General features: G+C 33.5%; 1 protein-coding gene across 1 annotated transcript; it reads left to right on the top strand.

Annotated features, from left to right (window-relative positions):
* Positions 1-22506: 22506 nt before the first annotated feature.
* On the top strand, positions 22507-45462 carry LOC145278020 (putative sodium/potassium-transporting ATPase subunit beta-3). The gene is made up of 2 exons (XM_080130223.1): positions 22507-23238; positions 43951-45462. The coding sequence occupies exons 1-2, from the start codon at positions 22819-22821 to the stop codon at positions 44449-44451; spliced, it is 921 nt and encodes a 306-aa protein (XP_079986349.1). The 5' UTR covers positions 22507-22818; the 3' UTR covers positions 44452-45462.
* Positions 45463-72089: the final 26627 nt, after the last annotated feature.

Genomic DNA, 72089 nt, shown 5'->3' with positions numbered 1-72089 from the left:
ATCAAAAACAATATTTTTAATAAATTCATGAAATATTGCACAGTAAAAAAATAATTAACCTAAAGAAAAAATCATGTTTCTTATTTAAGATTATTTCACCACATAACAAAAATAACATGCAAAATCATTTTTTTATATCCATATTTTCAGTTTGTTAAAATACGTGGGGTTGTATTACTGTAAACATAGATTCGAAAAAGTTGTCAAAAAACAAATAAATGTTATCAAAGGCAAGATAAATTACTTTTCTACCAAACTGGACATATTTTTCGTGTTTTTATTCAATGTAACATGTTTATTCAGTTCGAAAACCATACCGATGTATTGGAAAATTGGGTTTGTATTACTGTACACATAGATTCGAAAAAGTTGTCAAAAAACAAATATATAATAAATAAATGTTATCAAAGGCAAGATAAATTACTTTTCTACCAAACTGGATATAATTTTCGTGTTTTTATTCAATTTAACATGTTTATTCAGCTCAAAAAGCATACAGTCTTTACTGATGTATTGGAAAATTTAAAATGGCGGCCGACTCTCTCTTTAACACGGTAAGTTCGGGAAAAGGTGTTATAAATAATAAACTAGACAAAATACTATTAAAAAACCACCGAATATATATCAAGTTATGTCACGGTAACTTATATTGAGCAAATTTCTAAGAGTATTTTGTCTAGTTTATTATTTATTACACCTTTTTCAGAACTTACCGTGTTAAAGAGAGAGTCGGCCGCCATTTTAAATTTTCCAATACATCGGTAAACACTGTATGTTTTTCGAGCTGAATAAATATGTTACATTGAATAAAAACACAAAAAATATATCCAGTTAGGTAGAAAAGTAACTTATCTTGCCTTTGATAACATTTATTTGTTATATATTAGTTTTTTGACAACTTTTTCGAATCTATGTGTACAGTAATACAAACCCGGAAATTTCAAGATGGCGTCTGACTCCCTCTTTAACACGGTAAGTTTGGGAAAAGGTGTTATAAATAAAAAACTGGTTAAAATACTGTAAAAAACTCGCTCAATATATGTTACCGTGACATAGCTTGACATATTTTTTCTAGTTTTTTTTATTTATAACACCTTGTTTTTCGAGCTGAATAAACATGTTACATTGAATAAAAACACGAAAAATATATCTAGTTTGGTAGAAAAGTAACTTATCTTGCCTTTGGTAACATTTATTTGTCATATATTTGTTTTTTGACAACTTTTTCGAATCTGTGTACAGTAATACAAACCCGAAATGAACGCGCGTTTTTTTTTTTTTTTTACTTTTAAGTTTCATATATATATATATATATATATATATATATATAAATAAGTATTTTTAAATTTTATCTTTCTAGCTTTAAAAAAAAGTTTTAAAATGTTATCAGCCGGCATAATTTATTTTTAAATATTGAAAATTTCAGGAAAATTAATTTTTGCTAAATTTTTAAAACATGTGTCAACAGCTTAAAAAAATCGTCTCTTCAAAAGAGTCGATGTTGTCTCGCATTTTCATTAGTTTTGTATGCTGTAAAAAATATTAGCAATTTATTTGAAGCTTCTTTTGAATGGTAAAAAACTTAGGATGATAATATTGAATTAAATTATAGTTACATCGTGTTAAATACAGGGGGGAGCACGTTAAAACTTACTTTGTTGAATGGAGATATCCACGAGTCACTACCGGTGTTTACCAGTGTAAAGAAGCAACTAATGGACTACCCGTGATGACGTCAGTAGATTAAATTATTTTTGCCCACCGGCCATCTTGTCTTTTAAGACGGTCTTGATACAGTTCCCACACACTGACATCAAACCGTGCACTTATTGTCTCTATAGACACACAAAAGTCCTTGAAATTCTTTATTTGGCCAATCAACTCCGGTGTTCTGATTTCCTCTCATAATCCCTCACAGATTTCCTGCTTTCCTTGAATCTATTATGCCACTCAAAAACTGATGCTCGATTCATACAAGATGGTCCAAAAGCAACTGAAGCATTCTATACGTTTCTGAGACATTTTTTCCAAGTTTGAAACAATTTTATTGCATATCGTTCTTCTAAAGTGTCCTGATGTTCAGATTACATTTTTAAAATTCGTCAGTTGTGACAATCAGGCTTTAGTATGGTGTATTCCAATTCCTGCTTTAGCTGCTGAACCTGAAATCATAAAAATTGGTCTGTCGTCTCATAAGATGTATAGCAAAGCATACTGAATTTTCAAGATACTACAACAATTTTAAATGCCTGTACAAGAAAAGTCTGGAAAATTATTTACGGCACCTTGTATGTATTTCTATGATGAGGTATATATTAGTCTTAACCTAATATTTTTTAAATATTTTTTGGATCTGATTTTTCATTCCTTTCTAACAAGACAATTTCAAAACAAAAAAGATTTCCGTTTGTTTTATTTTAAGACAATGCCATGTTATCACTATCGACAATGTTTTAAATTCTATTAAAGAAGTTTTTTTTTTTAATAAATTATAGTTAACATTCATTTTACCATAGAGAGTTTAGCGATGATTTATTTTTAATTAAAGTTTTAATGAATAAATAATTGAATATTAATTAAAAAATATATCAAAGTCTCAATTACATAATTACTGTAATATCAGCAAATTACAGTAATTTTAATTACGATCTAGCAGAAAGACCTGACGAATGTTACACACTTCCAATACTTCACATGCCTCCCCACAGTGGCTTAGTCCACAATACATTTTAGTTTACATTGCACTGTAGAGAACCTACGATTAGTTTAAGAAAATTATTTTTATATAATGGCTTGAATTAAAGTTTAAAATGCAAAAATCAAGTATCATGGTTCAATTGTGGTCTAAATAGAAACAGAATACATAGGGAACGAGCACACACATATACACAAAATGCCTTTTATATATAAGTAGGCAGAGATTTTTTCATTCAATTTTCTGGCTAGAAAATTTTTAAAAATAAATTTCATCAACAATATTTTAAATTCTATTAAATATTTCTTTTTAATAATTTAAAGTTAATATCTATTTTACAGTAGAGAGATTAATAGTAAGTTTCAATATTTTATAACGTTATTTGGTTTTCTAAAAGTTCAAATTAACCTTACAAAATAATGTTTTCAAAAATTTGATCAAACTCTTTTAATTTTTTTCTCTTCCCTGCAACCTCTATTTCACAGAAGAGATGTTGCGAGTTTGTCTCTGCTTTATCGTTATTTTCCTGGCAAGTGCTCGACTGAGCTTCAATCTATGGTCCCCCTCCCTCGCCAAACTTTCACAAGAAACACTTGTCTAGCTGAAAACACTATCAATAATCCCCCCCACTCTTTATCTGTGCCTAAACCTAAACGTAGATTCCATGAACAGAGCTTCTTTCTTAGAACTGCACGCCTTTGGAATTGTCTTCCGTTTTCTAGCTTTCCAGCTGACTACAATATGGTTGTCTTCAAGTCCAGTGTAAACAAGTTCTTGCAGAGCCGTTCCACTTAAGTTAACAAATTTACTGAATTTTCTATTCAACAAATTTACTGAAATTTCCATTACTAACGATTACTATATTGTCCAATTGACTACTCTTAACCCTTATCCTCGAGTGGTCTCTGGGCCTTGATAAGTGGTGATGCCTATGTAAAAAAAAAAATTGTGCCACAATACAAACATAAACATCACTTCAGATTGACAACAACTGTAAATAACACCGAACATATCCTTTCTTATGGACAAGACATGAAGCCACTTTAAGTAAGGAGCTAATAAGTATGAAAGATGAGTATTTCAAAGACAGGAGATGCCTGTTTACCTTGGTCTTAAAAAGATCAAAGTTAATAAAAAGAAGTCAAGACGATTATTTTGCAGGTTTGTTCTTTCACCAGAATTCTTCAACACTGGTATCGCAACCAGAGAAGCAAAATTCGGCAACACATTTATTGTAGAATTTGAAGAAGACAGGGGCTAGCTCAGCAGAGCATTCCTTTAAAACTATAGCAGGGATATTATCACGCCTACAAGTTTTGTAGGTGTCAAAATTTTTTATGATATTCCAAACTTGGAAAGTATGATGACTTGATTATCAAGTATGGCTTCATTTTGCAGTGGAAAGTTTGGGAGGCAGTGATTAAGTGGAGTTCAAGGCAAACTGCTAGGCAAGCAGTGCAGCTTTATCAGATGCCATGTAAGCTACACCATGGTGGTTGAATAGCAGAAGAATTGTTGATTAAACATTATTAGAAATTTTCCAGAAATCGTAGATCATAAATTTCTGTGACTCGATGCTTTTTCTGATGATCTCGGTAAAACTATTCTTAGCAACGGCTATTTCATTCTTATAATGTTATAAATTTTCGTCTATCTGCAATAGTTTAATTGATGGAATGCTTTCTGCTTATGCATAATAGCAGGTTGTGAAGAATGGAGCTTGCTATAGAAATTCCACATAAGGACATGTGCTTCAACACCTTTCTTTGATGTATTCACACACACACATGCGCACACACACACACACACACACACGCATATGCAAACACACACACACGCATATGCACACACATGCATACGCAAACACACACACACATATACACACACGCATATCCATGCACACACACGCATATCCATGCACACACACACGCATATGCAGACATACACACACACATATGCACACACACACACGCATATGCACGCAAACACACACACACACGCATATGCACACACACACGCATACGCACGCACACACACACACACATATGCACACACGCACGCATATGCACACACACACACACACACACACACACACACACTAAAAGGATACCTGTCCCAGAAGGATTAAATTAACTCCCTGAACAGAACTTCTTTTGCATCACTTTAATTTGCTTTTATGGAGATTAAAATAAAGGAATAATTGTGTTTTAATAATCATCAGTTGATAAGTTTTGGAGTGAATTCTGTACATAAAAATCTACAAACATGCTTAAGTATATAACTCACCCTGTGTGTGTGTGTGTGTGTGTGTGTGTGTGTGTGTGTGTGTGTGTGTGTGTGTAATTATTCCAAGTTAATATTTTCCAGAGGTGAAGTAACCAATGAATTTTTAACGAGGTTCATACAAGAGTGCTCAATACCGAAATAGGGCAAGATATAGTTTTTATTTGTTTTACATAAGCATTAGATTACAAACTCTACTTTAGTCCACGCAATATCTTCTGAGAAGTTCTCTATTTACTTGCAACTGGCTGACTGAAAGATGCTCATGAATGTGTAGCAACATAGAAATGTTTATGTAAAACAAATAAATATATATATATTAGGTTGGCAACTAAGTTCTTGCCGTTTTTTAATATACTGTTTTGAAAATGTATTTGTTATATTTTATTTATATAGACGGAGGGCGGGAGGCACTTTTGCATAAAAGTTATTGGTGTAAGGGAAATAACTCTGTTAGACTTAAAGATTCCTCGTCTCCCCCCCCCCCCCACACACACACTGGAGAGTAACGTAACTTAGAAGAACTGTACTTTTTATTAAAAAAAAAAAAATACTAGAATTTTTGCAGAGGAATTGTAATTTTTATTAAGTAAAACTGCGATGACTTTATTTTTTAATGTAACTAAGTTTACAAAATATTAATAAACAATTATTTTGTTATTAATGTTTTAAACTTTTGGGTAAAACTTATGTTTAGTGGCATGAACATACTACGATGGATGAAAAATGTGTATATAGGCGACAAATATTTTAACATCTTAAAGGAACATTTACTTTGTGATTTTTTATAAAAGGATTGATATAAAATAAATAAGGTGTTAAATATAATTGAATAAGCATATTTAAACAAATATATATATATATATATATATATATATATATATATATATATATATATATATATATATATATATATATATATACTAGCATGGGTGCCCGGCGTTACCCGGGTGTTTTGAGGTGTATGCTGAGCAGCAAAAAAAAAAAAAAAGGTCAATTTTTTTAAACTTTGACCCCTATTATGACCCCTTAAAATTTATTGTTTAGGGCTCAAATCAAGTTATTAAATTAGATCCATGTCCAAGGAATCTATATCTAAAATTTCAAGTGTTTAGACCCAAAATTGTAGGAGGAGTTTGGTAGAGTTCTCAAAGGTCAAATCGTTGAACTTTGACCCCTTAATCACAAAATTTCTGCCCGAAAACCGATCACATCGATTTTCCCAAATCTCAGTAACCTGTATATAAAATTTCGAGTCGGTAGGCTTAAAATTGACAATTATTGCATAGGGAAATGTACACACACAGACAGACGCTTTCACTTTTATAGATATATAGATATTGGCAGCAAGTCATTATTCAAACACGTCTGACTGAACACGACAGAGTTATTCTTTTTTCTGATTTTTCTGGATATCTTTTCAATTTGCCGAGCGGTCTTTATTTAAGTTAGCATGTTATACATAATGGCGCCCCAAAGTTGATGTTCAGTTATATTCTTCTGAAGCGCTTTCTACTGGTGCATCTGATCATTGTCAGGAGTGATTGTCGTTAATATTTATTTATGAACTAGCGGGGGGTACCTGGTGTTTCCCTGGTTTTTAGAGGCGTGTATGGTTGGGGCGGATAATATGAAAACAAAGGGAAGTCATAACCCTGTTTAAATATTATAAAAACAAACAATAGTGAAACAATTCAAAAAAATTGTGTAAAACAAATTGTGTAAAAAAAAAAACAATTAAGAAAATGAACGTGATGCAATATGAACGGTCCGGCGGTGTCCATGTGTTTGAAAAATCCGAAAACAGTTTGAAGGGGGGGGGGAGGCTGAAACTCGAATCATTGAGGCGGAAGCGCCAAAAAAAAAAAAAAGTGATGAATTAACTAAAAAGTGAATTAGGTCAAATATCAATTCCGCAATGAAGTTTGTTTTGGTTTAGTTTCAGTAGTCACATCACACTCGAATTCTAAATTAATGTTTTTGTTTTCTCGAATTCTAAATTAATATATTTTAATTTTAATGTAAGTGTAATGCAAGTGAATTCACGATATCGTTGCGTTGTAATCTTTGTGTAAAAATAAATGTTGAGTTGAAAGTACTAATAAATAAAGGTCATAGTTAGATTTCACGGTTAGTCGTTAAAACCGGAAGTAAAATCCGGGTAGTCTTGCAGATTGCGTCTTACACTAACGAAAAAAAGCAAAAAGAAAACAATAGTAATCACGTTTTTGCAATTTTTTTGTTAAATTTTTTTTTTTTTTTCTAATTTATGGAAAAAACAGAAAGCATAAATCAGAGTAAAAAGATTTTTTTAAAAAATGGCATACGTAACCTAGTACGATTCCAAACCGGTGTGTTTCCTTGTACTATTCCTCGTGAACACATCTGCTGCGGTGTAAATGGGGAGAGGGAAAAAGAGGAATCTAATAGAGAGAAAATTTGTCGCAACTTCCATTGAATCTAAGCGATTTTGGCAGTGGACTCTCACCGGAAACAATATAGGAATGTACCATTGTCGAGGAACTGTAGAGGTAATAGACCTATAGCCAACCTCAGATAATGTGCTACAGTCTGTATGCATTACATTTGCATGTATTGTTAATATAAAGTGTGGCACGAGGCCAAAGACGGGGCTGAGGGTTAATATGGACTTAATGAACATATTAACTTAACTAGACTCTTTCACCATAATACTAGATTCACTTTAACCCGAAATGATAATATATATACATGATGTGGGGAATTGGGAATAAAAATTGTTACAGACAAAATATGACATATTTACGATGAATAATTTGTTGTTAGTAAAAGAACCCCCCCCCACTACTAATTGTAGCAGATATGTAGTTTTGTCACTCAAAAAAGATGTAGTCCCCACGAAAACTGACTTTATTTAAACACCAAGAAAGTTGGCCTACATCGTTGACACATGGAATGGGGATTATCGAACCAAGAAGAGGGGGACAAAAAAAAAACGGTGGAACAGGGACAAAACTAAAAAGGGGAAGGGTCTTATGACAACATGCACACTCTAGCTAAATTAAACTTAGGAAAAATTCCTAACACTAACATATTCTCTCCTAAATGGTCCGATATATTGTCGCTGTTCATTCAGAACATCCAAAATTCTTTGCCTAAGTTATATAAATAAAGAACTTGAGATTAGCTTGATTCACTCTGCACAAGCGTGAAACTTTCATCCATCTTTCGTTGAAATTTGCCCAAGAGAGTTTCACCTTCTCCAGCTGAATCTGCATTTTCAAGCGTCGTTTGAAAATGAGAATTAGTTGGGGAGCAGTGATGGTCTCATCTCCGTAAACCTCCTTCTATCGTGTCGACCAAATCATGCCTCTCATAACTGCTAGCAAGCAAAGAAAAACATAGCGTTCTTCATGGTCAATGCCCAATTGCAACACAGGTAACCCTTATCCAATACAAAAAAACCTTCTGTCTAGCACATGAAACATGAAGCCTTCAACTAACTCACACAACGGTTGAACGATAGTGCAGTGGAAGAAAGCGTGATTGAGATCTTCCTCCCAGTCTCCGCATCTTTACTGGAGAGGTTCTAGGGGAAGAGGTTTTATTTTTTGGTGTCGGGTTAAGGGGGATCAATTTATACTCCCGTTTTGGTAGGGTAGCAGTTACTGGTGGGGGGGCAGCTTTTCATAGGGAGTTTCTTTGTTTAACTGGAGAGGAGGGCGTAGTTGATGTTAAAGGTACAGGTTCATGTTTTTCTTTAATTTTTTGTTGTCCGTCGAGCTTCTTTTTAAATTTAATCAAGTCTTTATATTTTTGTCTCCCCGGTTCTTTACTTGATCTAATTTTGATTTTCTCCTCTTCGGTGAGCATTTTCGCGTAAGATTTCGGGGAGCCAGCTTTTTTTCCCACTTACTATTTTCCAATCATCCTTTTAGGGGGCGGGGGGCTCACAAGTGCTGTTACATGCTGTTCATACTCGTCTGGAGTCATAGCCTTTTTGGGAGCTTTTGAGAGGGAGATATTTGAGGTATCTTCACTACTATTCACCACGACAACAACTGGAAGTTTTTAACTCCCAGCTTTACTGTAATAAGCATTTTGTTGAATGCGTCCTTATTTAGTAGTATTTTGAAGCCCCATACTCCATTATAATTGTCAATGTCGATTGTTGTGATATTAATGTATTTTAACAAAAAAATAGCGATGTACCCACCAGGTACAATACCGGGTACCTCAAATACTGATACTGTTGTTTTTCGGAGTCCCATGTATTCCATTCTAAGTACAAAGTCTTCTGTAATGATTTCTTTTCTTTACAGTTATTTAAATTTATCTTCACTTTTAAAAAACGCGTTCCATATGTAATAACCGCAGCATTTTGTAGTTCGTTCAGATGTAAATGTCGTATTGTGATTGACTTGAACACTTGTTCTTTTAAAGATCTAATTAATTTTTTTTTTTTGTCTTTTCTGTCGACGACAAAGAAGAATAGTTCTTTTCGCAAAATCTTGCAGTCTTGGCGGCGAGATAATAATTTCTGTATCCGTTACAAATTCAGTACATTCCAGAGCTTTTTGAAAAAGTTCTTTAACGTTTATCTTTACTGATGGTGGTTTACTCCAATCGGACTTTTCAGAAATGTTCGTCTCCATTTTTTTCTCCCTCTCCAAACTGGCTGCTTGGGACCGCCATTAGGTGGGGGGGGGTTAAAATAATCCAACTTACAATAAAAAAAAGTCAGTAAAAAAGTATAAACTTAACAGGAAATAAGGTCGATAGCCATTAGTCGCGTGCTCTCATGTAATGAATGAATGCGTGAATGTAGGATTGACATGAAATTCTTAAAGATAAACTAAAATGACCGAAAAATGGGCTGAAATGACTAAAATAAATAAAAAGTAAATGACTTAGAATGACTTTAATGAACTTAAGGATGAATTGAATGACCTTAAGAATGACTTGAATCCTTCAAAAACAACTTGAATGATCTGGAGAATGACTTGAATGGCTTTAAGACTGACTGGTTGTAAAGTGGGTGATCATTTTACATTAAATTAATACAGAAAAGTGATCCCCTACTTTATATCACAAAGTTACAAACATAAGTACAGCATGTAGTAAGAACAGATAATACACTTTTATATATTAAATTTTTTATTCACAGGAAAAAAAATACAATAGGGAAAATGAACAAAAAACTTAGGCACAAGGCCAACTCAAAAAGGAGGGGGGGTGAGGTTGGTTGATCCATCTCGTCTCTATTGTAAATTTTAAAAGATTTTTATCTCGGCCAGTATCTTTTATCATGGTTACCCTTTTAAATTTGTGTGTGGTGGGAGGGGGGTGTTCCTAGTTAAACCCAATTTTAAAACATTTTTTACTTATATCAAAAAATACAAAAAAGATAACGATATTAATTAAATATCTTGGCCAAAAGGCCAAGAAAAGTTTAAAAAGCTAAGAACAGCATCTATTAACAACAGACCTTTGATCTTAACCAAAAAGGCCAAGCACAAAAGTGTTACGGACAGACTGACCGACTTATAGAATCGATTGCACGCGACTAAAAAGCAATAACAAATAATAACAGTATTTTAGCAAGCAGTAACAAATTAAAAAAATTTAACAATATACTTTAACAATTAAACTTACGCGCAATATAGACCAAAATGATTGTTATTGTTATCATTTTCTTTTTCTTTAAGGCTTGGTGTATTTATAGTTTGTTTTATTATTGGTTATAAAGGTGAGTGCAGGATGATTAAGGGCGAATTATTTCGATTTTTTTTTAATTTCGATTTTCTTACTTTATACTTTATTTATTTAGTTTCTTGTTAGTTATTAAATACTGTTAATATATTTGGCCCAGTGTTAAATGAGATCCGGTTAAAAAGTAGCTGTAGCATTTTGATTAGTATGGCTTCTATTAATTTTAGTTAATTTTAATTAATTTTAATTAGTGCAATTGTTAAGGCATCGAATTTTAGTATTCTTAGTTAAGATATTTCTAATATCAGATGACTGTAGGTTTTTATCATGGGATGTTAGGTGTTGTTTTATGGCACTATTGTCAGCTAAATGGAAGGTTAGTCATCGGTAGAGTGTTGTTGTGGTGTGGCCTATGTATGCGTTGTATGTGTTATATCTGCCCCTTTGAAGAATGCCTCTGAACCCACTCTAAAAACCCATACAATAAATACATAAGCCAAAAAAAAAAAAAATACTCCAAGCCTCAAAGAAAACGATAATGACCACAATCACTCCTGACAACGATCAGATGCACCGATAGAAAGCGCTTGAGAAGAATATGGCTGAACAACAACCTTTGGGCGCCATTATATACAACATGCCAGCTGAAATAAAAAAGACTGCTCGACGAATTGAAAAGATATCCAGAAAATCAGAAAAAGAATAACTGTCATGTTCAATCAGATATGCTTGAATATATTTATATACATATATTTATATATATATATATATATATATATATATATATATATATATATTTATATACATATATATATACTGTAGTAATCGCTACATACAGCCGGAACAAATCTTCGGTAGAGACATTTCATAGCAATCACCATTTACAACATGCATGCATATGAATTATGCGCAAGCCTACAATGCCATAATTTGCTCATCTGCACACATGCAATAAGGGAACTATGTTATGTTTTGTGCACAGTGATTCAACAAATAGTTTAGAATGTTCTAGAACACAGGTATATAAGATTTTAATCGTGAAAATCAAATCAGTCCAGAATGCAGTTTTACGTGCAAACATCATCGCTGCCGACTCCATCTTGTGGCATGTTAAATCACAGACACGTCATGCACCTAAATTCTCAACATGGAAAGTTACCATATCGAACGAGAATTAATTTTTTTCAACAAGTTATTTCGAACTGCTGTTTTCATAGATAATGAACACACACACACACATGCAAGATGCTTACATGTTTTAATGACCATTTTCTTTTCCTCCCAGGAAATAACCACGTGTGTCCCTTTGTTCATGAAAATCTGTAATCATAAACTTTTTGCCTTTTCTACAGGACCATTATTAGCATGTGTAATGAACATTTGTGGTAAAATCCCTTAACGTTAGAATAATTTGAATTATTGTTTCTTAAACAAGTTAATAAATGTTATTTCATCTCAGTACATCGATCTCAAATCTTTTGTCAAATGTTGTTATTTTTCCAAAGTTATTTCCGTCTTTTTAATTTATACGGAATGTGGATGTGACTCGGTGGAACCCTTCTGTAAATCGGAGATCTTGTTAAATTTACATTTAACGGTCCCAGTGATACTCTACCACTTTCGACTTATAGATATCTCTTCACCTGCAATATTGATCTCTAATAATGACGGATTCTGATTAAAAATTGGCGACCTCCAGATCTGTCCTTCACGGCATCATATCCTATAACACAAACACACAGAAGAAGAAAAATATTGATAATACCAAAGTATATACTAGTGCGTATAGATTTAATTATCAATTTAATAAGGAGGATACGTCAATCGGAGTAGGATCTATAAAAGCTCTTTATACCTAGGCATTTTGAAGGCTAATGCTTCTCATCATCGTTGATGCATCTTCCTTATTGAATTGATAATTAAATCTATATACATCATTATATACTTTTGTATTGTCAGAATTTTTCCTATTGTGTTAAGCTTTTTATTATCTCGATAGTCTCCATTTAAAGAATTTTCAATACTTCTATGATTCCCTCATACATATGTATATACATATATAAATAATGGTTGTATAATTTGATTTCCTGGATGTAGATCCACTGAAATTCTGTGTTTATTAACGAGTGCTTAATGGGAGATAGAGCAGGTATATAGTATGTTTATTATACAAGCTATACAAACATTGTTAGCTACATATGTGCATACATGTTTTAGTGGAATCTCAATTTAGAGACCCGCCTCATCAGATGGAAAAAAAGGAGCAAGACTGAAACCAAAATTAAGATTCATTCATTTTGTATATAAAAAAGATGTGTGACTGGATCCTGGATAAGGGGGCGGTTTACCACTAATTAATAACCATACTAACCTAGAAACGTAGAAGAATAGACTAACACAAACAGTTTAGTTAAGATGCGTGATGGGACCACCCTCTAGCTGTCCTATAACACCATTTCACGCTATACAGATTCATACTAAAATAAACTGATGAAAACACAATATACTATTAACTGGAAAAAGGTGAGCGCACTTTGCATACTTATAAATAAAATACCCCAAAACAATTAACTAAAATAATCTATGTAGCTAACGTATTTACAAATAGAATCTTGATATATACCTGCGAGAATTATTATAATAGAACAGCATTATATAATGGAGCCAAGCACATAATTGATTTCAGGGGATAACAATAACAAAATACTTAAATCAAATGTTTTATATGAATTAAGTGGTCTACCAATATGGACGCATCTATACTATTACATATTTGCATGTATGCAGCCAGGGAATTTTATCTCTATAAGAAAATATATAAATTTATAAGATATACAGAGTGGCCCACTTAAAAGTAGCTCAGAAAATGTAGTAGAGAGGAGGAACATTCTTTTATTGTTTAAATTACCTGTGATGCTGAAAGTACTCCTCGTTGACAACTACACATTTCTGCACACATTTAACAATGTTTGCAGATACTGCTTGTAGATCTTCTCTGGTGATTCTCCTGATAGCTTTGGTAATGTTCTTCTTTAGTTGGTCTAGATTGTGAGGATTATTTGCATAACATTTTGTTTTAAATTCCCCCAAACATAAAAATTACATGATGACAAGTCCAGGGAACATGATGGCCATAACCCTTTGCTTAGTGTTCTTTCTTCCATAAACATGTCATGAACTTGTGTCTGTGATCTGTGAGACGTGTGGCACGTAGCGCCATCTTGTTGGAAAAAGAATTGCATTTTGTCTTGTGGTGTCAGTTGGTCCTTAAGAGAAAGATTAGAGAGGCTACTTTTAAGTGGACCGCCACTGAGGAAGAGATTAATAAAATTAAAGAAAATTAAATAAAAGCAACTGGTTCATAAATCTATAGATTCCTAGAATAAATTATGAACCGCTTTAAACCCAAATTCGGCACAAATGAAAGAATAACAACCATTAAAATAAAGTTTATATATACAGTAGCGTCCAAAAGTTAAGGGCTAGTAAAACCTCAGCAAGTTTAACCATATATTTGAAACAAATACACACGAACAACAAAAAATTACTTCACAATTATATAGATAACATGTATATCTTCAATGGGTCATAATTTCGTTAGCCTACACTAAGTATTTTTTGAATAACTACCATTTTAAATAAAATTGTTCAAAATTTGTGTGTCCAAAAGTTAAGGGCTAACACGATTGCGGCTTTTGTCCTTGCTGTGAATGGCTGAAATTACCAACTAACTAGTATTTGGTAAACAAACCCTTGCTATTTATGACTTATTGACACCTCTTGGCACAGGAATCCACCAACTTCTTGCAAAACGCTGGCGTTATCGCACTCCATTCAGCATGTAAGCACTGCCAGAGTTCTTCTTGATTTTTTGGGAACTGAAATTGAGCACGTTCACCAACTATTTTCCAGATATTCTCAATAGGATTAAGATCTGGACTCTGAGGGGGCCAACGCATCGTTTCAACTTCTTCCTTGTCTAAAAATGTTTTTACTTTCTTAGCAGTGTGACATTGAACGTTATCCTGCATGAAAATTGCAGGTTGATAGAGCGACGACCGAAGACTAGAAACTGCATGCTGCCGTAGAATCTGCTTATAAACTTCAGCATTTATTCCACCTTGCAGACGAATCAGTAGTCCACAGCCTGCAGCTGACATAACGCCCCAAACCATTACACTTCCTCCTCCAAATTTCACAGTTTTTTTCACGCACTTAACCTCCAATCTCTCACCAGTTCTTCGCCGGACATACGTGTTGCCATCAGATCCGATAACGTTAAACTTCGATTCATCACTAAAGTGCACACGGGACCAATTTTCGGTTGTCCACACAACGTGTTCTTGGGCAAAAGCGAGGCGGAGTTTCTGATTCTTTTTGGAGATAAGAGGCTTCCTTGCTGGCACTCGAGATTGCAATCCAGAAGCGTGCAACCGGCGTGTAACAGTTTGCCGAGACGCTTGAACAATAGACCTTTGCGTTAGTTCTCGAGATATTTTAGCAGCAGTGTTAAATCTGTCTTTAAGTGACATTTTGACAATAAGACGATCCTGTTGAGCAGTTGTGATTCGAGGTCTACCAGATTTTGGGGCAGCTGCCACTGATCCTGACTGCTTGAAATGTGCCACAATACGCTTTACTACACCAGGAGACCTTCTTACGGTGTCAACAATCTCAGAAGTTTTCTTGCCATTACTATGAAGATGAATAATTAGCTGTTTTTCTTCGACAGAAACGGGACGACGTTGTTTTGCTGCCATGTTGTACTAGTGCGATACAAACACTCATTTATTTTACTCAATTACAATAATTTTAATGTTCTTTAGTAAAAAATTGAAGTAGGATTATTCATAGTACCTGTCTGACACCTATACAGTACCTTACTGTTATAATAACTAAAGATTATACTGCCTAGCCCTTAACTTTTGGACCACGAGAATTTGGACAAACTTTTGTGTTATTGGTCATAACTTTAAAAATATTCAACGGATGCTTATTAAATTTAGGCGAGACATGAGTGATGAGTATATCTAAAAGTATATATGCATATTAAGTATTTTAAATGAACGGTTTTTCTTAAAAAGTACTTAAACTTGTCTTGAAACTACTAGCCCTTAACTTTTGGACGCTACTGTAGATATGAAAAACCTATACATGCATAAAATGTTTACATCCGTGTTTTAAGTTTTAATTCACATTAATTAAAGAATGCAACTTCTATAATACCATCTATATTTAAATCATATAAAAATAATTGTATGTATGTATGCTCCACGTTGTTGATTTGCTTATGTGGAAGCATGTTATAAAAGAATAAATTAAGTTTATCAATCAAATAAGGAAACAAATAATGCGGCAAAGTAAATGCAAGAAATAGACAGAAAGTCTACAATACAGAAACGACCCTAATGAGAATAAAAAAGACCACACTGGAACCACTTCAGATCTAAGTATAGACACTTATGTCCTAAAACTAAAGTATAACCATAACCCCTCTTCCCCGTTGAGATACCTTAACCAGACTGGAATGCATTTCCCTCTTTCCACTCCCTCTTTCACTCCCTATTACTCTCTAACCCTCTAACCCCACCTACCCATCCTCACGAACTAAACACCCGCCACACACTTTTTCCAAGGTTTAAGTCACACCCAGATATTTTTTTTATATACAAAATGAATGAATCTTAATTTTGGATTCAGTGTTGTGCCTTTCTTCGGTCTGATGAGGTGGGCTTCTAAATTGAGATTTCACTGAAACATGTATGCACATATGTAACCAATAATGTTTGTATAATAAAAATACCATATATACACATGAAAAGAATAGACACCTATAGAAATTGTTTACTTCAATAAACATATAATTTATAGAACAAAATCAAAAATAAATGGTCACAAATTTAATGATTAATTCTTGGTTCACATTCCCTTTTGCTGTTTTTAATGCTAGGACCCTTCTAAGCATGTCATTGATCAGTTGATGAATATCATCTTAAGGAATTTCTTGCCATGTCTGACACAAAAATGCTAAAAGTTCAGGCTTAGAAGATGGTTTCCTTTTCTTCTTGCAAAAGTTCTGGTCTAACAATTGGGTTCATATCTAGGGCTGACTTGATCATAGAAGTTTATCAATCTCATTTTGGTTAAACCAATGTTGCGTCGCCCTAGGAGTATGTCAAGGAGCTCCGTCTTCCATAAATAGGGCATTAACTTTTTCATTTTTCACTTGCGAATATTGGTAGGAGTCCTTCATGTAACATTGAAACATATTTAGCAAAATTGATGTTTCCTTCGCACTCGACCAGGTCTGAGTGACCATCACTCTAAATTGCATTCCATGCCATAACCAAGAAACCTCCATGTTTCAGCATTAGTTGCAGTCTTTTCAAGTCAAACTCTTACTGAGGAAGTCTCTATACCCATACCTTTCCACTGTCGGAAAATAATACAAATCGTGACTCATTAGAGAAAATGGCATTAATCCAAAAGGTCATAGGTCACTCCACCATCTCATAAGCCCAATCTTTTCTGCGCTTGAAATTGGCAGGATAAAGAAAAGGCTTCCTTCTCGCAGCTTTACCACAGTAGCCCAGCTTGTGAAGATACCTGACAGTTGTTCTGGGACTGACACAGCTTGTGTTGCAATGTTAGAGGCTTTGCACCAAAGATCCTCTTCAACATTTCTTTTCACAAGATACAAGGTTCTTTTGTGGCATAGATGCGACCCGTGCCAGACAATTATAGCCGACAACGTATCGACCCATTTTCGTTGATGTTTCCAGCATGTATCTATTGTTTAGATAATGTTGGATATCGTCTATTCCCCGGGGAGCTGGTTGCATGCCCAAGACGTTCCTCAACCAAGTAACCCTCCCGGGGAGCAATAGTGCCACACTTTCAGTGCACCCAGGTTTTATGCACTCTTTGTTCTCTCTTGTGAATTGTGCAATCACTTTATTAACAGAAGAAAGGGGCATTTCAAGATTTTCTGCTATTTTATATTGACTAAGACCACCTTCATGTTGACCCATGATTCGTCCTTGCAGAAATTCTGATGCTCCTTTGGTTTGTGGTATGCTTCAATAATGTTGTTAGATGCAATTTTTATGACATACTTTAAGTTATTGCAGCACTTTTCTTATCTGTAAAAATACCTAAGCATACATTAATCCTAGGAAAAATATTTATCTTAGTGTGTATTCTTTTCTGTCATGTCTGTATTAATTTTTTTAAACACACTTCTTCCTATTTATTTAAAAAGAAAATACAACTTTGTTATATATGAGTTGTGGAACTGCATTCGCTAGCAAAAGATCTAGTTAATTTGCATATTCTTTTAAACATTCATTTTAATTAATTCCCTATTAGTTTTTTCGGTTTTCTTACGGGATGATCATCTTTAGTTAACTATTACATGTAATTATATTCATGCAGATATTCTGCATCATTTATACTTGCATAATATTTGTGTAAAAAGTTTACAAGTTAGAAAAGCATTTCATCCAAGGCATGAAAATTGTTAAACAAAATGTTTTTACTATAGGCTTTAAAAATAAAGGTACAAGATTCAATTTGAAATTTATTTATCTTCAAAGTGTATGTTTATAAATTTTACAAAGTAAGGTATTAAATTTTTATACCTTACTTTGTAAAATGTATAAAAGTACACTTTGAAGATAAATAAATTTCAAATTGAATCTTGTACCTTTATTTTTAAAACCTATAGTAAAAACATTTTGTTTAACAATTTTCATGCCTTGGATGAAATGCTTTTCTAACTTGTATCGTATCTTTTTAAGATTATATTTTATTTAATTTATTAATTTGGATTTAAAAAAAAAAGATGAATGTAGTTTTGTATGTATTTATAAAAACTCTCCTACTCTCTATTTCAGATTGTATTTCTCCTCACACCACAACTCATTTTTGCAACCTCCTCTTTGTATTATTACAGGTCTGAATATTCTCTCTGTTTCAGTTTGTAATTCTCCTCAGACCACAACTCTTTTTTGCAACTCCCTCTTTGTCATACATGTCTGAATAATGAGAAAATCTGAATTTTTTTAACAAAAACTTTAAAATAACTTTTTTAGATTAAATTTTTTAAAACTTTTTTCAGAATAGAAAATCTTTACAATTTAATAAGGAACATATTTCATGTAGGTTTCATTAAAAATATTCAGTAGATAACGAGAAAAATAGAGACGAAAATTTCAAAAGGAGTGTATAACTGGTTACACTCAATAGTAGTCCTCGCTAGCGAAAGACTTTGTTATTGTTATTCTATCATCATTATTATTATTATTTAAAACATTTTGTGTTCTGCGCTTTCGCGTGAGGACTAATAATAAACACAAAACTCATTCCATATATATTTATGTTTATGTATATACTAGCAGTTTTGCCTGGCTTTGCTCGGGCTCTATGTACTGTTCATAACTTTATGTGCATATGTATATATTAAAAAGTGTGAATATATACGGCAATACCTTTTTATATAATAGGCTTCCTTAACTACCATAGAAAAAAGTTGATAGAGACTCCAGACGTCAATTTTTTTTTAACTTTGACCCCAATTTTGACCCTTTAACATTTATTGTATTGGGCTCAAATCTAATTAAAATGTTTGACCCATGTCCAAGTAACTTACATCTAAAATTTAAAGTGTGTAGACCCAAAATTGGCAGAGGAGTTTGGTAGAGTCTGCAAAGGTCAACTCTGTAAACTCTGACCTCTTGCCAGTCAAATTTTCGCTCAAAATCTGATTAAAAAGCTTTCTGCATGTCTGAATACCCTTTATGTAAAATTTCAAATTTTTAGACCCCAAATTGGCTTAATAGTTTGCTAGAGACTGCAAAGTTAAAATCTTTTGAACTTTGACCCCTTGGAATCCAAATTTTCAGCTAAAAAGCGATTAAAAAGCTTCCCTATGTCTAAATACGCTTTATGTAAAATTTCAAAATTTTAGACTAAAAATTTGCTTAGTAATTTAGTAGAGACCGCAGAGGTCAATTTTTTTTTAAACTTTGACCTCAATTATGACCCCTTAACATTTATTGTTTTGGGTTCAAATCAAATTATAAAGTTAGATCCATGTCTAAGGAATCTACATCTAAAATTTCAAGTGTTTACACCCAAAATTGGTGAAGAAGTTTGGTAGAGTTCTCAAAGGTCAAATCATTGAACTTTGACCTCTTGACAGCCAAATTTCAGGCTGAAAACCAATTAAAAAGATTTTCCCAAATCTCAATACTCCTTATGTCAAATCTCGAATCTGTAGATCCAAAAATGGAAGAGAGTTATTTGGTAGGAAAGTGTACACACACACACACACACACACACACACATTTTCACTTTTATAGATATATAGATAGATTTTTGTTTAAAAAAATTTGCCTACTCAACTCCTCCTAGAGTTTTTGGTCTGTAGACATGAAACTTCATATATAAAGTATTCAAACCAATGTGAAACTTTATATTTGGGTTTTAACCTGGGAAAATTGGTACAAAAATGTGCAAATTAAAAAAAAATGAAATTTGCCAGGTAAAGGTCGAACACTAACATTACAAATATGCATGCATAACGTAATAGCTATTAGGTCATGTTTTAATTTTTAGCCTTGCAGCAAACATGTCTTCATAGGTCAGTAATTAACGGCAGAGACAAAAATAAATTGGAAGCTAAACGTTTTGGTTTTGATTCTCAGTGGAGTCATTTTTTTTAAGTTTAAATCATTACTATATATTGGGTCCAATCTATATATCTATAAAAGTGAAAATGTGTGTGTGTGTGTGTGTGTGTGTGTGTGTACATTTCCCTAACAAATAACTCTGTCAATTTTAGGTCTAGAGACTCAAGATTTGACACATAGGGTATTGAGATTTGGGAAAATCTTTTTAATTGGCTTTCGACCAGAAATTTGGCTGTTAAGGGGTCAAAGTTCAACTTCCAGAAGTTGTTGAAACGGTACAACAAGCGCATTGCAGTTGGAGGAGATTACTTTGAAGGGGACTAGAGTTTCATGTGTGTACTATCAATAAAAGTGTCCATACGAAAAATGTCTGGAAATTATTGAAGGCACCTCGAATATGTGTGTGTGTGTGTGTGTGTGTGTGTGTGTGTGTGTGTGTTCGTTCCCTATGGTCCCCTAGACGGCTGGGCTGATTTTTTGGAAATTTCACACAAATGTACTTTAATTGCCTGACAGTGTTCTTAGGTTTTGTATCAGAATGTTCTTTGATAAGTATCAGTAATCAGTAATCAATAATCAAAATATCCAATGAAAGAAGGAACAGGCGATTTTGGCTAAAGTAAACGCCTTATATAGCCTAACATCACAAGTCCATTTGAAAAGTTTTATTACTGCATAAGCAGAAAGGCCCGACATATAAAATCAACAGTAGGTTCTTTGATATGACAGGGATAGGCTCAGAATGAATGTTTCTACTTAAAGTGCAATTGAACCATGATACTTGACTTTTGCATTTTAAACTTTAATTCAAGCCATTACATAAAAATAATTGTATAAAATCAACAGTAGGTTCTCTACAATGCAATGTAGACTAAGCCAATGTGGGGAGGCATATGAAGCTTCTAGCGTTCTGTAGTAGGTCCCCCAACTAGAGCAGGCAATCAATCGATTTGATTGAAAAATGTGCGATTTCATTAATTTCAATGACAGTAAAAATATAGGCGTGTGAAACATTCATTGATCACCATTCAGTCTCGGGCAAAGTCGAGTGACCCTGCTAATATGTATATATTATGTTCTTTAGACAATGTTTTCCGTTTTCATTCAATTTGTATGTTTTTAATCTGCTTGTACTCATTTTTTTAATGTTTTTATAACAATTTACTTGTCTGCGCAGATCTTTTCATTTTTTTCTCCGACATGAAATTTTAACAAGCTAGAGTTCGTGCTGCTACAGCCCACCCTTTGAACATGATTTCTCTCACAAAAAGTTCCAGCAAAGACTAAAACCTAAAAAAGCCTAACAATCACTAAACATGTTAAAATTATACTGCTAAGTAGAATAGCAAATTTCTTGCATTTGGTAACAGTTATTTGTTGACTACTTGCTATTTTGTTGTTTATTTTATTTATTTTTTTCGTGCTCATTTTTTTTATTTTATTAGTATACTGCAAAAGTACCTATGCTTTTCATTTTGAAATTTTCTGCTTAATCTTAAAATAATAATAAAAAAAAAAAATAAATAGATTGGGGCTGAGGAAGCTTTGTATATATTAGCCCTAAAATTTAATATTTACTTTTTTTGCCACGAGGTTAGACACAAAGTCAAGTGTTGTTTCAAGAAGCCAGCGCACAAAATGTCCACACACGTGCCCGGGCAGTTCCGTCGGCATTCTCCAGTAGGAGCGCCTCAGGCGATTAGCAATAAACTAACCCGGTCTCAGGGAGAAAGCAAAACCTGGGATAATCTCCTTTCTAGGCCTAAACAGAACACTAACCCTGCTGAACTGACAGAACGAAAACATTATGTGACACAAGGCCAGGTGAGATAAAAAGCCAGATCTCCAGTGGAGGAGGGAAGGGGTCAAACATTCCGTAGTAAGAGCGCCTCTAGCAATTGGCATAAACCAACCTCTTTCCAAAGAGTGAAAGTGAGGCCTGGGATGGTGGACTGGACTGGACCTCTCAGGACTATCCAAGACATTCTTCACCGACACATAAAGGCAACCGAAATGGCCAGTGTAACGGACTGAACAATTAGAAATCACTAAATTGTTAAACGCGGGATTTTTTTTTTTTTTTTTTTGATAATAAGCTTCAGAGTCGGAAAAAAGGATTAACAAGAGAGAGAGAGAGAGAGAGAGAGAGAGAGATGGGGGGGGTCAAATACTCCAATTATGTCATCAAACTTTGGTTTTAACAACTTCTGTTAAAACTTTTTTTTAATGCAAAAATATTTCCTAGGTTAATGTTTTACAGAAAAAATAATTTTAAACGAATGTAAATACCTTTCACATTTCATAGTTTTTCTTTTTAAAAAGAAAAAGTCAGATAACGGCTTCTTTTTTACGAGTGCGGAAGGGGGATAATGATCAACCACCTGTTTTTTGTTTTTTGTTTTTGTAATCAGGTCGCGTTTTTATTTATTTATTTTTACCTGAGCGTACCTGGCCAACATGGCGTCACGCACCAGTTCAGAAGGAGATACAATTACGACTTTACCGAGTCACACGGATTTCCAAGACCGAGCCGAATCACTTAGTAACTTCTTCTACGACAAAAACGCTGGGACGATCCTGTATCGCAGCCCCAAAAGATGGCTGAAAACGATATGCTGTCATTTCACTCTCTACTCTTTCTTGGTGCTTTTCTCCGTGGCTATGATGGCCATAGTTTATCAGACGTTAGACTGGAATTACCCAAAGTTGCGCGGACCCGACAGCATCTTTCGGGGAAACCCAGGTCTCTCTTTTCGCCCGATCCCGGATTATACAAGCACCCTCATCCGATATGTGAAAGGAGACGGACCTACCACCCGCAGATACATCGATCATATCGAGTCCTTTATTCGCTTCTACGAAAACGAAAATCAAATTGTAAGTTTGAATTGAAACTCTAATTTCATTTTTTTTTTTTTTTCTATTTTGATTTTTTTATTGACGGATTTTAAAATGTTAAATGTAAGTATTTTTTTCTTTTTTAAATAACAAAACATTTTTCTTTATTCTTAGCAATATATATGTAGACAGTTTAACTGAAATTAACTTTAACTGTCTTTAAAAATTACCGCCTTAATTTGCCTGTTGCTACATTTTTTTTTTTTTTTAAGACCTGGTTTGGTTCGTGTGTTCTCTTGTCTTTGGATCAACGCATTTTGGTCATTGTTATTATGCATTCTTGGTACTTATGCACTTATGTTACCGAGCATTTTTTTTGGGGGGGGTTGTATTACTGTACACATAGATTCGAAAAAGTTGTCAAAAAATAAATATTATCAAAGGCAAGATAAGTTACTTTTCTACCAAACAGGATACATTTTTTGTGTTTTTATTCAATGTAACATGTTTATTCAGCTCGAAAAACATGCAGTGTTTACCGATGTATTGGAAAATTCAAAATGGCGCCCGACACTCTCTTTAACATGGTAAGTTTGGGAAAAGATGTTATAAATAATAAACTAGACAAAATACTATTAAAAAAAACACCGAATATATGTCAACTTATGTCACGGTAACATATATTGAGCGAATTTCTAACAGTATTTTGTCTAGTTTATTATTTATAACATCTTTTCCTGAACTTACCGTGTTAAAGAGAAAGTCGGGCGCCATCTTGAATTTTCCAATACATCGGTAAACACTGTATGCTTTTCGAGCTGAATAAACATGTTACATTGAATAAAAACACGAAAAATATATCCAGTTAGGTAGAAAAGTAACTTATCTTGCATTTGATAACATTTATTTGTTATATATTTGTTTTTTTTTGACAACTTTTTCGAATCTATGTGTACAGTAATACAAACCCGCTTTTTCTTTTGTATTGCCACCTCGAACTTAGGGTTAGTGTATGGCCCATACAAAAAACATTTTTGAAGGGTGCTTCTACTGAATTTGAACCCAGCGATGCTAAACTGAGCCTAAAACAACGATAAAACTTGTCGAAAGCGCTCTGTTTTGGGGTTGTTTTAAAAATGCGATAAAAATTTAAATTTCGTTCCGTTTTAATTGCGCATGCGCCAACAAAATCGAAAATGATCGATAAAATAATTAAAAAAAAAAAATTTTAATTCATAGCACGTAGCAGTGTCAGAAATTTTGTGAAAATAGCGAATAATTCCACCCCATCTTTCCAAGCTTATAACTCCTCGAAAAATGCAATTCAAGCCCTAATTTTTTTTTTCAATTAAAGGAGCAAGGACCAAGATTTCATTAAAAAAAAAAAAAAAACGTTTTTTTTTTTAAAAAGGTTTTAAACTTCGGACTTTACAGGTAAAATTCTACGAGAACAATATGTTCTTTTTGTTTTAAATTTGAATATATTATGTATTGACCTTTTCTCTTCAATTTGTGAGTAAATAATTATGTACTTAAGCGAGTCTAAATTAATTATTATTAGACATTTACAAAATGGGAGGCGTGAATTATTCGACCCCCTGTCTTTCCAAGCTTATAACTCCTCGAAAAATGTAATTCAAGCCCTAATTTTTTTTTCAATTAAAGGAGCAAGGACCAAGGTTCCATTAAAAAAGAAAAAAGAAAAAACAAATAACGTGGTTTAAAAAAAAGGTTTTAAACTTCAAACTTTACAGGTAAAATTCTAAAAGAACACGATGTCTTTTTTTTTTTTAAATTTGAATATATTATGTATTGACCTTTTCTCTTCAATTTGTGAGTAAATTAATTATTTACTTTCCAGGTACTAAATAAGTATTTACTTTTTAATAGACACTTAAAAATTGGGATGGGGGGGGGGATCGTGAATTAAAAAAAAAAAAAAACGTTTGTCTAAAATATTATATTCGATTTATTGGAAAGAACATAAAATTTCACACTGACCCTGAAAATATCGTAAAAATAGAATCAATAGAAAAATTTTGATAGATTTTTAAAGTTTAAAGATTGAAAAATATTGAGTTCGGAAAATTCATTACTGTTTTAAAAAAAAAAAAAAAAAAATATTTCTATTACTTTTAAAACAACTGTAATAGTTTATTTTGGAAGTATAATCCATAAAGAAAATAAATAACCCACTTTTAACAGAGAAATTCCGAGATTTTTATATTGTATTCGCAGTTTCGTGTTAGGGGTGTCAAAAATTCCTACAAAAATTCTGCGACCACCGATATGTTCACAATTTGCAAATAAGAATTTTTTGGCGCTTATACAGTTTAGTCAAGGCAGTAAAAAAAATATTATTGAAAAAAGTTATATTGTACGTACTCTGAAGTTCTTTGAAAAAAAAAATTCACTTAATTTCATCAAGTAGTTTTTATTTTACAGCGAAAAAAAAAACAATTTGTTATGATACCGAGCAAAAGGTTCGATTTTTAGGAAGAAAAGCTAATAATAAAGATGGGGAGGGAGTGTCGGCGCTTTAACTGGAGTTATCTCCCTTTGGCGTGTTCAACAAATTTTGTAATGGCTGACTTCAACGAGCTCTCATAAAAACGTGTTTTTCTGCTGTAAATTAAAAATTACTCTATCAAATTAAATGAATTTTTTTTTTTTTTCGGAGATCTTCAGTCCCAAACAGATAGGTACAATATAACCTTTTTTCGATATTTTCATTTTTTAATGTCTTGACTAAACTACAAGTACCGAATTTTTATACAAAAATAAAATTTTGTTGACGCTTCTGCACTAGTGGGACGCAATTTCGGAAAATCGTAATATTTAATTTCCCATGAAAACAATGGGGTAATCATGAAGAAAGAGAGCCTGTTTCCTCCGTTTAACTATAGGTGGCGTTACTACTGTCTGTCCACCCTTGAAATAAAAATGTTTGTTATATTTTAATTTTAAACATTTTTTTTTTTTTTGCAAACCTATTTACGTTTTTTTTTATTGTTTGCTTTTGCAAACATATTTAAGTTTAATTTTTCCAAACATCTACGTTTTGTTGCTTGTTTATTTTCAAATATTTACGGTTTTTTTTTTTGCAAGCATAAACTAAATGTTTTTGCTATATTTTTCTTTTAAACATATTTATAGGTACAACCGTTTTTCCGCGAGTATTTTTTACGCTCTTATAATAATAAAAAAAAAATCAACGTTTTTTTTTCTTTTATCTTTTTTATGCCCCCCCTTTTTTTCTTAATTTTTCTGTACTTATTTTACCTTTTCCGCGAGTATATATATATATATATATATATATATGCGCGTGATCAAAGAAGGAGCCCACAAAAAAAAAAAAAAAAACATGAATATAAATATGTTTGCAAAAAAAAAAAAATGTTTAAAATTAAAATATAACAAAAACATTTATTTTTATTTCAAGGGTGCCATTATATACATTTTGTGCTTCCATAACTGGGTGGACAGACAGTGACGCCACCTATAGTTAAACGGAGAAAACAGGCTCTTTCTTTCTTCATGATAACACGTATTCCTCGTATTTTTTAAATGATTATATCTAAAAATTACGAAAATCGATAAGGTAGAAAATGTAAAAGTAAATAAATAAAATTTGATGAAAACGATCGGGGGTAATTTTCCGTTTTAATTTAAGCAAGATGGCGGCAATTTTTCACCTGCTAACACGATTAAAACCTTTTTTTATTTTAATAATTCAGTAATATTCAGGTAATTTCGACTGGATAATTTGGAAGTAATTAGAATTGACAAAAAAAAAAAATCGGTTAAAACCATTTTTTTTTTTTAACTGCAAACTCCATTTATCAACTATAAAATCTCGTTCCAATTCTGTAGAAGCGCCGATTTGATGTGTCCCACTGAAGATTGGCTTACCTGTAAAGAGTTGCTTTTTAGGGGTATTACCAAGACAGTCTTAAATTTTATAACGAAGGCCATGGTATTACCCCCACAACCTCCCCCATGTTAAGAACGGTTTTCAGAATAAACACCCGACCTTCCCATGTTAAGAACAGCTTTCAGGATAAACACCCTTTGCCGTGGGACAACAAGCCACATTAAGATTTAAATAGGTTTCTAGTAGAACATGGTGTTGGTGTTATTGCCCAAAACGGTCATATGTCCGAAGTGCCAAACAACATGGTCTTTTAGGGAGAACAGTCGAATGTGCTGTGACTGCTGCTGTCTGTGCAAAATGTGTTCATTGTGTTACCAACAGGGGGGGGGGGGCTGTTTTGGTATGAGTGAGAAGAAGGGGACAGTTTGAGAAATCTAAACTTCCTTAATGAAAAATTATATTGTTTGCCAAGCATTTCTTAAGTTAAACCTGGGACAAAAACAATTTGAAAATAAATAATAGATAAAATAAAACAATGAAATTTAAGTTCCGGTTCCATTTTAAAACAACGCTTTCGATAAGTTTTACCCCTAAAACAGTTTGACAATTAGGTTAGAGTTAAAAGAAAAAAAAAAAGAAGTTTAGTTCGAGTTTAAATTATGTAGAAGTGCTAGTTTTGTTGCTTTATTTTATTTATTTAATTTTATTTTTTGTCAATGTGCACTACCTGTACCTACTAAAGAGTTACTTTTAAAAAGTTGATTTTTGGGAGTATTCGACTCGATTTTCAACGAACATCACATTAGAAATTGTCATCGATAAATATTTTTTATATTAAGACTCTAATCCAATGCATTCGGGCATTCCCTATTGTTTTCACTGGAGGCTATGTTTTTGTTTTTGTTTTTTTGCGCGCATGCGTGCGCAATGAATTATTGTGCGTACGTGCAAAATCAAATATAGCAACCAGTGGACAATAATAAAGAAATACAGTGGATAATAAAGGTCTTAATATCATGAAAAATACTTGTCGATGGCAATTTTAAATATGATGTAAGATGTGAGATCGGTAGGTTAACCAACCCATAATCGGGATTTATCAATTTATAGGACCGATGTTGCGTGTTGCTATTTTTATTGAAGTCGGGAGTCCCCAATTGTAGGAGTGTATTCATGAGACCATTAAAGATAAATTTAACTGGATCGCCGATTAATAGAAAGGACTCATCAATCTACATCCTCACATGAAGGAATAAAAATGAAATCCGGAAAATAACGGCGCTCAACAAAAAACACAAAATCGCTGAATAAATATAAAATAAACATTTATTTACGTGTTTAGAATATTAATTTAAATTGTCCCAACATAAATGTTTTCTTGTGTTGAATGTTCATAATGAAGGATTAATGAAGTGGGGATTTGGTGAGAATAGCACGAGGTTTGAATTTACTCACTCTTTTATAAGAGTGCCGCAGTGCCGCAAGTCCATGTGGTTATTTTTGAGAAAAACAGTCCATAAATCATATAAATTAATACATGTGTTTATATCATGAGAACAGTAGTTTGAAATAAGATTGCTTAAAAGGAGATTAAAATCCTCATTCGATTTGGTAAATTTCCATGTCTGTCGCGCGTAAAATTATAACGGGGATTTTAACGTCTCCCACAGATGGAGTTTACTCGAACACGTGTCAAACTTGGGAAATTTAAGAGAAAAAGTGATTTGATTTTGGCAGGTAAATCTTTATATGTAGGCTGTTTCAAATGTTCTAGGGACATTCCATGCCAAATCATCCAGGCCACTTCATCATCCCCCTCAGAATTTTTTATCCTTTTGGTCCCTGTAAGATATACCTAAGTTATGATGAACTGCCAAATTTCGGACCCAGCAATCAATGGGACCCCTGTTTTTGAGCCCAGCCAAAATAAGGCCAAGAGGCTGAAAAAGGACTGTTGCGACGTGTTGTGACAGGACTACCCATCGTTACAAAATTATACATTTTTTGAAAAGTATTTAGTTTCTGGCCTAGAAAATTGCACCTAGTAGGGGTTTTTGACCGAGAAATCCGAAAATCAACCTTAGAAAGCCAGGGGAGTTCATCTTATAGGACTTTTTTGCTGATTTATATGCCAAGATAGCTTCCGCTGGGGTGTGGGGTCAAGAAAAGACAACTCTAGGGGTCAGAGGTGATATCTGTTTTAATATTTAGAACGCCAAAGGAAAGAACTTTCAGAACATGTATAAGTTCATACTCAGGTGTAATTTAGAGGTATATATGTGTTTATTTTATGATTTTATATTTTGGTGGCTAAATTCTCTTACTCTTAGACCAAATTTCAATGTCTTTTTCTTCATTTTTATGACTGATTAAAGTTATGTGAAACCTTGTCCAAAAGATACCGAACAAGCCGCACATGCGTAGTCCTCCTTCCATGAGTGCACACTATTTTTTTGAAAAGTAACTAAGTCCAGGTTTAACATGCTTCAAAACATAAGTCCCCCGCAATAAATCGGGAGACTAACAAATCTACTCCAGATCTGAGAAAATGTTGTAGAGAATAATGAACACGAGAGAATAATGAACACGAGAGAATAATGAACACGAGAGAATAATGAACATGAAAGTAAAGTGTTACATATTTCTAAATACATTGTTTATATGGTTAAAATGGTTTTAATTTATCTTAAATTCTCGTCCACTATTTGATGTACAATTGGATGGGTCAATTTTCATAATGAATTTTCCAAACGCACCCATGCATTATCCTCTCTATATGGCTATTGAAAGTTATTGCTCTGGGTTGAACCATGAGGATGCATGAATTTGCATGTGACATCTTTTTCCAAATTCATTTGATCAATAAGGACTATCCACCAGTACCCATCAAACAGGCATGCTGCATAGTCGTTTAGTTGAAGGAACTTCTCCATCTCCTCTGATGTAGGCATTGTCAAGAAAGTATGGTTCTTGATCATGTAGCTCTCATCACTGAGCTGTTTACCACTAATTGAAGTAGTTGATGCTGGCTCAAAGTGATGACAGCTTCGAGTACCTGACACTGTGTCCCCTTCAGCATATCGCTTTTCCATCCTCTTCCGAACAGCAACCATATCCTTTTTGTAAATTGAAAAAAAAGATGATTACCTTCAGCTCCTTCTGACAGAACTTCTCCACTGCCTTGAATGTCAAGATCTGGTCATTAACAGGTCTCTGCAAACTGGTTCTTGCCATCTTCCGTTTCACTGTACCTCCTATGCCATTGCAAGGGGACTTCTCATGGCTAGTGGCAAAGAAGGACCAGAAAGCTTGGAATCCTAAGTCAACATTGTGGTGGCAATTTTTTTTTACATTGGAGTCACCACTTATCAAGGCTCTGAGGTCACTCGAGGATAAGGGTTATTGAATGTACAGTAATCAATGTTATAATATGGTAGTAGTCGTTATTAATGGAAATTTGGTAGATTAGATTACTTAAGGGGGGGTGCATCAAAAATTTGTTTGTTGGAATTGAAGACAACCAAGTTGTAGTCAATTGGGAAGCAGGCAAACAGAAGAGTTCCACAAGCGTGCAGTTCTAAGAAAGAGTCATTGTTCATGGAATCTACGTTTTGATTTAGACACAGTTAAAGAGTGGGGAAAGATATTGACAGTAGTTTAAGCTAGACGGGTGTATTTTGAGAAAGATTGACAAGGGGGGACCAGAGACTGGAGCTCAGACGAGCACTTGCTGTGGAAGTAACAATAAAACAAAGACAGGCTCGCGACATCCCTTCTGTGGGAAAGAGGTTGCAGGGAAGAGAAAAGGGCATCCCCCACTAAGTTACGAAATCTATTTTGTACTTCTAGCAGCTCTTGTCCAGATATTTTGTCGTTCTTGTATTGACTTGCACACCCATCACTCCAGTACTCGAGACGTTTGATTTGGGGAAGATATCCTTTAATGTAATCACATACGAGCTGTTGTAGTTGATGCATAAAATTGGTATTGTGGGTCAGATTGTCTGAAATTATGCACAAACATTTGTGAACAAGTTTTTTCTCAGAGGTCTTGTAATAAAGAACCACAGGGTGCAGGGTACACTGTTTTTTGTTCCAGTGATTCTCCTGCACTTCATCCTGGACAATTAAGTTATAATTCTCTGCAGAATCAAGCAGCAACAAACAAGTTTTACCATCCAGCTCATCCTTCCTGGTCTTTAGATATCAAGCTTGATTTTTTTTGCAATGTACGAATGTTTAGTGATGCGGTCGATTTTGTCCACCAACAAGTCAATAAATTCCTCTGCGTAATGTTGTCCAGTCAGTGCACTATAAAGCCACCATTTGCCCATGCATGGAGTATAAGTTAATCTATTTTTGCCCAGTTTTAACCATTGTCTCATAGTTCATTGAATGGAGACAAAAATCGATGGTCACGTTCAATGCTGCCAAGACTAAGCTTGTTTCCTTCAATAATTACAAGAAACCTTCTCAACCATCAATAGCAATGGCCAATTTACCTGAAAATATTTCTTTTAAACTTCTCAGCCTAACATTCATAGGGAACATGAGTTGGAACAGATACATTGAGGGCATTACCAAGGCCACTGTGAAGGTCGGCTCTCTCTACCGTGTTAGAAAGCTACTTATACCTGAAATTATCCTGTACCGCTATAAGGCCACCATTCGCCCATGTATGGAGTACTGTTGTCACATTTGGGCTGGTGCATTTGCTACTAGTCTCACTCCTGGAAAGAGTTCAATAGAGTCGTCAATCTGATAGGTTCTGAACTATCATCTAGGCTTCAGCCTCTGTCACATCGATGAAATGTTGCATCCCTCTTCCTGTTCTACAAGTATTTTAATGGTGAATGCTCTAACTACAAGCCCTTGTACCCCCTCGACGTAAATACCTAAGAAAAACCCGACCAGCAGCTAAATCCCATCCCTACACAGTAGAGATCCGTAGATGTAAGAAAGCTTTCTACTCCAATAGTTTTTTCCCTCAGAACTGCTAGACTCTTCTGGGATTCTGCTTTCCCAACGGTACTGACATGCAGACGTTCAGTGTAATGTGAACAGACACCTCCCTGCTCATCTCCTTTCATATACTTGTAACTTGTGTCCCTGATAGTAGCCCCCTACTTTCAAGTAGGGGGCTACTATCAGGAACATAAGTTGCAAGTTGAAAGTAACACTGTGCCTTGTTTGGGGTGAAAATGGAATAATAAAAAAATAACAGAAAAACTCATCAATTTGTCCTCAAGTGACCATATAGCTCATACCTTATTTTGAGTTATACCTGCACTGAAATGTACTCTTAATTATAGTTTATATCGTTACTTATATCTACATTAAGTAGATATGCTTTATATTACCTCTTGTTGACTTAAAGATGCAGAATCTCTGCATCAAATGATATCTAAATTCCTAATATCAGTTTGAATCATAGGGTAACATTTTATCCTATTCTTAAACTAACATTTGAACAATACTTTTACCATTTATTTTTTTATTACATTTTCACCCCAAACAACATTGCCACTTTAGTGTAGAGGGCTACTATCAGGGACATAAGCTAGTGGGGTACTATGTAGGGAGTTGGGCAGTAAGATGTCGGTTCACGCTACATTTGAACTTCTGCATATCAGTACAGTTGGGGAAGCAGGAAGCCGGAATGGAATTCCAAAGTCTAGCGGTTCTGGGGAAGAAATTACTGGAGTAGAAAGCTCTCGTACATCTAGGGATCTCCACTGCGTTTTAATTCCTTGTACCTGCTTTACAAGTATTTCAATGGTAAGTGCTCTGAACTAAAAACACTGGTATTCCCTCAGCGACAACACCTTCAACAAACTTGACAAGCAGCAAAATTCCACCCCTACACTGTAGAGATCCCTAGATACCGTAAAGCCTTCTATTCAAGTAGCTTTTTTCTTCAGATTGCTATACTTTGGAATTCTCTCCCGGGTCCCAGCTTCTCCAACTGTACTGACGTGCAGAAATTTAAGTGTAATGTAAACAGATATCTTGCTGCCCAACTCCCTAAATAATTCCCCTGCACATCTGGTCCCAAATAGCAGCCCCTCAAGACTAAATGGCTTTGTGCATGGTTTGGGGTGAAATAACAATAAAAAAATTAAAAGAAAAAAATATGTTTTTGTTTAAAATCAATCAAAAATTGATAGTTGCTTACAAATATTCTATTTTGACTGCTAGGGTAGCTGGAAAATGCCCTCAGGCTTGACCAAAATTGTACTATTTCACAAATGTCTAAAAGTATACTAATCTTTTGTATTATTTGGATTCTTCAGACTACCGTTCTAATCTTGAGTGTCTGAATAATCCAAATAATATGAATAACCACCCCCCCATCTCAAAAATTCAGAAACGTAATTTTCCCCCAAATCAAACTGAATTTGTGCTTAATGGTTGTTAATAAAAAGTAGTGTTGGAACGATTAATCTGAATCGGGAATCGGAAAAATCGGAGTCTTTTGGGGTATTGGAATCGGAAAAAATTGAACCTATTTTCCGATGCCAAAACCAGTTCCTTAAATTCTTTTTTTTATTTGATTTTAGTTTAAGAATCCTCTTCCACTGCTTGTAGTAATAATAAATATTGATTTCAACTTCCAGTAAAACTAAAATCTCTACATGACTCTCTCACAAGTGTATTTACGTTTGAGAAAATATGAGCACATTTAAGATGTGTTTTTACAGTAATTGGGACAAAATAACACTTTTATAGTTAAATATTTAGAGATTTATAAAGAAGCGGAATCGAAATCGGTAATTTAGCATGAAATCAGTAATTGTATCAGAATTGGGGGAAAAATATTGGAATCGTCCCATCACTAATAAAAAGAAACCCTTTTAAATAGTTTATTGTATCGCTGCTGTTGCTTACAAAAACCACTACTTTAAATGAAATAAATGCCATTTAAAACTGCTTGTAAAAGTTATATAAAATGCGAAAGACTCCTACTGCATATTAAATAAACGGTAAGATGGACAACATCTAGAAATTTGGAATATAGACTTTTGTCATTTATCTGTATATTAGTCAGGGTGCCCAGCATTGCCTGGGTGTTTGGAGGTGTGTGTTGAGCAAAAAAAAAATGGTAGTAGGCAAGTAGGCCTGAACCCGTATCTCAAAGGAGGAAAAGAATGTGAAAAAAAAAAAGAATGACCTCACCAAACCGGAAGTGACAAATATTTAAATTAAGGCTAGTCAATCGAAAAAAGGTGATGATTTTCGAAAATATCGGTGAAAAACGCGACCCCTTCCTGTAGAAAAGGGCCTAGTTGAGGGTAAAAGAATTAATGTTTTTAACCAATTTTTTTTATATTTGTCGTCTGAAGGGTTGAGCTTCAAAACTATACCGATCTCATGGAAATCCGTTGCTTCTGTCGAAAGTTTTAGCCAGCCATACATACATACATTTAGACAGACAGGTGAGATTTATATTATAAATGCTCTGTAGTTACATCGCGTTTCATAAATTAAAGGATGGGGATAAGTAAAAGGTGAAATATAATTGAATAAGTATATTTTCCCATAACTATAGATAGAATGTTTATTTCGGAAAAAAAATGCAATAACCTAAAGCGAAAATCCTATCTAAATAAATGCTTAAATTATGAAATTAAATCCATCAAGTTGCATTTCGGTTTCTTCGTAAACAAGTCGGCCATTTTAATCTTTGATTAATAGTTGAAAAAAAAAAAAAGAATGAATTACTTCATGCCTCTCCTGAATTTGTACTGTTGAATAGAAAGTTATTTCTAGCATTAAAATTCTTAGGAAAGCCTTGTGTTGGAATGTGCCAAGACGAACTCTGGTTAGGTATGCATTACTTGGACACCCTTCCTTCCTCAGTGTATGCCCTGGAGACTATCTCCCCCATCTCTCGCTGCACGCTACAAGACAAAGAAGGAAATAATAGTGGAAATATTTGCGTAATATTTTCTTTCTATTTTAATAAGTAGGTTACACCGGACAAGCTTATTACTCCTTTGTGCCGCGCCATAAAGTGATAAACTTTAAAAAGACAAAGGTTATCGCCCCTCCCCCTCCTTTGTTAAGACGAACAAGTAGACAAGACAGTCATTTCCTATGCTATCTTGATTGACTCAAGCCCCCAAGTTGTCGGCAAATAGGTCCGCCCCAGTTAAGGAAAACAAATTCACACCTGAAAAAATTCTTCTGTTGCTCGTGAGAGAAAAAGAAGAGATAATAAATAATTGGTTAAACTTCCTTCCAATCAATGAGAAAATAATAGCGCGATCAAAATATCATCTTTTATTTGTTTACTTATTTTTTTAATTCAATTTTTTCTCGTTTTATTTATTTATTTATTTTAAGGCGATTCAGAAGATTGGGAGGTGCTTGTTTAGTTTAAATTAATACATTAAAAAAAAAATGAAAATATTGAAAAAAGAAAAAAAGGGGTCAATTTTTTATTTTATTTTTTCAGAGGAAAATCAAATTTTAATGAGGTCGATCGTATCCCATCTTACCTATTCCGCAGACGAGGAGGGTGTGCCTTTTAAACGAAAGTAATTAACAAAGGACAATAAAAAAGGGATTAAAAAAAATAAGTGAAACAAACTAAAATATTTATCTAGGTATTTTTTCCACTCATATTTCAAAATAAGCTCATCAAATTTTGACAAACTATAAATGGTGAAGAAGTTATCTCCCTTGGCGCCCCCTTTTCCTCGTATGCGAAATAGGCAAGATAGTCCGGATACGATCGATCTCATTGATTTTCCTCTGTAAAAAAACAAAACAAAAAGTACTTGATCAAATTGAGCAATTTTTTTTTTTTTTAATTTATTTATTTTTTTTGTAAAAACTTTATTCCATAACGGGTAGAAACAATATAGTTCTTTTTCAATATCTTTGTGTTTTAATGCCTTTGGTAAACTGCACAAATGTCAGAAATTTATCCTCTTTCAGATAAATTTGATGCAAAAATAACAGCCTGCAGAAAAAAAAAGGGATGGAATAAAAAGGAGAGTAAAGAATAAAATAGAAAGGTCTTGTTTCAAAACGACAAAGAGATTTAATTTACAAAAAGTTTACAAATTTTTCCTTTTGCATTAAATACAAAAACAGAGAATGCCAAAGTAACAACATATAATGCAAAAAAAAAAAAAACGCTGGTTCTTATATGGAAAATGTATCAATGAACAAATACAATATAATTCAAATAGTAGTTCTTAATCACTCTCTCATATGCAATAAACTTTAGGAACATACTCACAAATTGATGGCAGTCAGGCATGAGCCTTTTTCTTTTCTCAATTAAGTCTTTTAAATATTACACTCCTTCAAAATACGTGCAAACCATAGCCACGTAAATAAAGTCTTCAGAAGTTCGCTTCGTCACGTCTTGGTATTCTGTTGTCGGGTTATATTTCTTTGAAGGAGGGCTCGGTAAATTCCGTATCCGGGCAATGAATCCACGTCCACTCTCCAAGCCGCCGGAATCCAAAAGAGTTTGATTTTGGTGTTGGGGCTCGTGACGTCATCATCAGGGAGCTAGCACCGCCTTCTTATTCAAATTAAAGGGAGTTTTGTACAAATCCAAAATATACAAAACTAAGAATAATAAAAGATACGAATTACAGAAAATCAAATATTGACGAAAATTTCTGGGGGTGTCGCCAGAACTCATCTTTTTGGGAAACGATTGGGGTAAAAAAAAAAAGAGAAAATAATGTCATGCAATAACACAAAGAGAAATAAAAGGTAATTAATTGAAACCCTGTAAACTGTTAGAATTATAAATGTTTATTTAAAGAAAAAGGTGGCTGGTTGCTTTGAATTCCCAAAAGCTTGTAAAATAAAATTTACTAAGTAACAAATAGAGAGAAAAAAGGGAGAAAAAATCAAAGACAAAAAGGCATTCAATATAAAAAGGAAAAAAGGCAACTGGGCAAAAATTCACATTAAAATGGTCTCTCAAAAGGGAGACTTTTCAAAATATATAAAATGTTCTTAATATCAAAGGCTTACTTGAAGTCTGAATGAAAAAGAGAATAAACATTTCAAAACAGGGAGTCCTTTAAGATGTTTTTTTTCACAAATAAAACCAACCTTCAAAGGTTTTTTTTAAAATGTCTCTCTCGTCCGAAATAGGGTTCCAAACAAATGGTCCACTCTCCTTTTCATGAAGGGTTGTCAGTGTCTCTCTCTCTCCTTATTCCTCCTTTCTTTGGAGTAAGCAGTTTTACTCAAAAATTCCGACACTGTTCTTATAGTTGGGCTCTCTACCCAACGTTTAAATAAGATGAAATTTATCGACGGCACGTCGAATGTTCTTCTTTGAAAGGGAGGTGCCTACAAACACTTGAATACATTCCTTTTAAAAAAAAGGCACTCCACTGTCAGAAAAGGATAAAAAATATACAAAATATGTTGCCGAAAAACGATCAGCAACAGAGTCTAAAGGATGCTTCTTCCAAGATGGCCAACCTCCAAACTGATTTTTTTTTAAAAGGGCACATAAAACGGGGCACTGTGGCGTTGCGAGAAGTTCCACAAGGATCCTGATTGGCCAATAGCCAAGGACAAAAAGGAGGGGCTTTCCAGAAGTTGTTGGAATAGTACAAGTGTATTGCAGCCAGAGGAGATTACTTCAAAGGCAACTAGAGTTCCATGTGTGTAGTTTTAATAAGTGTCCCTTCAAAAAAAAGTATGGAAACTTATTGAAGGCAACCTGTATTTCTATTTTATAGCAAACTAGCAGGGGTGCCCGGCGTTGCTCGGGTGTTTGGAGGTGTATGCTGTGCAAAAAAACAAAAAAAATGGTTAATTTTTTAAAACTTTGACCCCTATTATGACCCCTTAAAATTTATAGTTTCGGGCTCAAATCACTTTATTAAGTTAGATCCAGGTTCAAGGAACCTATATCTAAAATTTCAAGTGTCTAGACCCAAAATTGTCGGAGGAGTTTGGTAGAGTTCTTAAAGGTCAAATCGTTGAAATTTGACTCCTTAACAGCCAAATTTCTGGCTGACACCCGTCACATCGATTTTCCCAAATCTCAGTACCCGGTATTTCAAATTTCGAGTCTATAGACTAAAAATTGACAGAGTTATTGCGTAGGGAAATGTACACAGACAGACAGACAGACACGTTCACTTTTATAGATATATAGATAGATTATCAAACTATTTCATTGAATATATAATCTTTGCACCCCATGATTTGGAGTTCATCTGGGGGAAAAATGACATTCTACTCTCTGCTATTTTTTTTCTTTTAATTTCGGTATTATTGTAGTCAGGGCTTGGCCACTTATTTAACCCCGCAGGCTAATGATGGGTCATACGAAGGCCATTAATAAAAAATTAAGGAAAATTATATATGCAAATCCCTTTCAGCCTTAATATTTAAAACCATAATGAAAATGAACATTGAAAAATCAGAAAAACAAAAGATTATCTAAAATTTAAAAAAAAAAAAAACACCAAACAAAAATTAGTTTTCATCAAAGAACGTCAAAACACTTCAAAGTGAAAAAAAATCACTCGAAGCGAAATAGATGAAATTATAACCAAACTAGAATAACATCCAAGATAAAAATAGTGGTGTTTGTTAAGATAGTCGACAAATCGATCTTTTTTTATTTGTCATTTTAAGCAAAAACAATATTGTCATGTCGAAAATAGCAATATATCCAAAAATTATGAAAATTCATAGTGTAGAACAAGTGCTAATATCTTTTTAGTAAAAACGAAAGTCTATCGCTATAGACTATAAATATTGCACGCCATTGAACATGTAATCTAAAATATGCGTTTCAAGTTATGTTCTGTGTGAATTATTCACCATCTACTTTATAGCATCTAAGAAAAATGCAATTTTACCAAATTTTCTATAAAAATATCCTAACTATAAATAACTTTCTACTCATTGAATTTTTTGTAATTTCTGGATTGGAATGTTGGGGATGAGGATTGATAATTTGGATTATATGGATTGCTGTTCTGGTGCATGGTAAGATAGTTGACAGATCGATTTTTTTTTTTTTTTTTTTTTTTTTTTTTAAATATGTCATTTTAAGCAAAATATTATTCACTTGTCATGTCAACATGACAAGTGAATATTAGTTTTGCTTAAAATGACATATTCAAAAAAAATCTGTGTCGATCTGTCAACTCTATCTTAATAAGCACCAGAACAGTAATCTATATAATCCAAATTATCAATCCTCATCCCCAACATCCCAAAAAATAAACATTGCATGTTGACAATACAAATTGGGGACAAATTTTGGATTTTTTTAAATGAAATCCAGCATAGGCGTTTACAGCAACAGGATTAACACTAAAATAGGTCAATGTTTCAGAAGTAAAAGAAATCTTTGTGGATATGACTTAATATATTTGAGAAATGTCATCTAATTTTGGGGTTTGTATTACTGTACACATAGATTCGAAAAAGTTGTCAAAAAACAAATATATAACAAATAAATGTTATCAAAGGCAAGATAAGTTACTTTTCTACCAAACTGGATATATTTTTTGTGTTTTTATTCAATGTAACATATTTATTCAGCTCGAAAAACATGCAGTGTTTACCGATGTATTGGACAATTCAAAATGGCGGCCGACTCTCTCTTAAACACGGTAAGTTCGAGAAAGGGTGTTATAAATAATAAACTAGACAAAATATTAAAAAAACACCGAATATATGTCAACCTATGTCACGGTAATATATATTGAGCGAATTTCTAACAGTATTTTGTCTAGTTTATTATTTATAACACCTTTTCCCGAACTTACCGTGTATAAGAGAGAGTCGGCCGCCATTTTGAATTTTCCAATACATCAGTAAACACTGCATGTTTTTCGAGCTAAATAAACATGTTACATTGAATAAAAACACGAAAATTATATCCAGTTTGGTAGAAAAGTAACTTATCTTGCCTTTGATAACATTTATTTGTTATATATTTGTTTTTTGACATCTTTTTCGAATCTGTGTACAGTAATACAAACCCTAATTTTGCTTACATGCGGATAAAAAATCTCCATTCTAGTATAACGTATTTGTAGTTTATATTTTGGTGCATATTCAGATTGGCACTTATGGCGACAATTAAAAACAAAGAAAATATAGCACTTCTACACTATTGGGACGAAATTTCGGAAATCGTAATACTGAATTGCACATGAAAACAATATCTATGTATTCTTCATATTTTTAAGATGATTATATCCAAAAATTACGAAAAATCGATGAGATAGAAAATTATTTATTAAAGAAAATAAAAATAAAATTTGATGAAAACTATCGTATTACACAGGTGAATTCAAAAGGGAGGTAAGTTTCTGTTTTTAAAACAAGATGGCGGCAATTTTTCACCTGCTAACATGATTAAAGTTGTTTTGTTTAATTCCGAAATATTCAGGTAATTTCGACTGCATAATTTGGAAGCTAGAATTGTAACTTCATAGAATTGACAAAAAAATCAGTTGAAATCATTTATCGACTACAAAATCTTGTCTCAATTCTGTAGAAACACTAAAAATACAGAAAAGTATATATTGTGTATGGACTTGTTACAGAACGAAGATGTCATATTCCAAAAATTACGTAAATCGATCAATTATTTTTATTTAAAACTAAGAAAATCAGTTTACGATTTTTTATGATTTTACTTTTACACTGCATTGGACATAAGGCTGAGTTTTCACCTCTCAAATTCGATTTGAGTTGTCTCCTCTTTTTTTTATTTCATCACATTTAATCATGGCGGATGAAAACATTATGACTCGCTTAATCATAACACTGTATTTTCTTTAATAAAAAAAACAAAAAAAAACTACTTAATCAAATTACGTAATTTTTGGAATATTTTATCCTTGTTCCATGACTGGTACATACATCATACAGACTTTTCTGTATTTGCTTTGCTTTTAATTGCTGCCATAAGTGCCAGTCTGAATAAGCACCCTTTTTTTTTTTAATTGTGAGAACTACATTTTGTTATACTAACAGATCAACAAGCCTTACTACTATAGATCAAAGAAGAAAAAATCTTCCATGGGATTAACTGCTGATGATGAAAAGAGATTTTTTTTTATTTATAGCTTCCTGCTCTGATGTTATTTTTTTCTTTTTCTCTTGTATTTTTCTTTATTTTTCCTAATTTCTTTCTTTCTTATTTATTTTTTTTAATTTCTTGCCTTTCACTTTTTCCCACACTTTAATCCTAGCTCAACGGTAGTGAAGTAAAGTCTACCAACAGCATTACATCCTCAACAAAACCTTGGTTTTCTCTACATTGCTCTATTTCCAACTACAATTTTAAAATCATAAAATAAAACTTGTAATGACCAGTTTTATCCACTATTTTTAATTCATTTTGCCAGTTTTTAAAACTAAACACCCCTTTTCCACCCTTCTTCCTCTATTATGGTGTAATTCATTATTCATCTTGCTAGATACAATAAAATAGCACTAAGCATGTTTTTTAAAGCTAATTTCGGTTAATTAATGTAAGTATCCTAAATCTATGGTCGTTTTAAAACAAGTTTTCATTTAAATTACTTCCCTTGAAAATTAATGAAAATGATAGTTTAAGAAATGTTTTGGTCTTTGTCCCCTTTTGTTTTATTATTTTACTTTAATTAAAATGAACAACACTAAACATTAATTTATTATAAACTATTTAAAAAAATAGTTTAGAAAATTAAACATTACTACCAGACAACTAAAGCAGAATTTTATTTTTTATCTCTAAAAACTTTTAATATGGACACATGCCAAATTTATTTTGGGATCTTAATTAGCCACTGAATTGACTGTTCAAAGATTGTTAGGAATTAGAAAATTTACCATTTTGTGTGCTATTGATCTACAAGCCAATTTTCTGTCTATAACTAAAAATTCAGGCTTTGAACATGTGATGAAATCCTTAGAAATCTTATGTCACTGTGTAGTAAATAAAAAAAAATAATAACATTGAAATATCAAGCCAGCCTAGACTTTAGATAAAATCCCCTCTAAAGAGCATACAAAAACAATAAAAAAGCTCAGCTTTGGCTGTTCATATAAGATTCATTTCAACAGCTAACACATTGAATCTTCTTATTATGATTCAGACAACTTAAAACCCTATATTAAGCCAACCAAATTGACAAGTGACTTTTTTTTTTCTTTAAGATGCATAGTGTGGATTGGGGGGCAGTGTTAAGAAAGGAGTAACATTACTTATGATTGATAAGAGGCTGATGGATTAGTCAGGAGTGCTGGTTGAGTAGCCATTCCATCTGGAGCGGTTCTTGGTTACATGTTAACTAGTTGAAGATTCAGCGCAAAAGAGAAATATAAGAAACGGGAAGTCACGTGACTGTGTCACTCTTTAGTTATCAGAGTTAAAGGGCGATAATCAAATTAGCCTGGGAGTTTAAATTCCCACAATACTCCCTTCCTAGTTAGCTGCAAGCTAAAGAAAAGAGATGATTGGAGAAAAAACATGCATGTATATGTGTGACAAGGAAAGGCAAAGGGAAAGTGTGAATATTTGTCGAAAACTGTTAATGGATATTCGTTTCGACTATTAGATGGCAGTGGACCTTTAACGTCAACACTTAAGCATTCAAATGGTTGTGTCACTTTGACAAGCTTTAGTGGGATAAAAAAATTGTAGTTTTAATTCTACGCAGATGAAACAGTTCCTAACAGTTCGTCGAACATCCTCAATGAAGTAAGGGAGGTTACGCAGACGTACAAAATGAGCCATTTGTGTGATGCCTCATCAATTACCGCAGAAGAAACATTTTTTCCCCTGCTGTAGCCGAAACATTTTCGAAGTACAAGAAACCTCACAAGTCACTAATGGTTCAGCAGTCAGCTTGTTTTTGGGCTGTTTTCTAAAAAACGAACTAAGTTGGAAGCATCTTTCAAATTGAGTGTCCTTTCTAAGAGTCGTTGTTGAATTGTATGAGAGAGAATGCCTGTTATGAGGGCATCACGAACTGTTTGGTCACGATGTTCTTTGGCCATTACTGCTTCAAAGCAACAATCTGCTGTAAGCAAATCTAACTTCTGCAATTAATCATTAATCATTTTATTAGGCTCCTGCCTAGAGGTTGCCAAAAGATGTCTAGAATGGACAATGTTAGAAGGCTTTATGAAAAGAGACTGGAGTTTAGTGATGTCGGATTCAGATGAGTTACAATTTGCTATTAATTTGTGCACTGGATGGTAGATGTAAGTGGTAAGAAAGTCTAGTTTGCTAGTTGGTGGACAGTCTATTGACCCCAGGAAACTATTGAATGTACACAACCAATGGTTTGCCGAATCAAGTGCTGAAGGGTTACCATTGAAATGCTGTGGCTTCAGAAATTGGTCCATTTTGGATTAGACTCTAGATAAGTAAATTGTAATGATTCGAAACACAAAAGACAAATGAAAACCATTTAATAATTTCCTGGGGGTAGTGTGCTCTTGTTCCATCAGCCATGACTGGATAGAGGTCTTAAATTCTGTCCAAATTCCCGAGTTCTACAGAAACATTCCCAAATTCAACAAGATACACCTGAAGAAGGTTGGAGATTATATTGACCAAAATGTGAAATCACACTCAAGATGAGAACAGTAGTCCGATGAATAATAATACAAATAACCAATCCTCATCTCAAAAATTCAGAAACGTCATAGATGAATAAATTGTGATGATTCGGAACACAAAAGATGAATGAAAACCAGGTAGAAAGACCTTAATCCTCTAGAATCACAGGTATGTATGCTGAAATAGAAGAATAGGAAAATTACTAAGATTTTACACAAAGTAACAATGCTAATATGACAACATCTCTAATTTTCATTGAGTTCCACAAATTTTTATTGCATTCATTTTGTTTTTCTTACAGGGAGATAATTTTGCTGATTGTGAAGCAATCGGTGTCCGAAGAGATCAACGGAAGAAAGTATGTCGCTTCGACATCTCTACCCTCGGTAAAAACTGTGTCAAACAACAGAATTACGGCTATGATGATGGAATGCCTTGTGTTCTTCTAAAACTGAACAAAATCTTCAACTGGGAACCTGAACCTCTCGACAACGCTACAATTCCAGATGAAATTCGCAGTCGTTACAAAGAGTATGCCGTCAGTGTGAGCTGCGATGGAGAGTTGCCGGCGGATCGTGAAAATATGGGACCAGTGTCGTACTACCCACCAGAAGGTTTTCATTTCAAGTATTTTCCATATTTGAACCAACAAGGCTACCGTTCCCCACTTGTGATGGTACAGTTTGAAGACCCCACCCCGGGTGTGTTGCTGATGATTGAGTGCAAAGCGTATGCAAAAAATATCAAACATAACCGATTATATAAAATAGGTAGCACTCATTTTGAGTTGCTTGTCGACTAAAAAATTTTAGTTGCTCGTGAACGGATGTGTGGGTGTGGTGTATAGATCTGTACATGTATGAATGTATATTTTTTGTGCAAATATATATATATATTAGTGTTGGGACGATTAATTGGGAATTTGAAACCTTAGAACTTTTGGAGGTATCGTAATTGAAAAAAATTGTGTCAATTTTCTGATGCTAAAAACGATTCTTTTTGTCTTTTTTATTTGATTTTTGTTTAAAGCAGAATCTTCCGCTGCTGGTAGTAATGATAAAATAAAGAATATTTATTGATTTTAAAATATTAGTAAAACTAAAATTGGTAAATCATCCACCACAAGTGTATTTTTACCTTTAGGAAATTATCTGCACAATTAATGTATTTTTAGGGTAATTTGGGGAAAAATAATAACTTTATAGTTAAATATTTAGAAATATAGATAATAGAGAGAATCAGTAACTGTATCGGAAGCGGGAATTTAGTACAAAATCTGTAATTGTATCAGTATTGAGGAAAATATTGGAATCGTCCCATCACTAATATATATATATATATATATATATATCCATATTCTTTATTCTATTAATCAAGAAAAAACATAATTTGAACCATGTCTAAATTCAGCATGCCCATTTATCAAAGCAGATGAAAGGTACTGATTTAGCATGACACCATATATGTCAGTCACAGTCTCGCAGATCTTCCTAGATGTAAAGAAAACAAACACATATTTTAATTTGTTTCAAAATAACTTTTTCATTTAGAAGATCCTGAACGATTTATATTCTCATGGATTTAAAAAGAAAAATCTATTCAAGAAAATATGTATTTAATCTTTTTTTTTCAATCATGTATTAATTCAGCACCTAGTTTATCAAACAAGATGAAAGATGCAGACTTAGCATGACACCATATTTGACGTCACTCGCATATTAATCTGATTTATCGGAGAGGAGAGGGATCTATGTTTTCAGTGGCATTGGTGCGTCCATTAGTCCGGATGATTGCCAGATAACCATCCATTAGTTTTTCCTGAAATCTTGCCACAAATTGTATTTCATTAAATAGATGTGCACAGTAAAAACAATTTTTTTGCAAAAATCCCCGTTGCGTCCCCAAGGGCTAAAAAATAAAAAAAAATGCCACAAAATGGCCAAAAATGACACGTTTTGCTTCATAAGTTTGAATCCATCGATTAGATTTTTCTGAAACTTGGCCAAAATATGGAGCTCATTGTTCTTAATATAAATCCAGTATGGGTGACCCTGGCAAAATTCTGGTTCGCGCCCCCTTTGTTCATATTTCTCAACAAAAACTTGATATGTCTGGCAATACAGCAGTTTTTCATGGTGGTCAACTCAAATATACATGTGTTATGGCCTGAAACTGCACTGTGATCCATTTGCACTGGGATTCAGCATCCCCAGGGGCTCAAAAGAGGTCAAAAATGCCTCAAAATGATCAAAAATGAAACTTTTTGCCCCATAGCGTTCTATCCATCCATTAAATTTTCCTGAAACTTGGCAAAAATGTGGAGGCCACTCTTCTTAATGTAAATACAGTATGGGTGACCCTGGCAAAATTCTGGTTCGCATTCCTTTGGGATTTTTAGGGTTAAAAAAACGCCTTTTTGGAGCTCTTTTTTCATATTATTAAAAAAAATTTATATGTATGTCTATATAATGGTTTTTCCATGATACTGAATTCAAATATACATTTAAGATGTGAAACTGCACTGTTTGTCCATTTTCACTGGGATTCAGTATTCCCAGAAGCTCAAAAAGGGTCAAAAATGCCCCAAAATTGCAAAAAATGACACTTTTTACCACATAGCTTTTCAAAGCAGATGAAAGATACAGACTTAGCATGATACGATAATTGACGTCACTGACATGTCAAACCTTCCTAAACATGTTTGAATGTTACTTTGTCACAGAGTAAAGTTGGGTGTTTTTTGTTTGTTTGTTTTTTTTTATCTCTATCTTTACTATAATATAAAAGTAACTTTGTTTGTGAGTTCGTTCCCTATAGACTCTGCAATGGTTGGAGTGATTTTGATGAACGTTCACACAAATCTACTTTGTTCATAGATAGGTTTTGTATCAGAATGTATAATAATAATAATAATAATAATAATAATAATATAATAATAATAATAATATAATAATAATAATAATATAATAATAAGAATAATATAATAATAAGAATAATATAATAATAATAATAATAATAATAATATAATAAGAATAATAATAATAATATAATAAGAATAATAATAATAATATAATAAGTATAATAATAATATAATAAGTATAATAATAATATAATAAGTATAATAATAATATAATAAGTATAATAATAATAATATAAGTATAATAATAATAAGTATAATAATATAAGTATAATAATAAGTATAATAATATAAGTATAATAATAAGTATAATAATATAAGTATAATAATAATAAGTATAATAATAAGTATAATAATAATAATAATAAGTATTATAACAATAATAAGTATAATAATAATAAGTATAATAATAATAATAATAATGAGTATCGATAATAATAATAATAATAATAATAATAAGTATCGATAATCCATAATTGAAAAATTCTGAAAGAAGAAATAGGCGATTTTGACCAAAGTTAACACCTTACACAGCCTAACATAACAAGTTTGAGAAGTTGTATCATCACACAAGCAGAAAGGCCCGGTATATAAACACAACAGTATGTTATTTGATATGATGGATACGTTCAAAATGTTTCTGTCTGAAGCACAATTGAACCGTGATACTTGACTTTTTCATTTTAAACTTAATTTCAAGCCATTATCACCGCACAAGCAGAAAGGCCAGACATATGAAATTAACAGTAGATTCTTTGATGTGACATATGAAAGAATCTACTGTTGATTTTATATGCTGGGCTTATCTCCTTGCACATTAATAACATTTCTTAAATGCAGTTGTTATATTAGGCTGTATAAGGTGTTAACTTTGGTCAAAATCGCCTCTTCCTTCTTTTATTGGATTTTTTTGATTATCAATACATATTTGAAGACATTCTTATACAAAACGTATCTAAGAACACTGCCAGGCTCATAAAGTGCATTTGTTTGAAATTTATGAAAATCTGTCCAAAGTTCCTTTTATATAATAATAGAAACAGATATGAAAAACATGTCCTGTTAAATAAGAAAGCAATATTTAATTTAAACAGTTCAATTAGCACGCATAATTCACAGTATTAGGCGTAATAATATTCTTAATATATTAAAGACATGCACATCTAAGAAACTGTCCAAGAATTATACTTGAAGTGGAGAACTACGATAGTCTGTCCCTATTTCTTTCCAGACATGTCCGTCATCCATCAATCTATATGCATACTCAAGAGAGCTTCGTCACATGCTTGAGAACAAATCTCTGCATCAAGATTGATTGTTTTGTATCCTCTCTTGGTTATATTCAGGTATTTGTTAAAGGAATCTTCAAGGTTGTTTAATTAGACAGCTTTCCAAACGTGTACACTTAGATTTTATGATTCTCTACTCGATAATCTGCGTTTTTACTTCATTAAAATTTCATCTGGATATTATTTTTAACCGTTTATTCCTCCACCAAATGTCAGAAATTGCCTGTCGACGATCAGTTATCTGTAACATCAAAAATTAAACTTGGCCTTCGATCAAAGTGTAGTATCTGTTCTGATACAACACTTCACATTTTTGTTCTGTTGGTGGAGGAGAAATCCTTCATGACTGAGACATTTTTTTTATTTTTGTTTCTTTCTCCAGATTAAAAAACGACCTTGGTGGCTAACTCTGCCCTCGTGGGGAGGCAAAATAAATAGAAACATCAAACATTTCCTGTTGACACTTGTCCACAAAGCCAAAACTTTTTTTGTTATCAGTAAGACCAAAAATTGCTTACTAAAATATTAAAACTTTTACCCGGTCATGGTTGATGGAATGAGGACAATCTACCTACATGGATTAAATAAATGGTTTGGTTCGAAATTTCATCTAGATTTGAAAAGATTCCTCTGAAAGTTGGCGGTTACAGCCATTGAAACATTGCAAGAATGATATCCAAGATAATAACTGATGGCATAATCCGAATAATGGTTATTTCTGTAAAAAGTTATGTACACGTATTTATATAGTTTGTATGTACAGGCTTTAAACTTTAGAAACACTGAAAGGTAATATCATACAACAAACTGAAACCATAGTAATTGTCTGTATTTTTGAGATGAGGTGTTTTCATTGATTGAGATTGTCGGACTGACTTCCTCATCTTCGTTGTTATAGTCACAACGTTTTGGCCGTTTTGCCCTCCAGCCTTCGTCAGGTGTTTTGTATCGAACTGGGGAACCGTTTGTTAGGAGTCTTGAACCCAACCCTTTATTATTATGACGGGGGTACCATGTTCGGACTCCAGCTAGACTCTGGGACATAGTTGCTGATTCTCTGTTTTGAATGTTACTTTTTTACTGCCTTCGTGACATATGGCCGAGTGGTCCTAGACGTTGTATCAAAGTTTACAGTTACCCAAAAGGTGCTGAGTTCAATCCTGAACGAAGGCAGTAAAAAAGTAACATTCAAAACAGAGAATCAGCAACTATGTCCCAGAGCCTAGCTGGAGTCCGAACATGGTACCCCCGTCATAATAATAAAAGGTTGGGTTCGAGACTCCTAACAAACGGTTCCCCAGTTCGATACAAAACACCTGATGAAGGCCGGAGAGTAAAACTGCCGAAACGTTGTGACTTTAACAACCAAGATGAGGAAGTCAGTCCGACAATCTCAATCAATGGAAACTGAAACCACATTAAGTTTTTTTTTTCTTTATTCCGATCCGTCAAAGAAAAGACGGTGGCTGGGCCCATAACCTGTTAAGTTTTGAGACATTGTGTTGAACAAAGATGGCGGCGTAGTTCAGATCAGTAACCAAGATGGCGGCCAAGAATTAAATGCGGTCCGTAACGTAGTAAACAGCGAACTGATTGAATCCAAAATTCGACAATTTTTATAATAATTTTGGGACGTTTTCATTGGTTGTTTAGCACAGCCGTTGGTTATAAAAATGGTTGGCGAATCCATTCGTCTCATACTCCCATTAGAAGTCAAAAACATTTTACACATAAATGTTTTCTAACAAAGTTTTCTCTTCAGTTAATTTTTTGGAAGATTCTGAATATATCAATTGAAAGATTTAATCTAAACTATATTGTTAAATAGTGAATTGCATATAGGTTGGAAGTTTTGCACTTTCATATATACTAGCAGGGAGACCCCAGTGTTGCCCGGTATTGAATTAAGATCAAAGTACGTTCCACACTTCCAATGCTATTATTGACATTGAAATCTGATAAAATTGTCCATTTTTCAATCAAATCAATTAATTGCTTGCTCTAGTCAAGATCCCACCACATTGCATTAGGAGGAAACTTCAAATGCCTCCATGCAATGTGTGACTTGGCCCACAGTATATTGCTATCTACAGTGCACTGCAGAGAACCTACAGTTGATTTTATAAAATTATTTGTATATACTGGCTTGAATAAAAGTTTAAAATGCAAAAGTTAAGTATTATGGTATTGCGCTCCAAACAGAAATCTTCATTTTGAACACGCCCCTGTTTTATCTAAGGATCTACTGTTGATTTTATATGCTGGGCCCTTCTGCTTGTATTGCGATAAAACTTCTGAAATGCACTTATGATGTTAGGCTGTATCAGTCTGTTAACTTTGGTCAAAATCAAACTGTTCGTTCTTTAATTGGATTTTTTCCATTATCGATTTTCAGTACTTATTGAAGGCGTTTCTGATACAAAACCTATCTAAGAACACTGCCAGACATATAAAGTACATTTGTGTGAAATTTTTTTTTTAATCAACCCAGCCGTTTCAGTGGTTGTCTTCAAATCCAGTGTCAATAGTCATGTTATAAATTGCTCCATAAGTAATCAACTGCAATTCATATCATTAATCAATGTTGGCACTCAGATAGTGTTCCTCATCTTTCCGATGATAATTATTCAATTTCCTTAAATCTATTAATCTTGATAAGTGATGAGATGGTATGATTCGAGTGATGTCATTTAATACAGTGTGTCAGGCTAAATCTGTTCCTTTCATCTGCCCTGGTGATGCCAAACTTATAAATGGTTTATTTCCATCATCGAATTGGTCATTTTATTATTTTTTTAATTCATATTGCTAGAAAACTGAAGAGCAGAACAAAGGCATTTCACATTAAAAAAAATATATATATATATATATATATCTCAATAATGAAGAATATGTCACTGAAAAACTCTTCCCAAATGTTATTGATGGATAATCACTAATACCTACATAAATTATTTTAAAATTAATGCCATTGAGAAATAAGTAAAAAACAAAAAAAACAAAAAAAAAAAACAATTTATTTTTCTTTACCTTAAAACATTTGTAATCTATTTACATTAAAAAAATATATAAGTTACTAAACTTTTTAACCTATTAAAACTGGGGTCAAAACTTAGAGGATGTTGACTTAAACTAAGTACTTTATACCAAATTTATGGTTGAATATGGTTAAGCTTGTACTCATTTTGCATCAATTACTAATCCCTATTAATGCACCCAAGTCATATGGATATGTTTTATTTTTATTTTTGAAATCACAACTTTATAATATATAAGAATCAATAGCTATAATAATATATACGAAATCTGCAAAAATTAAAATAGCAAATGTAAGCATATTTTATGACCAGGCTATGCCGGGCATCCCTGCTAGCTTAGATAAATACTTTTGTATTTTTAGCAAAAGAGCTACAATAATACCAGGATGTCTCCATTTATGCTGAACATCCACAGAATGCCAACATCAATATATAATATATGAACGAGTCTGTTGTGAAATTTCCACAGGTCCTACTAGTCCCTGTTAATCTCTAACTGTGCATCGAACGGATACCATAATACTTAGTTCTCTGCACTTCATCATAACAAAAATCCATACAAAATTTAAGCCAGATCAGTTTCGTAGTTTCCAAGAAAAAGTGAAACCAACAGACACAGAGACTTATAACATAGATAAGCCTTTAAAGTTTCATAAAAATATTGGATCCGAGGAAAGCAGACATTTTTGTTCAGTCGGTAATGTAACCAAAAATGACAACTTTCCTTGGATTCGATATTAACGGTAATTTTAAAAACTTCTAACTTGTATATCTTTTTTTTTTTTTTTTTTTTTTTTCACAAATAAGTACATAAAGCAAAATAAATTGTTTTAAACATTTTCATTTTGAACACCAAAAAAGTAATAAGTGAAAACCATCTTTTACAGGAAGTAAGGATACTTGATCGAACTGGAAATAATATATAACTTTAATTAATATTAAAAACGGTTTCTTTGATATGACAAGAATACATTTCCGGTCTGGGACCTTAATTCCTTTCATTACAGACAACCAATATTTAAGACAAATAAATATGCTTCTTTTTTTATATTAAATATTAAACCTTTTAGTGCTTATTCAGATTTGCACTTATTTAGAAAAACTAAAATGAAGAAAAAAAACCTTTATAATGTACCTACTTGTCATGGTATGAAGATTCAAACTTGGCAATTTTTAACAATTATGTATTTTTAGCAGCCATTGATTAAGGGGGAGGTAATCAAGAATGAATTTCGAATTCAATCAAATATGGTGCCTAGTTTCTCTTGTATCAAGCAAGTTATAAAAAAAAAAATTATGAGGCAAGGGTTGCACAATCCCTATCCACATCTCTTGAATTAGCACTGCTTGAGTCCAGTGGCAAGAAGTTCAGGACAACTGGAAAAGCACATACAGCTCTGCTTTATTGTTATTTTCATGGCAAGTGTCTGCTGAGCTTCAATCTATGGTCCCCCCTCGCCAAACTTTCACGAAAAACACTCATCCAGCCAAAACCACTATCAATAATTTCCCACACCCTTTATCTGTGTCTAAACTAAATGTAGATTCCATGAACAAAGCTTCTTTCTTAGAACTGCTCGCCTGTGGAACTCTCTTCCGATTGCCTGCTTTCCAGCTGACTACAATCTGATTGCCTTCAAGTCCAACGTAAACACGTTCTTGATGAACCATCACCCTAAGTAATCCAATTTACAAAATTCCCACTAATGTTTACTATGCTATAATCACATTGACTAATTTATACCCATTAACCCTTATCCTCGAGTAACCCCCGGGCCTTGATAAGTAGTGCTTCCTGTGTAAAAAAACAAAAAAAACACCTGGAATTCCCAAATGGTCACCCATTTTAGTACTGACCATACTCAATGTTGCTTAACTTCAGTGATCTAATAGGTACTTAAATCATAAAGACTTTCCTGTATTTTCTTTACTTAAAATTTCATTATAAGTGCAAGTCAAAATAAGTATGCAACCTTTTTAATGCAAGTAGATCACAAATGAATAGGTAAATCGAATTAAATAGTTTTTGACTAATTTTCCAACTGGATTTTCTTTTTGAAAAAAAAAAAAATGATCAATTTTATCGTTTACCTAATATTAATATTCTATTTTGGTAATAAATTAAAGAAAAATTGGTGCACTAACTGGTTTACCAAAAAGTTAGTCTGTTACTTATCCTCCTTTCATTTTCTCTTTCTTACTGTCAACTTGTGTAATTCTCCCAACTCATATAACACCATCTTTCTTACCATTTCAACTACATTAAATGTGTCAATTTCTCTTTATTTCCATCCTCATCTGTTTCCACTCTTTCTTCTGTTTGAATGTATGTCTGCTGCTGTGACAAGTAAACGCTTCTATTTTATATTAAATATTAAACTTGTTTAACGCAAATAGATCCCAAATATATAGATAACACAAAATAAATTGTTTGGGACTTATTTCTCACCAGTAGTAACTGTAATAGTAATGATTATTGTGTTTAGTTTGACTTTTTTTCTTTTTTTTTTTGTATTTACTAAATATGTAATAGTCGACAATAATGTTCAAAATAAACACATAGAAGTCAACAAATTATTTTTACAGTAAATCCGTAAAGGTAAACAACATTCAGATGTTGGATTTTAAGAAAGTGAACATTAATTAAAGCTATTTATTTTGCCATGTACAGTTAATGAACATTGTTTAGTTTTGGAAAAGAAAAAGTGAAAATGAATTTTTCTTTGACAAAATTCAGAAAATATGTACTTTAAAAGTCAACCTCATCTTCATTGTATTTTCTATATATCATGATTTCTTTTTACTAAATTTTTGAAAGGGTCTTGCTTTTTTAAAATTTGATTAACAAGAATTTTTTTTCAATGGATTTTATTTATTCATGTTAATCTGGAGGAGAGAGTCTGTATGGATTCTTTAAAGTCAAAAATATTCCAAAGAATCTGCGTTTTTATTTATTTTATTATATTTAAATCTCATCTTGATATCATTTTTAACTTTTTTTTTATTCCTTTAGCAATGTCAAAAATTGCCTCTTGGCAATCAATTATCAGTAATACCAAAAATTGCCTGTTGATAATTATCCACAATGCAAAAAGCTTTCTTGTTGACAATCAATCATCAGCAACACCAAAAATTGCATTAATTACAAAAAATCCTGAGCAACAAAAGAAATTGCCTTTTGACAATCAATTGTCAATATGAGAAAATTACTCATTGACAATCAATTATTAACATTTTCAAAACTTTACTATTACCCATTGACAATCAATTATAAGCAACATAAAAATTGCCTATCAATCATCAGCAGCGCCAAGAATTGCCTTATGATTATCCACAACACCTAAATGATCAGTAACACCAAAAATTGCTCGTTTTATATGGCATTTGGGGGGGGGGGTCTATCTAAATGAATGCTTTCTAAAGCAAGTTTTGATTTTCAGCGGGGTTGGGCAATATTTTTTTTTTTTTTTTTTTTTTTTAAGGAGTTAGTCACAGCTTTTAAGTATTATTTCATAAATTTAAATTTGAAAACTTTAATGAATTAATAAATGAAACCTTCGAGACTTTAATCATAGAAGACTTTGAATATTTTTTTTTCCTCATTTTAATGGTAATGTTAAGTCCAGCTGTAAGATAACTTTCACACAAATGCATGTAAAATGACTTCATCGATAGGGAAAAATAAAGACTTTAAAAAGGAGGTCATGTTAGAGGTGTGGATGATGTTTGAGAAGATGATCACGTGAGGGACATCACAATGGTAACGAGAGAATGAGGTAATAAATGTTCTTAACTAAAAAAAAAAAAATGAGAGTTAACGTTCTTTTCTGTTCTTTGTCTGCTTTGTGACTGAGGCCACAGCGTGTTGGTTCCTGGACAGCGTTACACTGGAGTGATGAACAGTTTTCTTTTCTAGGGGGCCATCACCTTTTGACATAATATCACTAACAAAATGAAAAAAAAAAAAAAAAAAATTTCAGAGTTTTCTTCTGTGATTAGGGTGGATGTCATAGAAAGTCTCAGAAAAATAAAAAGGGTTTTCATTTTTTTTTTTTTTTTTTTTTTTTTTTTTTTTTCATTTAATAAAAATTTTATATAGTATTACTTTTTTTTTTTTTTTTTCAAATTTAACCTTCTTTGTTTTATTTTTTTGATGAAGCATATGTCCAAAAAGAGTCCAGATATGCTTGTAAAATCTTGATGGTTTCACTCAAATGAAGAAACGACTGTCAAAAATTATTTGTCATATAGATTTTTCTTCATTTTTATTTTTTAATATAGGGAGAATTCTAGACACGAACCAATATTTTATTATGCCATATCATATAGGAGTCCTTTTTTTTTTCTTTTTTTTCTTTCTTTTTTTTTTTCTTTTTTTAACCATAATCACTTTGAGGGGAAAAGGGGAGGAAAAGGGGAATATATCATTCCATCCATTTAGATGAGAACTTTTGCTAATGCAAGTACTTTATCATAATTGAATACCAGTATTATTCTAAATATTTTTGTATAAAATATCTATCTTCCAATATGCCAAAAATTGTATGCTATTTGCCAAATATTTTATTTGTAGTTTTTTTTTAGCTTGTTATATATATATAATAAACTGTATTATTATTGAACCAAATAAAAAATTATATATTCAAAATATCTTATGTTTTATTTCACAAATACGTTTTAAGTGAACATGTGCAATGATTAACTCCTCATTCCCCCTTATAATTTTAATTACTGAATTACATTTTTTAATATCTTTGAAATACTAGAGAACATAAGAATAGGGCTCTCAGGCATATGTGCACAGTGTGATGATGTCTGGAAATGAAAGCTGAACACTGAGAGTTAAGGATGTGTTGGATGGAGAGAAACTGTATGATTTTAGTTGACGAATGATTGGTTTGGAAGAACGTCAGGATGAAACGAGTCACTTTGTAGAGTGAAACAAGTCACTTTGTAGTGCATCTGACTGATCTTGAATATGAAAAGGGTCAGCGTCTTCCATGAAAAACACCAAACATCTCTATTAAAATATGATTTTTTTTTTTTTTTTTTTTTTTTTTTTTTTTTTAAGGGAACACTAAACCCTAGAGTTGCAAGGTTGGGTTGCTTTTATCACAAACAGTATGTAGTATCCTTGAGTTCTGTCTTGATTGTGTGCTCCTGCTACAAGACAAGAACAGAATAGGAAGGATGTCTTGTCGGCACAAAATCTGTTTATGGGCCTGATCTTTGACGAAAACTATGAAAATGTGACATCAAGAAAGGTAAGAGAAAAGAAAAACTTTTGTCCATAGACGGTTTATCAATATGGCAGTAATTTGCATATGAAGATAATGACTACTGTGAAAAGGAATGAAGTGGGAGGGGGGATCACAGCGCAGTCTTCTTTTTTGGACAGCTGAGAGAGAGCAAAAGACAGTGAGAACGGTCAGTGAAGATTACAGTTGAAGTCGAGAGTTCGCAAGGAGGAGTTTGGAGGAATATTTATTTTTTATTTATTTTTTTAACTCTTAGTTTCATTCAGTATCTTCCCAACAATAAGGTAAGTGAAAATCAGGTTCGAGTGTGCATGTCAGTGGTGTGCTGATTGCCTGCATATCAATACAGCAACCAAACTTGATATCACGCAAGATATTGCATATACATATAAACAAAAATAGGTCTCTCATGCAACTGCTGCAATAAGATGTATGTATGTGAGTTTTAAAGACAGGCTTAAGTTTGATGACCTAAGAGGAATATTAAAGCTGAACAGTACAGGGAGATTTATGCAAATAATAAACATTGAGGATTTGGTGAAAATTTGAAGATATATAACTCACTAATATAAATTTAACTTTCCTGGTTGAACATTTTAGCAAGGGAAATAACTCGCTTCAAAATTATTCATTATTAACTCCCATCTTTCTGTGTTTTGTTCACGAATTTAAAATTAAATATTTCATTCAAAGAATAGTTAATGGGTAGAAAGTTTAACATTAGAATAAATCAATATAATAACAATTTAAAATTAATCTAACACATACTTGATAAATTAAATTTATTTATGATTTTAACAAGAATTATTTCATAAGTTAAAAATTTCATTCTAAGAATTTCATATTTTGCTTTTAAAATTAACTAGCAGGGAAACCCGACGTTGCCCAGAATTGAATGATGATCAATGAATGTTTCACACTTCCATATTTTTATTGTCATCGAAATCGGTGAAATCACCCATTTTTCAATCAAATCGATTGCTTGCCTTCTCTAGTCTGGGACCCATCGTAGTTCACCGAGTGGAAGCTTAACATGTTTCCCTGCAGTGACTTAGTCCAAAATATATTGTAGTCTACATTGCACTGTAGAGAACTTACACTTGATTTTATATCTAATGGCTAGAATTAAAGTTTCAAATGCAAAAGTCAAGCATTATGATTTAATTGTGCTTTAAACAGAAATATTCATTTCAAACATAGTCCTGTTATAGCAACAAACTTACTGTTGATTATATATACTGAGTCTTTTTGCTTGTGTGGTAATAAAACTTCTCAAATGCACTTGTAATGTTAGGCTGTGTAAAGTGTTAAATTTGTTGTCAGGTTTGTTGGAGGTATTTACGCCTAGAGGATACAAGGGCTTGTAGTTCATCTGAGCATCTACCATTAAAATACTTGTAAAACAGGCAGAGAGATGCAACATTTCATTGATGGGAGAGGTTGAAACTTGGTTGACATTGCAGGACCTATTAGGTTGACGACTCTTTTGAACCCTGTCTAAGAGTGAGAAACTAATAGCAGATGCACCAGCCCAAATGTGGAAACAATACTCCATACATGGGCAAATGGTAGCCTTGTACATGTACAGAATACTCTCAGGTGTAAGTCTTGAGTTGGTAGCCATGTTTAGTTTCAGAACAGTTTCCGATGGTTAGTTGTTCTTTACAAGTCCTGGAGATGACTGGTTCTCAGTAGACAGTTGTTTTGTACAGGTTCCTGACTTTATAATTTTGTAGCCACAGAGCAAAAGATTCTTCCCATGTTGACACTAAGAAAATATATGAAAGGTTGCTGAAGAAAAGGTTTAATTTTTATGGAGCAATTGTGGTTTTTGATTGGTTGGTAGCAGAATGTGAATGAATTAATCAATCAACAATTCCCCCACTAACCAACAATCACAATCACGAGGTTCTTTGCTCAGCAACCGAGAAGGCTAACATGCTTGCCAGTCGGTTTGCCTCCAACTCTACACTGGACCCTCTAAACCACCCCCTACCTGACTTTCCTATGCGGACAGACGCCACGCTAGACGATCTGGAAATCACCCCTGCTCAGGTGCATGCTATCATAAAAAACCTTGACACTTCCAAAGCATGTGGACCCGACCTCATCCCAGCTGTGCTATTAAAAAAGTGCTCAGCCGAAATAGCTCCAGTTCTCTCCAAATTCTACAACAAATGCCTTAATGAATCTTGCTTTCCGAGCTGTTGGAAAACTGCTTCTGTGGTACCAGTATTCAAGAATTCTGGCGAAAGAACTGACCCATTAAATTATCGCCCTATTAGCCTCCTCCCACTTTTTGCCAAAATATTTGAGACCTTAATTAACCATGCTCTAGTCCAGCACCTTACAGATGCTAAACTTCTGACCGACCATCAATATGGATTTAGACAAGCCCGTTCCACGGCAGACATCCTCACTGTAATCTCTGAACGCATATACCATTCACCATTTTCTTTGTTTTATTGAACAAAATTAAAATAAAACCAATAAAATCTTATTAAAGAATCTATTTAAAAAGAGTTTAAGCATTCATATAATTTTTTAGTGCTTATTAAAATTGGCATTATAGTGATGAAGAAAAACCTTATGTTGTACTTACTTGTAATGAAGATTTTATTATCAAAATATCACAAAAGTTGATTGTTTTTTTTTTTTTTTTAATTTACTCAAAACCAATTTGCCCTTTTTTACCTACAAGTGACAGATGAGGTCATGTTTTTCAAGAGAACGTAATAAGAGCAGGTAATCAGTGATTATTTTGGTTGGTTGGTTGTTTTTGTTTTACGGCATATCAACCCTTTTTAGGTTATTTAATGCCGAATCCAGTGATTTTGAAGAACAATTTTTAATAGAGTATATATATATATATATTTTTTTTTTTCAAGTTGGTTCCTATTTAACCCATAGTTGGGACCCTAACAGGTACTACCAGTCCAGGTCAGAGTTGACCTGGAAACAATGGCAATTAAGGGGTGGCTCCACACTCCCCAAAACCCACAAGCTGGGGCCTCACCATCGGATATAGTTTAAGGTCATATCCAGGACCTGATTATTTTGACAGTTGTCTGCCCTTGTCCACGAATTCGTTGATTGTAATATGGATTGTAATATGGATGCTTAGAGGAAAATTTGATTTTCTTGAATAAAATTAAAACTACTTAATCAAATTACATAAACAGGGGATCATTTGATTTGTAGTCGAACGCTCTACCACTGCTTTATTCAGATGGCAATGAATCTGTTTTTTTTTTGTTTTTTTTTTAGAAGAAATAAGATATCAGAACCCGTTATTTAATCCACAGATAATGTCGTTTTTTGACATGCAACTATATATAAAAATGACATTTTTGCACTAACCTAATACATGTGTTTTATACAGTAATTGGGGAAAAAAATAACAACTCAATAGTTAAATATTTAAAGATTTATAAAGAATCAGAATTTATATAGACATCAGGAATTTTGTATGGAATCTGTCATTGTATTGGAATCAGGAAAAATATTGGAATCGTCTCATCATTGTATAATTTTATTAATGTAGACCACCTGTGGGGAGTCTGACCTGGGATGAAATTCAAAACAAAGCCCTAGATAATTATCAAACAATTTTGATAAACCAGAAAGGTGGAGATTAATGAGCTCCTGACAATCACTAAGAGAAAGTCGTGGCATATGAACTAAATTTTACATTGTATAACCTGGAACAACAACAATTAAAATTAGAGATGCTTTGTTGTCTGTTGGTGGATATTTTAAACTGATTTAGGGTCGATAATTTAATCTGGTTTTAAGCGAATTTGTTGCTGTGGACTTTTTTTTTTTTTTTTTTTGCCTCCTCAATTTGAAGTTATTTTTTTTTTTAAATTGACATGAACACTAGAATATTTCAATTAAATGTCAAATATGAACAGGTAAAATTATAGAGGAATAAAAGGCGAATCAAATAAAGTATAGGTTGTTTAAACAGTTACATTAAATTTAGCTTAAATTTGCTGTTTTTGAAAAAATTACAAGTGCGGACTTTCTTTTTGCTGGCACTGTATATATAAATATATAATGAAATCAAAGGAGATGCAGTGTTTACCTGATATAAACAATGATACACGTCAATCTAATATAAATACCAGTATTTATATATAGATATTTTAATCCTAACCAAATAAAAAAACTCACGACACACACAATAGTAAGTAGAGCTTATAAGAGAAAAGAAATTAAAACTGTAAGTTGAAATTTACAATCAAATTTATTGTTTGACCGAATACTAAAAAAAACTACAAAGTCCTTATTCCACAAAGTTTCAGAGAATACTATTATTGCTATTCTTCTCATCAGAGGACAGAAAGAAATCAGCAAATTATATTTGTAGCAATGCTAGAATTTGCTTGTTACGGCATTAAATGAAACCACAGTTTATTATTTATTTATTATAGTGTGAAAAACGTAGATGTAAAAAATAACAAAAACAAACCGAGCATAAAGCTGTAGCTTGCATGAAGACTCATTCAAAGGTAATCCGAAAGGCGAAAATAATTCCTTAGAAAGAATCAAATCCAAATTTAAATCCAGTTAAATACAAATAGCCCGGTTGGAAAATTTTCAACGCAGCTGAAATTATGGAAATCGTTTTTGCAGATAGTGCAGTAGTTCAAAGATAGGTTGATCCCCAGTTGAATGGATTTGAGAAATTAGATGGACAGAAAAACCAACATGTCAGCTCCCATCGTTGGCTTAATTAGAAAAAAGCTGCAACTTTATGCCTGGTTTGTTTTTATTATTTTTACATCTACTTTTTTCGCTTGTTGTTTTTAAAGGACATGTACATCTTTGCAATTTATGACTATAATAAATTGAAGTTTCATTTAATGCTGTAACCAGCAAATTCTAGCATTGCTGCAAATATAATTCGCTGATTCCTTTCTGTTCTCTGATGCAAAGAATAGCAAGAATAGCATTCTTTGAAACTCAGCGGGATAAGGACTTTTAGTCAGGTTCCTAATGTAATTTTGTGGGAACTTTTTGGAGATTTGCAAACCTATACATTTTTAGAAATGTTTTCGTCTCAGGAATCAGAAAATCAATGTTTGTATTTGCCCAGATGTGTATATGGCGGCCATATTGGATTTACAAAATGGCCACCGTAAGATGTACGTTTTGTAATATCTCGGCTTCTAAATAAGCTGGAACACTGATTTTAACTGCTAAATCTGCATTTTCAGGGCCAAGGAAACCAATGGTGGTGGTTATAAAATTGTCCCCGATGTGTATATGGCGGCCATATTTGAATTTACAAAATGGCTGCTGTAAAATCTAAGCTTTGTAATACCTTGACCTCTAAATAAGCTGGTACACTGATTTTAATTGCTAAACCTACATTTTTAGGGTCATAGAAGCCAATCGTGGTAGTTGTAAAGCAACATTTTTAACATTAACCTTTAGATGCATAACTGGGTTCAAACTGATGTGTTGTTTTTCTTCGAGATACTAACACTAGCAAAACTGCTGAAGAATCCTTTCTACAAAAGGCGAGTCTGCTTGAGCTGATAAATCTTATTGATGTTGAAACAAAAAACAAAGCATACCTTGGGATGGATGATATTGAAACGACTTATGTTAATATGCTTGGTTCGGAAGTTTTTGAAAGTCATGTACCTGTATTCAGTAGAAAATGGCTAAAAGAAAGGATCCTTACTTATTTGCCACACCTGAAGTCTGTTCGACCAAACATAAAGAAGCCACTGTCCTCAACTCCCCCAGATGCATGTGAAGAGGACATGGTTAATACCTCAATGACAACTGGTAACAGGAGAACAGCATGAAGACAATCTGCAAAGCAGCACAGGTGATAAGGAAAAGCATTGCAACCTTCAAAGAGCCGAAGGAAAGAAATGTCATGCAGGTATCTAGTGACAATGATGATGTTCCAGCTGAATTATACACTTTCATCCATTGGATAATGGTTGGGCCTGTTGAAAAGCTGGAAACTGTAAAGAGAATCAAAGATGTTGACTGAGCAACACTGACGGTGAGCCAGAATATCATGTATGGGTTCAAATCCAGTAAATAGGTAAGGTACAAGCCAAGCAATGAATCAGCATTCAAGTCACCCCATGCACAAGGGAACCCTCAGGTTCTCGGACTAGCATCTGACTGTCCACCATGACACACACAAGAAGTTGTTGAATCTTCTCAATGCTCATGGCTATGCTATTTCACAGCGCCATGTCCTTTTCATGGAAACTACTTTGGAAAATTCTGTTGTAGAAAACACCAAGGCCCCTATGTACCACCATTCCTGAAGAAGGGACCTTTGTGTTTTTCACAGTAGATAACACAGATTTTGCAGAGGACACTCCTGATGGGAAGGGAACGACCCACGGAATCATCACGGCAGTGTACCAGAAAGTTGATCCTTCTAAAGAACCTGTTTCAGAACCTTTGATCATAGGTGATACAAAGAGTATATCAGCCACACCCTACCATGTAGACATGCTTCACTGTAACAAGCTAAAACCACAGGCTACCAAGAGGTCAGAACAGATTGCCATCGGCGATGGGATTTCAGGATCCTATCAGCTGACACATCTTGGATGAGTTGTTGCATCTGCTTTATCCAGAGTGAAACCTCGAGAAACCTCCAGCAAGATTCCAGGCTGGCAGGATACAACTCATTGTTGTCTGAAAGCCTTCCCTTGACACAGGTTGGAGCCTTGCCACTAATCCCTGAGGTGGCACACGAGTGGTCAACTCTGCTAACTGTGATTATACAAGCAAATCAGCTGAGGAAGTTGGCAGTTGGGGAAGATCACCCCACAGTCATTACCTTTGACATGGCTCTATATGAGAAGGTGGTGCAGTTCCTAGATGCCAAACCTAACTTGAAACAAATGGTTGTTCCCAGACTGGGTGAACTGCATGTCATAATGGCTACCCCCAGAGCGCTTGGTGCCTCCATGGAAAACTCAGGCATAGATGATGTCTGGGTGGAAGCAGGTGTGTATGGTCCTGCCACGATAAGGCAAATCCTAAAATGAACACACTACAAGCGAGCTCTCCATGCCCATATCTACTCATACATAGCACTCTATGAAATGGCTCTCGAGGTATTCTTCAAGGACAACCCACAACTGAAAGATGTGTGCCTGATGGCAACAGAAGGAGTAGAAGCTGCCTACTCTGAGGATAAAGACACGAAGGCTGAATCCATGAAGCAAGCAAATAGCACCCTCCAGGAAGCCTTGACCACTGCTGAGGTCATCACAGCATTTAAAAAATGGAAGGAACAGAAATCCCACAATGCAATGTTCAAGGCCATGATGAGGTACCTAGATTGGGTGGAAGCAATTCTGTTCTTTGTAGCAGCAACTCTAAATATTGACCTGGAGCTCCATCTGCAAGCTGGAGAAGCATTGAGCAAGCTGTTCTTTGCCATGGACTTCATCAAGTATAAGTGACTCTAGCCAAGATACATCACAGATATGCATGACTTGAGGACCAATCACCCTCAGACATGGGAGAAATTATGAACAGGCAATATATCAGTCACGAAAAGTGTCATTCCTTTTTTGTCTGTGGGGAAAGACCATGCATGTGAACATCTGGACAATCTGATGAAGACTAGCTCTGGCATCATAAGCATCTCCAACAATGCCAATGCCAGACAGAGATTTTTTTCTGGCCACACCAGAACTTTCACGTCTGTTAAAAGAGTTCAAGAGTCAGTTTGATATGGAAGCTGACAGAATCACATCATCAGCTTGGACCAAATTCAGCCAAGAGGGCACATGGTACAGTCAACAAGATCAAGGAAGCCATGCTCAGCCATGGAAACCCCTTTACCACTAAATCGATCTACTCAATCTATCCACCAAAATTCAATGGATACAGGATTTACAGAGCCCACATCTACTGATCAGCCAAGTCGGAAGATAGCATTGGTGGATGGCATGGTTTTTGTGCAGAAGCTGAACAAGAAACCAGCGAATCTAGTGACAGTCAAGGATCTGAGTGGCTTCTTCAATGACAGACTGATGTAACTAATATGAGATTATGATGAAATCATCCTCGTTCTGGCACATACCGAGCAGATTCTCTGAAGAGTGCAACCAGAGATAAACGAAGACAAGGAAAAGCTTCTGTTCAGTATCAAGTCAGAGCTGACACTAACATCAAACACATCCCAATGAGGAGGTTCCTCTCCCATGACAAGACGAAGGCTGATCTGACTGACTATCTTGCTGCCCAAACTCTAGAGTACAACAGGGGATCATCCAAGCTGATCATCACATCTGTTTCTGGATACACTAAGAGCAACAAAAACCTGGTCTTTGAAGTAAATAGAAAGCAGACATGCTGCGGATCCACCAGGCTGTGCTGGCTTCACAGCAAAACCCACCTGATGCACAGTTAGTATTTTTCTTCCCAGATACGGATGTTTTAGTGTTAGTCACAGCAAACTATGACCTATTGCTGAAAAACACGTCCATTTCTGTGGCCTCTGGTGTTATACAAATTGAACCACTGTGGCGAAATCTAGGTAAGGGCCGACAACACAGGAAGGTTCTCCCGTATATGTAAGACAACCTGGCTGCAGATCTACCTCAAAGCAGATACAGATGTTATCAATGCTCTGCAAATCCTTATGGATGAAGCAGAAGTGACAGAGGGAATGCTATCAACACTGGAGTCCTTTGTATGTGCAGCTTACTTGCCAAAAGAGATCAACATAAAAATAATCCCTGAACTGTGATGGCATCTGTTCTGCAAGCATAGGACAGAAAGTGACAGGCTCCCTCCAACACCTGGAGCTCTAAACACTAACATTAAACACATCCCATTTAAGAGTCGATGTCCAAGCAAGGGTATGGGCACAAGCAGCCATTGCTCTGCAGATTTCACAACTGGATCTCCTGGAAAATGGGTACTTCAAACAATTGGATGGCATTCTAAACCAATGACCACAGAGGTCCTCCCAGCCCCTAAGGCCATCCTTAAGATGATCATATGCAAATGTATATTTGACTGTTCTTCTAGCAGATGTTCCTGCAGGTCTAAAGACTTAACCTGTATTGACATGTGTCAGGGCAGCAGCCAGTGCGAAAACGATGATGATTCCCAAGCTGTGATGTATAAAAGTGATGATGATGTTGATGATGATTATGCATGGACTATGATCAAACATCTCATTATGTTTAAAATGGTTGCACAAATATTCAAAGTTTACAGTTAAAAGGCATTTCAATAAAAATAACTCTGATTTAGTATCTAGCTAACTGCCAGGGTTGTTAAGTTTCTTACCCATATGGTGGATTATGTGTTTCAATGGGGGGGGGGGTTACAAAAGATGAAATGATGACTTGGACCATTGACTTCCTTGACACTGAAAATGTAGGTTTAGTAGTTAAAATCAGTGTTCCAGCTTAGGACGTATATATATATATATATATATGTATGTTAAATGTTTTGGACCATAATGAGGGTATGACACCAATGATGTTGACGATCGCTTTTATAATGCCAGTTAAAACAACCAACCAATCAGAAGCTTAAATGTTACTATAAAAGATGTCGAATTTTGGCTTAAGCTCAGTTTGCCGTTGGCCTCTGTCTCAAAATGACTCAATATTGGAACTGCACTGATTCTTAGTCGCCATCTTTGTTACTAGGAATTACTTAACACTCAAGATCGGGACTATATTTATATTTATTCTTCGCTGATTTGATTTACTGCCGCCATCTTTGTTCAACATAATGACTCAAAACTTAACACACACACACACACACACACATATATATATATATATAGGAAATTTATTACTGTGAGTCCAGAATGAGTTTAGATATTGTTTCAGCTAGGGAAAAATCCTCAAAAAGAAGAGGAAATATCCAACTAGCATCGTCAGAATTCATAGATGGATTTTCCCCGAGCTGAAACAATATGTAAACTCATTTTGAACTCACAGTAATAAATTTCCTATATACTGTTCTAGCTACACATTGAGCACTCTAGTCCGGTTTTTTCACCACTGGTAAATAAATATATATATATATATTAGTAAGTAAAAAATGTAAATTTAGCAAATAAGTTCTCCTGATCTCTGAAAGGAAGAGATTTATGATGACAGATTTTTTCCATAGAGTTAAAGGAGAGAACTTGAATGCCTACAAGACATTATCCTCGAGTGTCAGAAAACCTGGCATGAGGGTAAACTTTGACTAAATATTCAAAATCACATATTTTTCACGACTCACATAAGATCTTCTCGGTGTGGCTAATCCACACTGGCTTTTACAAGAAATGGTGCACTTTCTCCAAGTTATGTTGCCTCAAGTAACAGCATGAAGCTGGACACTCAACCAGACTAGATGAATTTTTGTCCTGGAATTCAATAAGACCAAGAGACCACAAGAAAGAAATACTATAACATCTGTAAATGGTCAATTGGGGAGAGGAAAAGTCTGTTCTCAACTTCTTTACTAACTCAGTGTATAAGAGATAAAGGAAGCAGCGAATGGAATATTCAAATATCTATGCACTTCATATAAAGATCATATTCAAATATCTATGCATCTCATATAAAGATCATATTCAAACATCTATGCATCTCATATAAAGATCATATTCAAATATCTATGCATCTCATATAAAAATCACATTCAAATATCTATGCATCTCATATAAAGATCATATTAAAATATCTATGCATCTCATATAAAGATCATATTCAAATATCTATGCATCTCATATAAAGATCATATTAAAATATCTATGCATCCCATATAAAGATCATATTAAAATATCTATGCATCTCATATAAAGATCATATTAAAATATCTATACATCTCATATAAAGATCATATTCAAATATCTATACATCTCATATAAAGATCATATTCAAATATCTATGCATCTCATATAAAGATCATATTAAAATATCTATGCATCCCATATAAAGATCATATTCAAATATCTATGCATCCCATATAAAGATCATATTCAAATATCTATGCATCCCATATAAAGATCATATTCAAATATCTATGCATCTCATATAAAAATCACATTCAAATATCTATGCACTTCATATAAAGATCATATTAAAATATCTATACATCTCATATAAAGATCATATTAAAATATCTATGCATCTCATATAAAGATCATATTCAAATATCTATGCATCTCATATAAAAATCACATTCAAATATCTATGCATCCCATATAAAGATCATATTCAAATATCTATACATCTCATATAAAGATCATATTCAAATATCTATGCATCTCATATAAAGATCATATTCAATATCTATGCATCTCATATAAAGATCATATTCAAATATCTATGCATCCCATATAAAGATCATATTCAAATATCTATGCATCTCATATAAAGATCATATTCAATATCTATACATCTCATATAAAGATCATATTCAAATATCTATGCATCTCATATAAAGATCATATTAAAATATCTATGCATCTCATATAAAGATCATATTCAATTATCTATGCATCTCATATAAAGATCATATTCAAATATCTATACATCTCATATAAAGATCATATTCAAATATCTATGCATCTCATATAAAGATCATATTAAAATATCTATGCATCCCATATAAAGATCATATTCAAATATCTATGCATCCCATATAAAGATCATATTCAAATATCTATGCATCCCATATAAAGATCATATTCAAATATCTATGCATCCCATATAAAGATCATATTCAAATATCTATGCATCTCATATAAAAATCACATTCAACTATCTATGCACTTCATATAAAGATCATATTAAAATATCTATGCATCCCATATAAAGATCATATTCAAATATCTATGCATCTCATATAAAGATCATATTCAAATATCTATGCATCCCATATAAAGATCATATTCAAATATCTATGCATCTCATATAAAGATCATATTCAAATATCTATGCATCTCATATAAAAATCACATTCAAATATCTATGCATCTCATATAAAGATCATATTCAATTATCTATGCATCTCATATAAAGATCATATTCAAATATCTATGCATCCCATATAAAGATCATATTCAAATATCTATGCATCCCATATAAAGATCATATTCAAATATCTATGCATCTCATATAAAGATCATATTCAAATATCTATGCATCTCATATAAAGATCATATTCAAATATCTATGCATCTCATATAAAGATCATATTAAAATATCTATGCATCTCATATAAAGATCATATTCAAATATCTATGCATCTCATATAAAGATCATATTAAAATATCTATGCATCTCATATAAAGATCATATTCAATTATCTATGCATCCCATATAAAGATCATATTCAAATATCTATGCATCTCATATAAAGATCATATTCAAATATCTATGCATCTCATATAAAGATCATATTCAAATATCTATGCATCTCATATAAAAATCACATTCAAATATCTATGCATCTCATATAAAGATCATATTCAATTATCTATGCATCTCATATAAAGATCATATTCAAATATCTATGCATCCCATATAAAGATCATATTCAATTATCTATGCATCTCATATAAAGATCATATTCAAATATCTATGCATCTCATATAAAGATCATATTCAAATATCTATGCATCTCATATAAAGATCATATTCAAATATCTATGCATCTCATATAAAGATCATATTCAAATATCTATGCATCTCATATAAAGATCATATTCAATTATCTATGCATCTCATATAAAGATCATATTCAATTATCTATGCATCTCATATAAAGATCATATTCAAATATCTATGCATCTCATATAAAGATCAAGTGTTAGTCCTCTGGAAGGGGACCCTTTTATTTCTGAGAACTTTGTCTGCAGTAAAATGAAATTAAAGACACAGTTAGAATTTTAAAAAGATCTCTCAGTTGGAATATATGAGATAGTGGGTAAATGTCTGGCATCCAGTAGGATGCCCTATCCCTTTATTTGAACAGATAAGAAAACTGAAAAAAAAAAATACATGAATAAACATGTATGTAACTATTTCCAAGCAGATAAAAAAAATTGTCATTCCCATAACATCTTCCTTATGTTAAGAATAAGTAGGTTTGAAAATACTTTTTAAAGAACGTGGCAAGCTGGTTTAATGGTTATCATACTTGACTCACTGTTATTAGGTTTTGATTTTGACCTCAGCTCGAATATTTTTTTACTTACAAGTGCACTGTTTAGGAAAAAACGTAATACTCACATGTACATGTCTCAGTTTCTTTTCATTTTTTTTTTTACAATATTGGGTACAATATAATAATCAATAGAGGATTGGCTCTAATAATAATAAATGTATAAATTAGATATCATATTTATGCGTCTTTTACGACCGGGCAGCCTGCTAATAAATATATGAAAAATAAACAGGCAGACTCATTCTAACATTCACATGCAACAGGAATTGCAATAAAATACATAGAAGTTACTGCCAAGACTGCTGCAAAGAAAATGGGCCCACACTATTGGGCTAGAAAACTTATCAAACATACCAGTATCCTATATCTATGCATGGAGTATTGTTGCCATATCTAGGCTGATGCTCCAACCATTAATCTTTCTCTCTTGGATAGGGTGCAAAAAAGAGTCTCATAATTCCCACACTGTCTACCAAGCTTCAGCCACTGTCCTATCGCTACAATGTAGCCTCTTTGTGATGTGCCTCAATGAACTTACTGCACTTGTATCCTCTCAATTGAAATACTTCTCTCATGAATGTGACTAGCAGCAAAATTTCTACTCATCGTTTCTTTCCTCAGATCACTTACTTGAAATTATCTTCTATCTGTTTCTCTGACATGCAGAAACTTAAATGTGATGTGAATAAACATCTTGCTACACAACTTCCCACTTAGGATGCTCCTTATAAATCTGTCTCCTAATGACAGCAGTTTCTTGCATCTCTGTGGCAATATATCTTCTTTGGGGTGATTAAAGTAAAAAAAAAAAAAAAATGAGATGTGAAAAAGCGAGAAACATCAGCCTCTTTTGTCCTGTGACATGGCTGTGTTCAGACGTGTTTTTCGAAGCTCTTTGTTCATCCTTCTGTGAAGTGGACAAAAGCCAGCTAATCTACAGCTTTAAAAGAAAAAAAAGAAAACAATAAAGAACATGAGCTATTGAACAATAATATTTTTGGCATTGTTTTTTTATGTTTACCCATTATTATTACAGCTGTGGGGTAAGAGAGAAAGACGGATGCTGCTATTATTACAGAGTGGAATGATAAAATTATCGCCCTAGAAAAGACGACATGATTCCATTTCCATTTGATGAAAACCAGTTTTCTTTTTTTTGTTGCAGACCATCTACTATGTTAACTCTACCCAGTTGTGTCCCTTGAACACTCTTCACAACAGAGTTAACTTCCCTACCGGCGACGGTGTAAACGGGACTTTTCGAAAAATATGGCGCGACCTGTACGCACGTGTTGAATAAACCCTCCTCAACCCTACTCCCATTATCTGTGTTTATTTGCTTCTACATTGGTAGCAGAGCGTATCAAAACTAACAAACAAAAAAAACATGGCCTCTAAATACATTCCCCTACCAACGTTAAACACGGAAAAATATAATTCCTGGAAGAAAGAAATGCGCATATGGGAACTAGCCACTACTTTAGATGAAAGAAAACGGGCCCCCGTCGTGCTTTTGTCCTTGGAAGGAAAAGCGAGAGAGGCGCTGCTTGAATTGGATATCACTTTACTCAATGCCGAAAACGGAATGGAGATAGTATATCAAAAGTTGGACACCCTCTTTTTAGAAGACGCAAAGCAGGCAGCATTTAGGGCGTACGAGGCATTCGAAAGTCACTGAAGAAAGAGCGGCATGGCAATAGATACATTTCTAATTGAATTTGAACGCCACATTGCCAAATTGAAAGAATTCAACATAATTCTTCCCGAGCCGGTCCTAGCGTTCAGAGCTCTCAAAAGCGCCAACCTCACCCCCGAAAACGAACGCTTAATAAAAGCCACCGTTCGAGAACTAACACTCGGAGAAATGTCTAAACAATTAAAAAAAATTCTTAATGACTTTGAAACTCATTCACCGCCGAAAACTCCTCCGGTTGCTATGAAAACCGAATCTGACATATGTTTATGAAAACACCTACTACACCAGTAGTCGTGGTCGAGGCCGCCGCCACGGTGATAAAACAGCCAGTCTCACCAGTCGTGGGGCTGGCAGATGGGGTGGGGGTCGCAACCAAAATTCAACCCACTACAACAACAACAACATCAAAAGAAATTCAAACCACAAGGTTGAAAGCGACAGCAGCAGCAGCGGTGTTTGTTTCAAGTGTGGGTGTAAATACCACTGGATTCGCGACTGTCCGTATGATGAAATTGACAAGACCGACAAAGGAGGCCACTTGCTCGTTTCCAACATCGTCCTCATGAACGAGTGTGAAGAATATGGCAGCACCAGCACGTTTTTGGGAGAAACGCTCGGATCCGCTGTCTTGGATAGTGGCACGTCTGGGACAGTTTGTGGAAGAAAATGGTTCGAGTGTTTTCTAGAAACCCTGCCAGAAAAACAAAAAATAAAAGTTCGAGATGGAAGGAAAAGCTACAAATTTGGTGATGGGAACACCATTAAATCTACTCACACAGCAACTTTACCATGTGTCATTGCTGGCATTGAAGTCAGTATTATCACTGACGTGGTGGACGCCAAAATACCGCTTTTACTGAGCAAAGAGTCGATGAAAAGAGCCGGCACAAGCCTCAATTTCGAGAACGACAGTGTCACCATGTTTGGAAAAAAAATCCCACTGCAATGTACTTCTTCAGGGCACTACCACATTCCCATAACAAGACCTACACCAGACCGAGGTAAGTTCAAACATATTTTGTTTACCAAAGAAATTTCCAACAAAAATAGG

The sequence above is a fragment of the Euprymna scolopes genome, chromosome 6, assembly GCF_053919585.1.
Source record: "Euprymna scolopes isolate OS-2025 chromosome 6, ASM5391958v1, whole genome shotgun sequence".
In the NCBI taxonomy this organism is placed as follows: Eukaryota; Metazoa; Mollusca; class Cephalopoda; order Sepiida; family Sepiolidae; genus Euprymna; species Euprymna scolopes.
This window is presented reverse-complemented; position numbering and strand designations above follow the sequence as displayed.

Coding starts and splice junctions, on each gene's coding strand:
- LOC145278020 (XM_080130223.1), top strand. CDS start 22,819: ATGGCGTCACGCACCAGTTCAGAAGGAGATACAATTACGACTTTACCG. Junction 23,239..43,950: donor ACGAAAACGAAAATCAAATT/GTAAGTTTGAAT, acceptor TTTTTCTTACAG/GGAGATAATTTTGCTGATTG.